This window comes from Macrotis lagotis, chromosome 7 (assembly GCF_037893015.1).
Source record: "Macrotis lagotis isolate mMagLag1 chromosome 7, bilby.v1.9.chrom.fasta, whole genome shotgun sequence".
NCBI classification, from domain to species: Eukaryota; Metazoa; Chordata; class Mammalia; order Peramelemorphia; family Peramelidae; genus Macrotis; species Macrotis lagotis.
In genome coordinates, this window is record NC_133664.1 from 213756324 (window position 1) to 213817271 (window position 60948).

General features: G+C 35.4%; 1 protein-coding gene across 2 annotated transcripts; it reads left to right on the forward strand.

Moving 5' to 3' along the window:
• Positions 1 to 31132: 31132 nt before the first annotated feature.
• SINHCAF (SIN3-HDAC complex associated factor) lies at positions 31133 to 60419 on the forward strand. Of its 2 annotated transcripts, none has more exons than XM_074194792.1 (6): positions 31133 to 31435; positions 56497 to 56644; positions 57809 to 57908; positions 58383 to 58509; positions 59662 to 59812; positions 60132 to 60419. In XM_074194792.1, exons 2-6 carry the CDS (start codon positions 56517 to 56519, stop codon positions 60292 to 60294), a joined length of 669 nt encoding a protein of 222 aa, XP_074050893.1. In that variant the 5' UTR covers positions 31133 to 31435; positions 56497 to 56516; the 3' UTR covers positions 60295 to 60419. The 2 variants fall into 2 exon arrangements, with proteins under 2 accessions (XP_074050893.1, XP_074050894.1); XM_074194793.1 differs by lacking the exon at positions 31133 to 31435 and adding an exon at positions 31450 to 33874.
• Positions 60420 to 60948: the final 529 nt, after the last annotated feature.

Here is a 60948-nt window from a genome sequence, read left to right on the forward strand (position 1 = left end):
TCTAATTAGTCTAACCTTGGTGAATGAAGTAGGGTCTTGGATATAGCTAGTCTAGCCTAAGAGTCAGAGTCTTAGTGAATATTGTTCCTATTTTTATTTTCATACCTATCTGGTACAATTGAGAAAAGACAAAATGGCAAATGTTGATAGAGTTGTTGGGAAGATAGGCAAACTAATACACTATTAGAGCTATGAATTCTTCCTACTGTTCTAGAAAATAATCTGAAATATTTAAAGTATACTTCAATAATCACCAAACTTTAAATCTCTTTTAAACCAGTAACACCACTTTTAGCAAGGTGCTCAAAACAAGGGGAAGTTTTATGTGTGTTTTTGTGTGAATGACTATGGATGGATGGATGGATGGGGACTTAATTATTTTGTTGTTGTTCAGGTATGTATGACTCTGTGATGTCATTTGATATTTTCTTGGCTAAGATACTGGAGTGATTTGACATTTACTTCTCCAATTCATTTTATAGCTGAAGAAACTGAGGCCAACAGGGTACAGTGACTTGCCCAGAGTCACACAGCTACTGTGTCTAAGGTCAGATTTGAATTCAAGAAGATAAGTCTTCCTGACCTCCAAATCCGGCACTATTCACCTAGTTGGCTATGTATGTATGTATGTATTATATGTCATGTATTATGCATGTATTTCTTTATACACACATAACTGTTTTGTGTGCATATATAGTCACATGCATGATATAAAATATATAATATACAAATACATATCCATGTAACTATAGGATGTGTATGTATGTGTGTATGTGTGTGTGTGTGTGTGTATGTGTGTGTGTGTGCACATACTGGAAATAAAGTGGGTAATCATTAATTGGGGCATATTGTTCAATCATTTTTCAGTTATGTCTAACTCTTCATGACCACATTTGTGGTTTTCTTGAATAAGATACTGAAGTAGTTTGCCATCAGTGTATTTTATGAATAAAGAAACTGAGACACACAGGTTTAAGTGACTTACCCAGGATTACATAGTAAGTGTCTGAATCTGGATTTGAACTCAGGTCTTCCTGACTCCAGGCCAAATTGTGATGAATGGATATAATGGAATATCATTGTGCTTCAAGAAATGACAGTGTGTTCTTATGTTTAATATAGTCACGTAGAAGATTGCAAATGGATTTCATGCAAACTTACAAAAGGATCTCAAATTACCTCTTCAATAAAACATCATAATAGGGGGCAGGTAGCTGGCACTGTGGATAGAGCACCAGCCCTGAAGTCAGGAAGATCTGAGTTCAGATCTAGCCTCAGACACTTAATAATTACCTAGCTGTGTGATCTTGGGCAAGTAACTTAACCCTATTGCCTTGCAAAAAAAACAAAAAAAAAATAACAAAAAAAAACTCAGAAAAAGCTTCCAGATCAAAGAAAAACATTCTATGAGCAGTCTGAGAGAGTTCAAGTGTGAAGAACGACAGAATCATGCAAAAGCTGGATATTACTTAAGAGAAAATCCAGGAGATTTGGAGTTAAAAGAATAAATAACTTAGAATGTGATGGACTTTACCAAAGTTAATATTTTCATTGAAAATATAACAAATATGTCAGAAATCAAGTATACATTTATATAATGTGTGTATGTATATCTATATCTCTATATATCTATTTTTTTATTTTTTTTTAGGTTTGGTTTTTTTTTGCAAGGCAATTGGGGTTAAGTGGCTTGCCCAAGGACACACAGCTAGGTAATTATTAAGTGGCTGAGACCGGATTTGAACCCAGGTACTCCTTACTCCAGGGAACTGTGCTTTATCCACTGTGCCACCTAACCGCCCCTCTATATGTCTATATCTATATCTATATCTATATCTATATCTATATCTATATCTATATCTATATCTATATCTATAACTATATCTATATCTATAACTATATATATATATATATATATATATATATATATATACATACATATCTTGGAAATGAGGCCTTTATCAAAGAAACTTGTTGGCATAGTGAAAGGAAAAGTTCAGCTCAGCTCTAGCCTACCACTTCACAATTGGATTACTAAAACTCCTTAAACAAGTAGTAAATATTATCATTATCCACTTAAGGGATTAAAGTGAAAGGATTCAGACCTTATGTGTAAGAAATTCCCAAGAAGGCAAAAGTTAAATACTAAAAATCTCAATAACAGGTTGAACTGAGTTGAAAAATGAAAGAATAAGGTTAAGGGGTGGCTAGGTGGCACAGTGGATAGAGCACTGGCCCTGGAGTCAGCAGTACCTGACTCCAGACAAATCTGCCTCAGACACTTAATAATTACCTAGCTGTGTGACCTTGGGCAAGCCACTTAACCTCACTGCCTTGCAAAAACAAAAAAGGTACAAAACTTTTCCCTAGTAACATACTTACTAAAAATTAGACTGGACCAAATGGAAATTAATGACATAAGGAGACAATAAGAACTCTTCAAACAAAATCCAAAGATTGAGAAAATGGAGGAAAATATAAAATATATATCAAATAAGAGATAACCTAAATTCATGAACAACAACAAAAAAAAACCCAGGGGTAGACGGAAGGTTTGAGCAGGTTTGACTTTGTATACCACAGATGGATTTTGGGAACTTTGTAAAGTGGCTTACAAATCTTTCTAAGAGGAGAAGGAAGTAGTGTGAAGGGCCCCCACATGGAAATCAGCCCCTCCCTCACCCAGTGGTACTGGGGTTCTGTGCTAGGGGTGCAGAGTTAAAGAAAGGGGAGTGGGATTCTTAAAAAAAAAAAAAGCAAGTTGTGCTGTGGGGAAAGAGTGAGAAGTTAGAAGAGGGAAGGTTTCCTATCCTTATGCTTTCTCCCCGGGTTGGGGGAAGGGTTGGTGGGTTGGACACATGGTGGTCTCAATCCCATCCACCATACTGTTAAGACTTGAACCCTAGACCAAGTCCACCTTCGAGCCCCATCCACCCATGGAGGGAGGGGAGAGAGGATAGACCGGTGAGAAACCTTAAAGGGAAAGAGATCGCTCCACAGGTGAGATAAACAAACCTTAAACTTAGAATGAGAATAGTGAAGAAAAGGAAGGGGGAAAAAATGCTACTTGAAATAAACAGGAGTATAGAAAAGAAAAAACATAAGAGAATAGAATTACAGGAAATAAACAATAATCTATCATAATTGTGAATATGAATGGAATAAACTCATTCAGAAAAATGGAAAATCTTAGCCAAATGGATGTGAAAACAAAATTCAACAATTTATTGCTTACAAAAAACCATTTAAAATAGGAAGCCTTACACAAGATTAAATAATGAGTTCGAGCAAAATCTATTAAGCTTGAGTTGAACATAACACAGATAACAATTATGATTTCAGACAATGTAACAGCAGAAATAAATTTCATTAAAAATGTTTTAAAAAAAAACTATCTTGCTAAAAGGTAACACAATGAATTCAATTCAATACTTACAATATACCATCACCCAATAACATAACTTCTAAATATTTAAAGGGAAAATAAAATGAATTTTTAAAATAATCAATAAAATTATAAGAGATCTTGATTTATCCTGTCCACCCCCAGATAAAGCTAATCAAACAGAAAACATTAAATAAATTAAATACCCCAATAGAATTTTAGCAATATTAAATGTGATAAACCAGCAATTACTTAATGGAAGTAAAATGGAATATACATATCTCAACTCTGCAAGGCACCCTTACAAAAGTTGATCATATTTTGGGGCACAAGAACCTCACACATAAATTATATAAAAGCAGAAATATTATTAACATCTTTATTGTTTAATGCAATTAAAACTCTATTAAAGGGCCACTGGAAAACAGTATTAAAAATCAACTAGAGATTACATAACTTAATCCAAAAGAACTATTAGATCAAAAAAAGTCTTAGAAATTACAGGTGATTTCATTAAGATAATGGCCAACAATGAGACAATATTTTGAAATTTGGGGGATGCAATCAAACCAAATCTCAAGGAAAAAATATTTCTCAACATTGTTATTTTTAAAAAATAACAGAAGATAGAAAGGAAGGAAGGAAGAAAGAAAGAAAGAAAAAGAAAGAATGGAAGGAAGGGGAAAAAAGAAAAAAGGAAAGAAAGAGAAAATATAAATGAATTAGAATGCAACTAAAAATATTAGAAAACAACAAATGTTGAAACTTCATTTAAAGTAGAATAAGCAAAATTTGTAATAAAGCATTGAATTAATAAATGAAACAGGAACTGGTTTGAAAAAATGACAATTAAGCAGATAAACTGTTAGTTAATTCAATTAAAAGGAAAAAAAAACAGTTTACCAATATAAAAAGAATCTAAATTTAAATCTAAATTTAAAAAAAAATAGAGACTCTAAACAATCCAATTGTGGAGGAAAAAATTGAACAAGTCATAAATTTCCAAAGATAAAAGCTTTAGGACCAAATGGAATTACAAATGAATTCTATTAAACATTCAAAAAGCATAACATAAATTGTTTGCAAAAATAATAAGACATTCTATCAAAATCCCTTTATGTTACAGGTATAGTCTTGATATATAAACAGAAAAATATGTAATATTTCTAATGAACAAGCATGCAAAAATTATGGATACAATATTATGAAGATGCTAAAAATATCATAAAGATTATAAACAACAATCAGGTTGAACTTATATCAGGAATTTAGAATTACTATTACATTTAGACAAACTGACTTTAATGATAAAATCAATAAAAATCATGATTAGATCAATAAAAGCAGAAGAAAAATTTTAATAAACATTTCTGTTAAAACACACATATATAAACTAGAAAACTAAGAATCAATGGACTTTTCCTTAAAATTATAAATAGTAAATACTTATATGCATATATTGGTATGTGTTTATATAAACCTAGATATACATACATATATACACATATGCACACATGTATATACATATATACATGTATGGGAAGATTTCTCATTATTTGTAATAGAAAAAAACCAGAATCTTTTCCAGCAAATTCAGGATGAAATAAAATGTCACTTCTATTTGATCTAATTCTAGAAATGCTGTAACATTAAGACAAGAAGCATAAATGGAAGCAAAAACTACACACATAAAGAAACAAAATTATCACTTTTGCTAATGATACGACAATATGGGGCAGCTAGGTAGCACAGAAGATAGAGCATTAACCCTGGAGTCAGGAAGACCTGAGTTCAAATCCATCCTTAAACATTTATGACTTAATTGTGTGACCTTGGGCAAGTCACTTAACTCCATTTCCTTGCCCAAAAAACAGTTATGATGATGTATTTAAAGAGTTCTAAAGAGTCACAAATAAAAATTAATTGACACAATAACTTCAGCAAACTTCCAGGATGTAAAAGAAATTTATACAGTTATTAGCTGTCCTAACATAATATTTCATTGACAAAAAGAATCCAACCACTGAGATAAGGGTTCACGTTTTGGTAAAATATATGAAAGAAATTAGAAATTTACACAAATATAAGTTGCAAATAGAGCAGCTAAATGGTGCAGTGGATAGAGCTCTGGCCTTGGAATCAGGAGGACAAGAGTTACAATCCATCCAGCCTCTGACACTTACTAGCTGTGACCTTGGGCAAATTACTTAAACCTGATTGCCCATCATCCAAGGTCATCTCCAGTCTTCTTGATTCATATCTGGTCATTGAACCCAGGTGACTCTGGAGGAAAAAGTGAAGCTGGTGGCCTAGCACAGCACCCCCTCACTCAAACTTAATTCATGTGTTTGTCTTGGCATCATCTCCCTGATGTCATGGTATTCTTTGAGAATGACAAACTTTTATCAAGCTCCAAATGATATGTAACCTGGATTTATACTTTTTATAAGATAACATCAGAAATTAAGGAAACATGGAAAAAATTCTATGCCAAATCTAATTTGATTATACAAAATTTAAGTTATTACCCAAGCAAACCAAATAAAATAAGGTTAAAAGAGAATTAAATAACTGAGAAAAATCTTTTACAGCAACTTTCTCTAATAAAGGTCTCATTCTTAAAATATATAAGGAACTGATTCAAATTTGTAAGAGGAAGATCTGCTCCTAAACAGTTTTCAAGGAGTCAAAAACTCAGGCTATCTATAGCCATATGAAAAAAAAATCCTCCAAATTACTGCTAATAGGAGATTATATAATAAAGCAATTCTGAGATTCTAACTCAAAAATGAAAACTATAAATGTTGGATGGGTTGTAGGAAAAACCATGAACTCATGAATTGATACAACCATTCTGGAAAATAATTTGGAATTATACACAAAAATATAATCAAACAGTGTGTGCCATTTGACTCAGATGGTCCTGTACTCTAGAGATCAAAGACAAAGAAAAAGATGAGTACAACTGGGTGGCATAGTAGATAAAGCACCGACCCTGGAGTCAGAAGGACCCGAGTTTAAATCGGCCTCAAACACTTAATAATTCCCAAGCTGTGTGATTTTGGACAAGTCACTTAATCCCATTGCCTTGAATTAAAAAAAAAAATTAAAAGAAAAAAAGAAAAAGGTTCTTCACATACAAAAATGTTTATGGAAAATCTTCAGATGGTTAAAAAAATGGAAACAAAGAAACTATCCATCAACTGAAGAATGACTCAATTAAGTGTCCCTCCATTTTTCCATAGAACTGCTGATAAAACATGCTAACCAGAATACACTAGATTCTTCTGGACTGTGCATTTTTAGGCAACTTCATTGTTCAAACCCACTTCTGGGTTGTGGTTGCAGGTCTGAGAGGAATTCTTAAGGTCCCAAGGAAGCAGGGGCTCTGAGGAGCAATAGCACTTGCAATTGCAGGAGTCCTTTTTGGGTAAGGACCAAATTGCAGACCAGGAGAGCAATGACCACATGGCATACATAGTATTCAAATTCTTAAAGGAGGAAATAGATAGTAAAACTATATTACTGTTGGATCTGAACTTTCCCATCTCAGAGGTAAATAAATCTAGCAATAAAATATTTTGTTGAAAAAGTCAAGCAGATAAATAAAATTTTGGAAAAGTTTGATATGATAGATTTCTGGAGAAAATTAAACGGGAATAGAAAGGAATATATATTTTTTCTCAGCTATCCATGGCAACTTCACAAAACCTGACTGTTTCAGAACATTAAAAACTTCACAAAAATACAGAAAAGCAGAAATATTAAATGCACCTTTTCCAGACCATAATGAAATAAAATTAATAAAGGACCATGGAAGCAAAGACTGAAAATTAATTAGAAATAATATAATTCAAAAGATGGAGTTTGTCAAAGAACAAATTATAAAAGCAACCCAAATTTCATTAAAGATAACAACAATGAAGCAACATGCCAAAATTTGTGGGATGCAGCCAAAGCAGTCCCCAAGGGAAGATTTATATATCCAAATGTTTCCCTGAATAAAAGAAAGAAAAAGTATATCAATGAATTGGGTATACAACTAAAAACACTGAAAAAGAAAAATTAATTTCCAATTCAAAACCAAAATGAAAATCCTGAAAATCAAAGGAAAAATTGAAAAAACTGAAAGTTAAAAAAAACCATTTAACTAATAAAACTAGGAACTGGTTTTATAAAACAAACAAAAAAATGCATTAACCACTGATCAAATTCTTTTTCTTTTTTTAGGTTTTTTTTTTTTTTTGCAAGGCAAATGGGGTTAAGTGGTTTGCCCAAGGCGACACAGCTAGGTAATTATTAAATGTCTAAGGCCGAAGTTGAACTCCTGTACTCCTGACTCCAGGGCCGGTGCTCTATCCACCACACCACCTAGCCACCCCATCAAATTCTTTTTTTAAAAAAAGAACACTAAATTGCCTGTATCGAAAATTTTGATAAAATGTAAATGCACTTCCAGAGAAGATGAACTAAAAAAAGGAAGAAAAAAATTCCCAAGACCAGATGAATTTACAAATGAATTCTATTGAATTTATACAAAAATAAGTCTAATAATCCATAAACAATTGAAAAAAAGGACTTCTACCAAATTCCTTTTATGGCACAAATATAGTTTTGATGCCTAAACCAGAGAAAGAAAAAATAGAAAAGGAAAATTTCCTTAATGAATATTGCTGCAAAAATTCTAAATAAAATACTAGCAAAGAGATTACAGCAATATATCACAAAGATCATACATACATTGTGATCAACTGGGATTTATACCAGATATGCTGGTTCAGTATTATGAAAGTTATAAATATAATTGACCATATCAATAACAAAACCAACAAAAGTAATATGATTATAACAATTGATGCTGAAAAAAAATTTGACAAAATGCAACATTCATTCATATTAAGAATATAAGAGGGGCGGAGCCAAGATGGCAACATGAAGGGATCCAGTCTTAGGAACTCTCTGATAAAAACTCATAAACTAAGAACTCTAACTAAACTTTCGAGAGACAGAACCCACAGAGGGACCCAGTGAGGCAGTTCTCCTACTCAAGGTAATCTGGAAAAGAGCAGAAAGGCTCTACTCCCCGGGGCTGGAGGGGCAGCCCGCCAGAGGGGTGGCCCACCAGAGCCAAAGAACTTCAGCCTCCCGGAGGCAACCCCAGGGCACTGGGAGCTGCGGCTCACAGCAGCGGGGTCGTCTCCTGAGCTGCACCCTGGGGAGCACCGGCACAAAGTGGGGGAACAGCAGGGGACCTCTGCCAGAGCGAGCCCAGCCCTCAGGGCAAACAGCAAGCAGCTTGGTCTTTCCACAGCCCAAATCCAGGAAACTGAAGCAGACTAGCCGGTAAGCAGGAGCCCCCAGGGCATGAGCCCATTGAGCTGAGGGAGGGGAGTGAAGAGAGAGAGAGAGACTGCCCAGCTCTGTCCTCTGTCTCTGGAACAGGACTCTGGGGCTCTGACCACATTCAGATCCTAATCGTAGTCTAGGCCCCCCCATAGAACAACAGGGCCCCCCCAACCTCGGCCCCGTGGCAGAGGGGGTCACTTACGTTCATTCACAGACCAGGAGGGAGGACAGAACCTCACACACTGAGACCCTTGTGGGAATGTCCCAAAAGCTCAGGAAGCACCCCCAAAAAAACAGGCTTAGGCTGGGAAAATGAACAAAGAAACAAGAGGAAGACCACTGAGAAATATTTTGCAAATGAGCCCAAGAAGGATCAAAATACTCAGTCTGAAGATGAGGAAGCACAAGCTCCTGCATCTAAAGACTCCAAGAAAAACAGAAATTGGGCTCAGGCTATGACAGAGCTCAAAAAAGACTTTGAAAATCAAATGAGGGAGTTGGAAGAAAAACTGGGAAAAGAAAGGAGAGAGATGCAGGAAAAACATGAAAATGAAGTCAGCAGCTTAGTCAAGGAAATCCAAAACAATGCTGAAGAAAATAGCATGCTAAAAAAACAGCTTAGGTCAAATGGATAAAACAGTTCAAAAAGTTATTGAGGAGAAGAATGCTTTAAAAAAGCAAAATTGGCCAGATGGAAAAAGAGATAAGAAAACTCTCTGAGGAGAATAAATCCTTCAGACAAAGAATAGAATTCAGGGAGATTGATGAATTTACCAGAAATCAGGAATCAATACTTCAAAACCAAAAAAATGAAAAATTAGAAGAAAATGTGAAATATCTCATTGAAAAAACAACCGATGTGGAAAACAGACTTAGGAAAGATAATTTGAAAATTATTGGAATACCTGAAAGTCATGATCAGGAAAAGAGCCTTGACATCATTTTCAAAGAATTACTACAGGAAAATTGCCCTGATATTCTAGAAGCAGAAGGCAAAATAGAAATGGAGAGAATCCACTGATCCCCCCCAGAAAGAGATCCCAAAAAACCAACCTCTAGGAATATTATAGCCAAGTTCCAGAACTCCCAAGTCAAAGAGAAAATATTACAAGCAGCCAGAAGGACACAGTTCAAATATCGTGGAACTGCAGTCAGGATCACCCAGGACTTAGCAGCATCTACATTGGAAGCTTGTAGGGCTTGGAATACAATATACCAGAAGGCAAAAGAGCTTAGAATGCAGCCAAGAATGAACTACCCAGCAAGGCTGAATGTCCTCTTCCAGGGAAAAAGATGGACTTTAATGAACCAGGGGAATTTCAAAGGCTCCTTTTGGAATGGCCAGAGCTGAACAGAAGGTTTGATCTTCAGATACAGGACTCAGATGAAGCATGGGAGATTGGAGGAGAGGGGGGAAATATGAGGGACTTAATGAGGATGAACTGCATGTATAGAAAAATGATACTGATAATATTCATATGAACCATCTCAGTTAATAGAGCAGGTAGAGGGAGCTTTTATAGTTGAAGGACAGGAGAAAGCTGAATTCGAAGATAAAATATGGTGTAAAAATGGAGTCAATAGGAAAAAAAGGAAATGGAAAGGGAGAAAGAAAAAGGAGAGGGGGAATAGTCCAAGATATTTCACATAATAAGATTTTTTTTATTACAATGAGCTATTGCAATGATATGGAAGGGGGGAGGCAAGGGGGAATGAGGGAACCTTTGCTCTCATCGGAGATGGCTAGGAGAGGAAACAGCAAATATACTCAATGGGGTATAGACATATGGAGTAAGAAGGAGGGGGGAGCAGGGGGAAGGGGTGGGGATGTGAATAAAGGAGGAGAGGATGGACCATGGGGGGACAGTGTTCAGATATAACACATTTCCTTTTTTACTTCTTGCAAGGGGCTGGGATTGGATGGCCTGCCCAGGACCATAGGGCCAAGTGGATTCTGGGCCTAAGGGGTGGTATGGGGGCTCAGGGCTTCTTGGCCCCAGGACCAGGGATCTGTCTGCTGCTCCACTCAGCTACCCTACAGCCAAGTCAGAGTGAAAGGAGAGAGAAAATATAGTACACGGTAGTGGAGAAATAAGAAAGGAGGGAGTTGCGATCAGCAATGGCAACGTTGGAAAAATATGGAAGTAACTTTTGTGATGGACTTATCATAAAGAATGTGATCCACTCATGACAGAGTTGATGGTGTTGGAACAAAGACTGAAGCACATTTTTTGTTATTATTATTATTTGGGGGAGGGTGCAGGGCAAGTGGGGCTGGGTGGCCTGCCTGGAGCCTCATAGCAGAATGATCTTTGGGTGTCTGAGGCCGGATTCGGACCCAGGTGCTCCTGGCTCAAGGGCCAATGCTCTGTCTGCCACCCAGCCACCCCTACTATTATTACTATTTTATTTTGAGTCTTTTTTTTTTCTTTCTTCTTTTTGGTTTTTGCAGGGCAGTGGGGATCGGGTGGCTTGCATGTCACACGGCTGGGTGATTATTGGGTTTACAAGACTGGATATGGACTTGGATGCTCATGGCTCCAGGGCTGGTGCTTCATCCATTGCGCCACCTGGCCATACCTACAATTATTACTATTATTTGTTTTTAATTTTAATTTTTTTTCTCTCCCCTTTACTTTTTCGCCCAAGCAAGTCTATCTATCTTCATGGGGGGAGGGGTATTTTGTTTACTTGTAAACAAGTATATTTTATTAATGTAAAAAAAATTTGTACGAAATGAGAATAAAAAAATTAGAAAATAAAAAAAAGAAAGTAGCAACAATAAAAAAAGAATATTAGAAAAAATAAAAAAAATTTTAAAAAGAAAATGAGGGGTGGCTAGGTGGCACAGTGAATAGAGCACTGGCCCTGGAGTCAGGAGTACCTGAGTTCAAATCCAGCCTCAGACACTTTAATAATCACCTAGCTGTGTGGCCTTGGGCAAGCCACTTAACCCCATTTGTCTTGCAAAAACCTGAAAAAAAATGAAAAGTAATATCTACCTAAAATCAAGAGCAAGCAGTATCTATAATTGGGTAAACAACAAGTCTTCCCAAGAATGTCAAGGATGAAGTAAGGATGCCCATTATCACCATTATTATTCCATATAGTACCAGAAATGCCAGTTATAATAATAAGACAAGAAAAAGCAAAGAGGAAATAAAAATTATGACTTTTTGGAGATGAAATGGTAGTATATTTAGATTATTAACCTTAGAGAATAACTAAAAAAACTACTTAAAGTAATAAACAACTTTAGTAAAGCTGCAGGATATAAAATAAGTTAACCCACACAAGTCATGAACATTTCTATACATTAAGAAACAAAAGAAAAAGGAAAATACAAGAAAGAGAAATTCCATTTAAAATAACTGTAGCTGTTAGTGGAATTGTGAACTAATCGAAATATTCTGAAGAGCAGTTTGACCTGGCAATATCACCACTAGGCTTGTATCCCAAAGAGATGAAAAGGACATATATGCATCAAAATATTAATAATGGCTCTTTTTGTGGTGGCAAAGAATTGAAAATTGAAGGGATGTCCATTAACTGGTAAATGGCTGAGCACACATGATTGTGATTATTGTGATGGAATACTATTATAGTATAAGAAATGATGAGCAAAATGCTTTCAGAAAAAACCTAGGAAGAGTTACATGAATTTATGCAAAGTGAAATGAGCAGAACCAGGAGAACAATATATACAGTTACAGAAATATTGTATGATAATCAAATAAGAATGAGTTAGCTGTTCTCAGCTATTCAGTTATCTAAGACAATTCTAAAGGACTCACATGAAAATACTATCCACTCCAAAAAAATAACTGTAGTAGTTTGAATGCAGATAAAAGTAGTTTTTTCTAATTTCTTTGTTTTTCTAGGAAGGTAGGTATTGACCTATGTTTTCTTTCACAACATCAAAGTTTTATATAAATGCACATGTATAATATATATCCAGTGCTTGCCTTCTCAATAATAGCGGAGAAGAGGCGTTCCAGCCAAGATGGCAGAGAGAAGGCAGACACTGTGATAAGGTCTCCTGATCTTCCCTTATATATAATATAAAACAAACCAATTAACAGAAATCTGATCGACAAAACCCAGAAAAAGAAAGTAGGACAAAAACATCTATCTCAAGGTTTGTCTTCTGAGATCATGGGTGAGCTGAGGGCAGGGAGAAAAGAGAGCCAGGATGGGTGAGAGCCAGATTAGCCTGGGATTAGCTATGGAGGTGTTGACTGTGGGGGCCAAGGTCTGAGAGCCAACTGGCACGTAGACATTGGCCATGAGACTGATGGTCTGGGGCTTACAAAACTATATACTCCTAAAAGGTACCATAGATGATAAAGTAATTTCAATACTAAATGTGTATGTAGCCAAATTCTTAGAGGAGAAGTTGAAGAAGTTACAGGAAGACATAGACAGCAAAACTTTACTAGTGAGAGACCTCAACTTCCCACTCTCAGATTTAGATAAATCTAGCCATAAACTAAACAAGAAGGAAGTTAAGGAGGTAAATAGATTATGAGAAAACCTTGACATGAAAGACTCATGGAGGAAACTGAATGGGGATAGAAAGAAATATACTTTCTTTTCTGCAGTATATGACACTTAAACAAAACTTGACCATGTACTAGGGCGTAAAAACCTAATGATCAATGGCAGAAAGGCAGAAATAGTAATTACATCTTTCTCAGATCATAATGAATCAAAAATCACATGCAATATTGGATCAGGGCGATATAGACCCAAAATAAATTGGAAACTAAATAACCTCATTTTAAAGAATGAGTGGATCAAACAACAAATTATCGAAAGAATTATTTCCTACTAAATAATGATGATAATGAAACAGCATACCAAAACCTTTGGGATTCATTCAAGGTGGCTGTCAGGGGATATATTATATCTTTAAATGCTTACATGAATGAGGGGGTCCAGCCTCCGTGGGGTCCTTGGAACCTGACAGGAGGGATAGAGTCTGTGAAATGAGTTGAGTCAACACAGGGGTAAAGGCAGGAGCAGGTTGACTGACTGTCAGCTGCTTGGATTTATTTTTATAGTCTCAGAATCATGTATGCTTCAAGCAAGCAAGCTAAGATCATTTCCTTGGTTACAAAAGTGTACAATTTTCATCATCAATCATATAATTCATGTAGTTACAAGTTTTAATCATGTGATTACAAGTTTAATTAATAATCATATAGTTAATTGATTTCTTAACCCTACTCAGACCATGATGACCTCAACCTGTTACCTTATTTATTACTACATTGTATAATGGTAAATTCATTTAAAGTTATTAATTAAGCAATTCTTTTAATGGAAAGTTTTTTATATTTTTTTGTGTAAGTAATGTTTTTTGATAAACTTGCTTAACGATCTATAGTGAGGGTCTTTATGTTTGTCCACCCATCCGTTAACTCTTACAATAACCAATTTTTCTTTCAGGCCTTATTGGTAGAAACAACAGTTTCTGTGACTTTTTTATTCTTTCCCATGAAACTAAGGCTTCTGGAGTTCACATATCAGTCACCTGTACTAACTATTTTCTCACCATCTTTTTCATATATTCCTGTGTATGGTAAGGAGGGCAAAACTATTAATTTCCCTGGAATTCTATCTGACCCATCTTGTATCTGTTTTCCCTGTATATATTCTGACATCTCCTTGGAATTCCCAGTTTTGGGTTTTCCAGAGATTTCATAATGTTGAAGCCTTTTGTATGCCTCAGGGAGAGGCAGTCCTGTTAAATTTGGACAGAGTTTACAATCTGTTTTATTCAAGGAATTTTTCTGAAATCCTTTCTTTATAGTCCTTCCACTATTAGGGTGAGTAAATATTGCAATCAATAATAAACCTATAAATATTGGTATGCATGAAATCCCTATATATATTGAAGAAGGAAATGTTGTTCCATCAGGTAGTGTGACTGCCTTGAGTCTTCTTGCTGCTACTGTCCAACAGATTAGAGACCCTGGCTCCCAACACATGAATAAATTAGAGACAGAGGAAATCAGTGAAATAAATATGCAACTAAAAAATTAAAAAAAGAACAAATTAAAAAACCCTAATTAAATACCAAATCAGAAATTCTAAAAATTAAAGGAGAAATTAATAAAATAAAAAGTAAGAAAACTATTGAACTAATAAATAAAACCAAGATTTGGCTTTATGAAAAAAAACCAATAAAATTGATTTAAAAAAGAAAGAAGAAAACCAAATTGCTACTATCATAAATGAAAAAGGTGAACTCACCACCAATGAGGAGGAAATTAAAATAATAATTTGGAATTATTTTGCTCAACTCTATGCCAACAAATTTGACAATTTAAATGAAATGGACGAATATTTACAAAAATGTGTTTCCCATGTTAAATGAAGAGAAAATTAAATACCTGAACAATCCTACCTCAGAAAAAAGAAATTCAGCAAGGCATGATTGAACTCCCTAAGGAAAAAACTCTAGGACCAGATGGATTCATAAATGAATTTTATCAAACATTTAAGGAACAATTGTTTCCAATTCTATATAAACTCTTTGGAAAAATAGGTGAAGATGGAACTCTGCCTAACTCTGAGATCAATATGGTGCTGATTCCTAAATCAGGAAGAGTTAAAACAGAGAAAGAAAATTATAGACCTATCTCCCTGATGAATACTGATGCAAAAATCTTAAATAAAATCTTAGCAAAATGACTACAATAAGTTATCACTAGAATAATACATTAGGACCTAGTAGCATTTATCTCAGGAATGCAGGGTTGGTTCAATATTAGGTAAAGTGTTAGTATAATTAATTATATCAACAACAACCCTATCAGAAATCATATCAATAGATGCTGCAAAGCTTTTTGTTTTAATTTTTAAATTTTTATTAAATATATTACTTGAGTTTTACAATTTTTACAATTTTACAATTTTCCCCCCAATCTTACTTCCCTCCCCCCACCCCCCCACAGAAAGCAATCTGTCAGTCTTTACTTTGTTTCCATGTTGTACCTTGATCCAAATTGGGTGTGATAAGAGAGAAATCATATCCTTAGAGGAGAGACAAGAATTCTAAGAGGTAACAAGATCAGACAATAAGATATCTGTTTTTTTCTAAATTAAAGGGAATAGTCCTTGAACTTTGTTCAAACTCCACAGCTCCTTAACTGGATACAGATGTCACTGTCCTTTGCAGACAGCCCAAAATTGCCCCCGATGGTTGCACTGATGGAATGAGTGAGTCCTTCAAGGTTGATCATCACTCCCATGTTGCTGTTAGGATGAACAGTGTTTTTCTGGCTCTGCTCATCTCACTCAGCATCAGTTCATGCAAATCCCTCCAAGCTTCCCTGAAATCCCATCCCTCCTGGTTTCTAATAGAACAATAGTATTCCATGACATACATATACCACAGTTTGCTAAGCCATTCCCCAGTTGAAGGACATTTACTTGATTTCCAATTCTTTGCCACCACAGACAGGTCTGCTATAAATATTTTTTGTACAAGTAATGTTTTTACCCTTTTTCTTCATCTCTTCAGGATATAGACCCAGTAGTGGTATTGCTGGTTCAAAGGGTATGCACATTTTTGTTGCCCTTTGGGCATAGTTCCAAATAGCTCTCCAGAAAGGTTGGATGAGTTCACAGCTCCACCAACAGTGTAATAGTGTCCCAGATTTCCCACATCCCTTCCAACAATGATCATTATACTTTCTGGTCATATTGGCCAATCTGAGAGGTGTGAGGTGGTACCTCAGAGGAGCTTTAATTTGCATTTCTCTAATAATTAATGATTTAGAGTATTTTTTCATATGGCTATGAATTGCTTTGATCTCCTCATCTGTAAATTGTCTTTGCATATCCTTTGACCATTTGTCAATTGGGGAATGGCTTTTTGTTTTAAAAATATGACTCAGTTCTCTGAATATTTTAGAAATGAGTCCTCTGTCAAAATCATTACTTGTAAAGATTGTTTCCTAATTTACTACATTTCTTTTGATCTTGGTTACAGTGGTTTTATCTGTGCAAAAGCTTTTTAATTTAATGTAATCGAAATCATCTAATTGGTTTTTGGTGATGTTCTCCAACTCTTCCTTAGTCATAAACTGCTCCCCTTTCCATAGATCTGACAGGTAAACTAGTCCTTGATCTTGCTCATAGTATTGTTTTTTTATGTCTAAGTCCTGTAACCACTTGGATCTTATCTTGGTAAAGGGTGTGAGGTGTTGGTCTAATCTAAGTTTCTTCCATACTAACTTCCAATTATCCCAGCAGTTTTTATCAAAGAGGGAGTTTTTATCCCAATGGCTGGACTCTTTGGGTTTATCAAACAGCAGATTACTATAATCATCTCCTGCTTGCTGCAAAAGCTTTTGACAAAATACAGCACCCTACTAAGAACACTAGAGAGAATAGGAATAAATGGACTGTTCCTTAGAATAATAAACAATATCTATCTGAAACCATCAACATGCATTATATACAACAGGGATAGGCTAGAGGCATTCCCAATAAAATCAGGGGTGAAACAAGGATGCCCATTATCACCACTACTATTCAATATCATATTAGAAATGTTAGCTTCAGCAATAAGAGAAGAAAAAGAAATTGAAAGAATTAGAATTGGGAAGGAAGAGACAAAAATCTCGCTCTTTGCAGATGATGGTATACCTAGAGAATCCAAAAAAATCATCTTAAAAACTACTAGAAAGGGGCGGCTAGGTGGTGCAGTGAATAGAGCACCGGCCTTGGAGTCAGGAGTACCTGGGTTCAAATCCGACCTCAGACACTTAATAATTACCTAGCCATGTGGCCTTGGGCAAGTCACTTAACCCCATTGCCTTGAAAAATCTAAAAAAAACCTACTAGAAATAATTAGCAACTTTATCAAAGTCTCAGGATATAATAAATCCTCAACATTTCTATATAAGACCAGCAAGATATAGCAGAAAGAGCTAGAAAGAGAAATACCATTCAAAGTAACTTCAAACAATATAAAATACTTGGGAGTCTACCTGCCAAGGCAGACTCAGAAACTTTTTGAAAACAATTACAAAACACCTCTTACAGAAATAAAATCAGATTTAAATAACTGGGCAAATATCAAATGTTCATGGATAGGTCAAGCTAATGTAATAAAAATGACAATTCTACCAAAATTAAACTACTTGTTTAGTGCCCTACGATCAAAATTCCAAAAAAATTACTTTAACGAATTAGAAAAAAATGTAAGTAAATTCATATGGAGAAATAAAAAGTCAAGAATCTCCAGTGATTTAATGAAAAAAAAGGGCAAAAGAAGGTGGTTTAGCTTTATCAGATCTAAAATTATATTATAAAGTATCAGCCATCAAAATTGTCTGGTATTGGCTAAGAAATAGAGTGGTGGATCAGTGGAATAGACTAGATGTAGTAGCAGGAAATTATAATTAATCTGCTGTTTGATAAACCCAAAGAGTTCAGCTATTGGGATAAAAATTGTTGGGAAAATTGGAAGTTAGTATGGAAGAAACTTGGATCAGACCAATGCCTCACACCCTATACCAAGATAAGATCAAAATGGATACAGGATTTAGACATAAAAAAAAAAAACAATATTATAAGCAAACTAGAAGATCAAGGAATAGTTTACCAGTCAGATCTATGGAAAGGGAAGAAGTTTATGACCAAGAAAGAGATGGAGAACATCATTAAAAACAAACTAGACAATTTTGATTACATTAAATTAAAAGGCTTTTGCACAGACAATACCACTGTAACCAAGATCAAAAGAAATGTAATGTAGTAAATTGGAAAACAATTTTTACAACTAGTATTTCTGACAAAGGACTCATTTCTAAAATATACAGAGAACTGAGTCAAATTTTTAAAAAGACAAGCCATTCCCCAGTTGACAAAAGGCCAAAGGATATGCAAAGGAAATGTACAGTTGAGGAAATCAAAGTGATACATAGTCATATGAAAAATTACTCTAAATCACTACTTATAAGAGAAATGCAAATTAAAGCATCTCTGAGATACCACCTCATACCTCTCAGACTGACCAATGTGACCAGAAAGGACAATGATTAAGGTTGGAAGGGTTTTGGGAAATCTGGGACACTAATACATTGTTGGTGGAGCTGTGAACTCATCCAACCTTTCTGGAGAGCAATTTGGAATTATGCCCAACAAAAATGTGCATACCCTTTGAACCAGCAATACCACTACTGGATCTGTATCCTGAAGAGATTATGAAAAAGGGTAAAAATATCACTTGTACAAAAATATTCATAGCAGCCCTGTTTGTGGTGACAAAGAATTGCAAATTAAGTGAATTTCTTTTAATTGGGAAATGGCTTAACAAACTGTGGTATTTTATGTCATGGAACACTATTGTTCCATTAGAAACCAGGAGGGATGGGAATCCAGGGAAGTCTGGAAGGATTTACATGAACTGATGCTGAGAGAAATTTGCAGAACCAGAAGAACATTGTACTCCCTAACAGCAACATGGGGTGGATGATCAACTTTGATGGGCTTGCTCATTCCAACAGTGCAACAATCAGGCACAATTTTGGGGTATCTGTGATAGAAGATACCATCTGTATCCAGACAAAGAATTGTGGAGTTTGAACAAAAATCAAAGACTATTACCTTTAATTTAAAGGAAAAAAGTTATCTTATTATGAAATTTTGCTATCTCATACTTTATTTTTCTTTCTTAAGGATATGCTTTCTCTCTCATCGCATTCAACTTAGATCAATGGGATATCATGGAAACAATGTAAATACTAACAGACTGACTTCTGTGGGAGAGGGGGAGGGAAGCAAGATTAGGGGGGAAATTATAAAACTCAAAATAAATAAAATCTTTCTTTAATAACAAAAAAATAGCAGAGAAGAGAAAGGGAGAAAGAGAATTTGGAACTAATACTTTAAAAAAACTATTTAATATACCTGTATGTATTTAGAAAAATGAAATAGTTAAAAATTCAAAACAAATAAATAAATGAAGTAACTGTCAACATTATAAAATACTTGAGAGCCTATTTGCCAAGACAAACTCAACAACTGTAGGAACACAATTAGTAAACATTTTTCACAGAAATAAAAAGATAACAATTAGAGAAATAGCGATCATTCTTTGGAAGGCAGAGCCACTGTAATAAAAAATGATAATTCTATGTAGCTTACTTTACATATTCAGTGCCATACTAATAAAACTACCAAAGAAGTATTTTATAGAGCTAGAAAAAAAATTCATATAGGAAAAAAAAGAATATCAAGGGAATCAATTAGAAATGTGAAGAAAACAGTGAAGCAAAGTGGTAATTATCGAAACAATCTAGTACTGGATAAGAAGTAGAATTGAGGATCCATGGAATAAATTAGGTACCTTAACAAACATAATGACAAACATAAGTGACAATATGATAAATCCAAAGATCTTAGCTTTTAGGGGAATAAACACTATTTGACAAAAATTTCTGGGAAAGCTGGAGAGTAGTTTGGCAGAAACTAAGCATAGACCAACATCTCATATTCTAAAGGGATATATAATTTAGATAGAAAGGATTATATTAGAGGAGCATGGAAAATTGTACCTTCAACTCTATGGATAAAGGGAGAATTTCTAATCAAACAAGAGATAGAAATAATCATGGGAAGTAAAATGGATAATTTTGATTACAATAAAAAGGTTTTGCACAAATAAAAACCAACGTAGTCAAAACTAGCAAGAAAGCAAGAAATTGGAAAAAACTTATAGAAAGTTTCTCTAATGAATTTATTTCTCAAATATATATGGAATTAAGTCAAATTTATAAAAAATAAAAACCATTTCCTAGTTGATAATTGGCTGAAGGATAGGAACAGACAATTTTCAGAAGAAGAAATCAAAGCTATCAATCATGTGAAAAAAGTGCTCTAAATCACTACTGATTTCAGAAATGCAAATTAAAACAAGTCTGAGATACTATATCACACCTACCATCTTGTCAATAACCCTTTTCTCTTTGATATTCTCTTCTCTCTACATTTTCAGGATATAGTTTTCTCCTGATTCTCTTTGCACCTCTCAGACATCCCTTCTCAGATTCTTTTGCTGGATCTTTAGCCAAGTTGATGGCTCTCAGGATTTGGTCTTTGACTTTCTTCTCTCCTCATATTATTTTGCTTGATAATCTCATAAGTTCCCATGTACTCAATTTCCACCTTTATGCTGATGATTTTCAGGTATATTTCCAGCCCTGATCTCCCTCCTAACTTTCAGACTCATATCTCCAACTAATTATTTGACATCTTGACTTGACTGCTCCATAAACACCTTAAACTCAACATGTCTAAAACTTAACTCATCTTTTTCTTCCCAATTTTCCTAATGTTTCCTAATACTATGAATACCATCTTCCCTGTAACCCAGTTCACATCCTAGTCATCATCTCAAACTCTTCACTCTAACTCCCTCATACCCAGTCTGTTGCCAATCCTATTGATTTTCTTTCATAATATCTCTCATAAAGTCCTTTTTCTTTTGAATGCCCTATCAATAACTTGATTAAGGCTATCTTCATTTAACAGCTAAACTCTTGCATTAGATTGAAAAGTAGGTAAAGAAGGAAATCTACCAAATGACATAGATTTTTTTTATCTCTCTTTTTTAAAAATTTCATTTGTTTTTCCAACTACATGAAATGGTAGTTTTTACCAATCATTTTTTTTTTAGCAAGGTTTTGAGTTTTACAATTTTTTTTCTCCCTTTCTTTCCTCCCACCTCCCCCTGACAAAAAGCAATCTGATATAAGTTCTATATTTATAACCATGATATTGATTATATTGATATAGAACATGTTGTGAGAGAATCAGATCCAAATAGAAGAAAGAAAACATTGAAGAGAAAAAACTGACATAATACATATGACAACTTTTAAAAATTGAAGCTTTGGTCTTCACTTAAACTCCACAGTTCCTTCTCTGGATATGGATGGTATTTTACTTCACGAGTTTTTTAAAATTCTCTTTGATTATTGTGCTGCCGAAATGAACAAGTCTATCATGGTTGATGTATAAATCATATGAAGACAAGTAAGATATGATCATTTTACCCCAAGTTTCTTATATTTTCACTTTCAATTTAGGGAGAATAATCTCTAAGACATTATTTATTGCAGTTCATCATGGTTCATTATGGTTGAACATCACCCTATTTTTTTTGTTGTTTTTTGTTTGTTTGTTTTAGTTTTTGCAAGGCAATGGGGTTAAGTGGTTTGCCCAAGGCCACACTGCTAGGTAATTATTAAGTGTCTGAGACTGGATTTGAACCCAGGTACTCCTGACTCCAGGGCCGGTGCTGTATCCACTTCACCACCTAGTCACCCCACCCCGTGTTGTTAATGTGTGTAATGTTCTTCTCATATTTCTTATATTTTCATTTTCAATTTCAGGGGGAATAACCTCTTAAGAGATTATTCATTATGGTTCGTTATGGTTGATCATCACCCCAAGTTGTTGTCAATGTGTCTAATGTTCTTCTGGTTCTGCTCATTTCATTCAGCATCAATTCATGCAAGTCTTTCCAGGCTTTCCTGAAATCCCATCCATCATGATTTCTTATAGAATAATAGCCTTCCATCACATACATATGCCACAATTTGTTCAGCTATTCCCCAAATGATGGGCATCCCATCAAATTCCAATTCTCTGCCACTACACAAAGAGCTGATATGAATATTTTTGTGCATGTGGGATTTTTTCAGGATACAGACCCAGTAGTGGAATTGCTGAATCAAAGGGCATGTAGTTTTATTGCCTTTTAGGCATAATTTCATCAGTTTACAACTCCACCAACAATGCATTAGAGACCCAGTTTTCCCACATTCCCTCCAATATTGATCATTTTCCTTTCTAGTGAAATTGGTGAATCTGAGAGATGTGAAATGATACCTCAGAGATGTTTTAATTTTCATTTCTCTAATCAATAATAATTAGTGGAGCAGCTAGGTGGCATAGTGAATAGAGCACAGGCCCTGGAGTCAGGAGTTCAAATTCTGCCTCAGTCACATAACAATTGTCTAGCTCTGTGACCTTGGGCAAGTCACTTAACTCCACTGCTTAAAAAATTTTTTTAAAGCTAATTAGAGGGTGGCTAGGTGGATAGAGTGGATAGAGCACTGGCCCTGGAATCAGGAGTTCAAATCCAGCCTCAGAAACTTAATAATTACCTACCTGTGTGGCCTTGGGCAAGCCACTTTAACCCCATTGCCTTGCAAAAAAAAAAAAAAACCTAAAAAAAAAAGTTAGGGCAATTTTTCATATGGCTATAGATAGTTTTGATTTCTTTGTCTGAGAATTTCCTTTTCATATTCTTTGACCATTTATCAATTGGGGAATGAGGTTTTTTGTTTTTTTTTATAAATTTGACTCAGTTCTCTATATATATTTTGGAATTGAGTCCTTTGTCAGAAACACTAATTATAAAAATTGTTTCCCACCTTATTACATTCATTTTAATTTTAATTGTAGTGACTTTGTGTAAAAGTTTTTTAATTTATTGTAATCAAAATTATCTAGTTTGTTTTTTATAATGATCTCTATCTCTTCTTTGGTCATAAAGCTCCCCTTTCCACAGATCTGACACGTAAACTATTTTGTGTTCTTCTAATTGCCTCATAATATTATCTTTATATCTAAATCCTGCACACATTTCAACCTTATCTAGGTATAGGGTATGAGTTGTTGATCATGCCTAGTTTTTGCCGTCCTAACAGATGTGATTTTGATACCTAGACTAGGGAGAGCAAAAACAGAGTAAAAGAACAATAGACCAATTCCCTAATGAATACAGATGCCAAAAATTGCATAGAAAGGAGGAAGGGAAAGAATTTGGAGCTCAAAATTTTAAACAATTAATGTTAAAAATAAATCAAATGTTATTAGAAAATATTTAGTGGAATAAATAAAAATATAATTTTAAAAAATAAAAACAAAAACTATTCCCTAATTGATAAATGGTTGATGAATATGAGTAAGCAGTTTTCAGGAGGAGATATCAAAGCTATCAATAAAAAAGTTCTCTAGGGGTGGCTAGGTGGCACAATGGATAGAGCACCAGCCCTGGAGTCAGGAGACCTGAGTTCAAATCCAGCCTCAGACACTTAATAATTACCTAGCTGTGTGGCCTTGGGCAAGCCACTTAACCCCATTTGCCTTGCAAAATCCTAAAAAAAAAAAAAAGTACTCTAAAATTACTCGAATAGAGAAATGAAAATTAAAATAATTTTGAGGTATCACATCACACTTATTAAATTGACTAACATGACAGAAAAGGAAAATTAATAAATGCCAGAGAGGGTTGGAAAAATATGTACACCTAATGCATTGTTGGTAGAATTGTGAACAGATCCAACCATTCCAGAGAGCAATTTGGAACTATGTACAACGGGCTATAAAACTTTGACACAGCAATACCACTAACTAGATCTGTATTCCAAAAAGATCAAAGAAAAAGGAAAAGTACATATGTGTATAAAAATATTCATAGAAGTTCTTTTTTGTGAGTGTTGGTAAAGAATTGGAAATTGAAGGAATGCCCATCAAGTGGGGAATAGCTGATCAAATTGTGATGGAATATCATTGTACTATCAGAAATTTTATGGGGGATGATTTCAGTAAAACCTTGGAAGACTTCAATGAATTTAAGTGAATTGAGCAGAATCAGAAATAACAATATTGTAAGAATGATCAACTGAGAAAGATTTAACTCTCCTAATCAATATAATGATCCAGGACAATAAAAATCCTATCCATCTGTATAGAGAAGGCTGATGAACTCCAAATACAGATTAGAGCATATTGTCTTTATTTTATTTTTCTTGCTTTTTTCGGGGAGGGGGGGGAGGACATGGCTAATATAGAAATCTATTTAGCTTGACTTCATATGTTAAATGAGTATCATGTTGCTAGTCTTCTCAGTGCATATGAGAGGGGCTAGAGAGAGGGAATGAATTTGGAATTCAAAACAAGAACAACAAAAAGAATGATATAAATAAATGATGACAATGGGGATAAAAGATCTAAAGGATTTAAGACTTTCCATCTTTCCAATCAGTATCCAAGACATGTTCCTGGAATAATTGATATTGTTTTACTTAGAAAGCAAGAACATACCGAATACATATTCATGGCTCTATAAAGAGGCTGGGAGGGGAGGGAAATAACTACAATACAATACAAGGACTTTGGCAAAAAACACTTCTAAGACCTGTGAGCTATCTCTTTGCCATATACTCTCTAAGTTTTAGCGCATATTTCCCTGGACTCTGTATTTAATTTGTGAGAGAGTGTGTCACAGAGTTTTGGGGTTGGAAGGAGGAGGTATTTTGTATCAACTACTCATACTGTAATAATCCTGTAAATAGCTTTCTCTAAAAGCATGAAGGAAGAAATGCTATTACATCTTAAGAAATGATATTAGGAATAGAGTCAGAGAAACCTGGAAAGGATTTATATGAGCTGATGTGGAATGAATTGAATAGAATTAGAAGAAAAATGTATTATAAAGATTATAACATTGCTCTAAAACTTCGACAATTTTGAAAGATCTAAGAATTCTGATTCTAAACTAGTCACAATTCCAGAGGACTGAAAATAAAACATGCTTCTTATCTCTTGACATAAAGGTTAACTGACTTGATTTGCAAAATTAGATGTAGCTTTTCAGCACCGTCTATGTGTAGATTTTTTTTCTTTGATTGTTTATTGATTACAATGAAGGTTGTTTTAGGGTTGGTTTTTTTTTTTACTTTCAGAAAGGAAGAATTTGGGAGAAGAGGTAGGTAATGACAGTCTTGAAGAAAGAAGAATAAACTTAATGAAGAATTTAAAAATTCATAGAAGAGAACTTAAGGCGTTAGAAGGAAACAGACAACTGAGAAAACTTTAGAATGAACAGGGTAAATATATACTTTAAAGAAAACATAGAGCAAGTTGCACATGATAGATATTTGTTGTTTCATGTGCAATATACTTTATCTGTTATTTGTATTTGCTGATATTTGTCAAGTTCAGAATGTTGAAAATTAATTAAAAAGAAAAAAAATAGACTGTGTTGCCAACTGGAAAAGTTTCCCAGGAACTAGAGGGTTTTGACTCATCAACTAACTTTAATCAACTTCAATGGCTCTTCATCACTTCCAGGATCAAATAAAAATCCTCTGTTTGACTTTTAAAGCTATTCATAACTTGGTGTCCTCCTAACTTTCTAGTATTCTTACACCTTACTCCCTATTGCCCTATGCACTCTTATGATGCAGTGACATTGGCTTCCTTGGTTTTCCTCCAACAAGAAACTCCATCAGCCATCTATGTGCATTTTCACTAGCTCTTTGCCTTCTCTATAATTCTCTCCCTAGTTCTTTTTATCTCTTTCCTTCCTTGGCGTCTTTCAAGTCTCAGATAAAATCTCAGCATCTACAATAAGTCAGGATTAATCCTCTTTGACAGTAGTGCCTTCTCTTGGTTGATTATTTCTTTTTTTTTAATTAAAGATTTTATTTAGAGTTTTACCATTTTTCCCCCAATCTTACTTCCCCCCCCCACAGAAATCAATTTGTCAGTCTTTACATTCCATGTTTTACATTGATCCAAATTGAGTGTGACGAGAGAGAAAAATCATATCCTTAAGGAAGAAACATAAAGTATAAGAGATAAGAAGATCAGACAATAAGATATCTGGTTTTTTTCCTAAATTAAAGGGAATAGTCCTTGAAGTTTGTTCTAACTCCATGGTTCTTTCTCTGGATACAGATGGTGTTTAAGTTCCAAATAAGAAATTAAATTTAAAAAGAGAAACTACCACTTAAACATTCTAAAGTTCAAATGATTGATTGCTAGAATAGTTTTCTTTCCAATTTTTCATGCTTGTTAGTCAATAGCTGATGTTTAAGAGATGCATTTTATAAATCTAATCAATAAAAACTGCTCCTAAAATTAAAAACAAGAGTCAGAAGATGGAATCGGTAGGAAAAGACTTAAAAAGAAATAAAGTTTATTAAGGAGCACGCATTCCAGAGGAAATTATGGGTAAGCTGTTAGACATGGAGATAGGGAGAGTGGTTTTGTTTTGAGAGAATGAGAATAAGGCAGTGGATAGTAGAAATAGAGATCAGAGTCTGAATAATGATAGCCTAGATTTCAGAAACTCTTGGGAAGGGAGGGGAAAAGTTCAGGTAAGTTATTAATCTCCCTTTTGGCTTTAGGTAGAGTCCTCACTGGACATTAGGCAGCTCAGACTAGGGGACTGATGGTAGGAAATAAGTGGAATGGCATTTTTTTTCCTTCTTCCCCTGCAGGCAGATGAGGTCATGAGATCGGCTAACTGAGCACAATCAAATGGCATTTGTTTTCTCTGATCCTTGGAGTCAGAAAGAGACCAGGTGAAGAGACCAGCATGATAGAAAAATCATTCTGTCCTGTATAGTAAGAAGAGCTCCCTGAAGACAGAAAGAATCCCAGAGAGAGGATTAGTGACAGAATGTTTTTACACATATGTAAATATACATATGTACACATAGATGTGTGTATGCATATGGATACACATGTGCCATTCAAAGCTAATTTTATATTTGCATGTTATATGTGTATAGAGACAGAAAGAGAGAGACAGAGTTACCAAGACTTTGGGATACCCAGTATATATGTATGTGTGCAGATATTTTGGGGGTGGAACCCAGACTTAGAGATTTTGTATGCTGTGATATTTAACTTGACTTTGAAGGGAAAGATTTTTGAAACAGCAAGGTGTCTCAGTGTATAAAGTGGAGGCTTGGAATCAGGAAGACCTGAATTAAAGTCTAGCCTCAGACATGCACTAGCTGTGTGACCCTGGAAGAATTACTTACTTCTGCTTGCCTAATCCACTGGAGAAGGAAATGGAAAATCACATCAGTATATTTGCCCATGTGGGGGTCATGAAGAGTCATACATCACTAATTGACTGAACAACAAAAACAGAATGGATTTTAAGAGTCAGAAGAGTACATTCAAGTCATGGGAGGACAAACTGCAAAGATACAGAGAAGGAGATAAAATATTGTGAAGGAACCACAAGGAGAGTAGTGTGATTGTGATGTAGAGGACAAGCTCCAGGAGGAGACAGTTCTGGGGATGGCAAAGAGAAGAGCCACTTTAAGATCAACCTCATTCTTAGAAGAGAAAAATGAAGACTCTTAAAAAAAAAAAGTTAAAATGGACCACAATCAGATGTTTCTAGGGAACACCTTATTTGAGACCATAAACCACAGAGTATGATTATTGAGACTCTTCCAAGATATAAATCCAAGATATTTTAGAAAGAGTTGCTTTGAGTCCTGCACAAGTTGCAAGAGAACTCACTCCTTTCCAAAAAACTTGACAAATTAGCATAATTTGAAGGTATGGTATAGCTGCCTTGTTGCTGTAGTTACTTTCAGTTGCAGAGGCTACTCAAAGTCAAACAATAATTAGCAAATTTCTAAAATAAAAAAAAAATTTGATGCACTGATACTAGCCACCAGTAAAACATAAATTATTGGTTTGAAGACAGAAATACTGACAAAAACCTATTAATTTATTTATTCTTTTGCCAAAAAAGAATTTGTTCTCTCAATTTCTCATATTCAAGTCCCTCAAAATAAAAAATATGAGTTAAATTTTATGAGAAGTCAGTAAGTTCAAGTGAATGTGTTTATGTTAGATATACATTTTGAAAGGCTACAATAAAGTGAGGTTCCAATATATTCAGATATATTTACAGTATAAATTATATGAAGACGAGTAAGATATGATTCTTTTACCCATGTTTCTTATATTTTCCTTTCAATTTTAGGACAAATAATCTCTAAGATTCCTTCCAGTTTTAAATTTTATAATATGGCAAAGGATAAGTTAATTTTCATGTTGATCAATGTACATATTTAACTCAATTTACACTTTAAATTCAATCTTCACAAAAAATTGGCAATTGATTTGTCAGAAGGTAATAGAATGAAACTTTTTAAAGTGCCTCACTAAAAGAACAAAAAGATGGGAGAATAACACTATTGTCCTCATTTTACAAAATTTCCAAAAAATTTGGGGCATACTTTCCCAGAAATATCCATGTCAACAGTAGAAAGAGTGAACACATTGAGGGATACAAATGTAGAGAGCATATGTGGTCAGAGTACACACAGAGGTTACCTAGGTAAGAAACACAGAATCACAAAACTTTAGAGCTGGAAAGGATCTCAGGGGCCATCCAAATCAACTTACACCTCAAAAGGAATTTTAACAATATGATTCAAATTCCTTTTCAAGTTCTTTGTTGGTTTCATCAACATATGAAAAACTAGGAATGTTACTGAGTTGGTGGAAAAATTCTGAAATTGTCCTCTGAGATTAGTATTATCTGTACCTTTGCAGTGGATGGGAAAATGGAAGAGATTTGTCCTTTAAATTCAAGACACTAGAAGTATTTGTGGAGAAATGTCCTTCAGGATTCTTGGAAATGTTTATTTGCTACTTTCTTTACTATATTATTTGATGATTTTGCTTAGAATTTTGTCCTTAGATAACTAGAAAATAAATTGTTGTTTGGCTTGTGAGTTATAATTTTGAGTATAACACTATTATCCTCATTTTACAAAGTAGAAAATAAGAGGTTTTAGCAAAGTTAAGTAATCCCCCCCCCCCCCAAGGTCACATAGCTAGTAAGTTATGGAGTCAGGAGGAGTGTTGCCAAAGTTATTTTGATTCAGGGTTTCTTTTTCTGCATCTCAAACATCATATTAAATTATATTTTCAAACTAAGAGGATTTTCTATTATTTTTAAATGACGGGCAGACTGAGATTTGGGAGTCAGATTTAAGGTTCAAAGGCATAGTTTGTAATGCTTCCTTTACTACTTAGTACCTCATTGACCTTGGGTTCCATATTTAACCTCTATAGATCTCTGATTTTTCATTAGTAAAATGAGAGGATTTAGCTAAATCAAAAGTTTTTAACTTTTTTTTAATGTGCCATGAGCCTGTCTGGCAGTTTGATAAAACCTATGGATTCATTATTAGAATATTTTAAAAGGCATAAAACATACAAGATTAAAAATGAAACAAATTATATTGAAATAACTATTCAAAAGATCAAAGATATAGTCACAGGTTAACAATCCCTCTGCTAGATAAAATATTTAAAATCCTCCTATGGAACAATAATTATATTCATTGTTTTCCCTTTATTTTTTAAATCAAATACAAGCAAATAGCACCTCTTTTTTTTTAAGTTTTATACTTTGCAGGAATATTATGCTCCATCTATTTTTCCATGATGGTCATGATGAATATAGTAACACCTTAGTTGGGGACTTCCAGTTTAGCTGCATATTCTTTGTTTTAGATTTTCTATATATTTAAGGCAATGGGGTTAAGTGACGAGTTCGAACTCGGGCCCTCCTGACTCCAGGGTCACTGGGCCACCCTTTAGTCGCATATTCTCACTGAATGGTGAATAATAAAATCTGTCAATAAGCGATTCCATTATATTGCTTATTGATTCATTTAGGAACCATCCACAAATCTTTCTGTTTCCTTCCTGAGTCATCAAAACTGAGCTGGGGCTGCTGGCTTTGTCTCCGGGGTGCACTGGTATTTTCTTCCTTTATGTAGAGGTCAAACTGAAATGAAATGAAGTGCTTCGATTTCTGCTAACAGACGATTCATTTTTCTTTTCCTCACTGAAACCTGCCAGTAGCCTCTTCCCGCCTCGTCCCGTCTCCCCCCATTCTCGAGGCTGGCACTATTTCTAAATGAAGAGAACTCTCATCAACAAGTCAGTCCAAGGATCTATTTGCAGGTTTCCAGGCTTGCAACCTGCTCTCATGGAGTTCTTGGGGGGAGGCTGCCCTGTGGCCGCAGAAATTGGGAATCCGCTCAACTGAACTGACAAACTGATAAGAAAATGAAGCGATCGATAGAAACAACAAGGCATGGGGAGGAGGAGAGAAACGTGTTATTATACAGTTTTTAGAAATGTCCCGCTTAAAAAAAAAAACACAACAAGAAGAGCAAAAATCGATGCCCCAGAGGGGAAAAAAAAAGGTGAAAAAAAGAGCAGACCCGCCTCCGCAATCACCTTGGGCCTCAAGTTTGCAGCAGGTGTGGGAGCCCCGCAAGATGCAGCTTTTGAAAAAAAGGTAACACGTTAAAAAAAAAAGTCTTTTTAAATTTTTCCTCAATAAACTTCACGAGGAAGAAGTTCGGAACGTACCGAGGCTCCAAATAGAGAACAGGCTATTCCTTCCCCCGGCTCCGCCTCTTCCCCCTTGGGGGCGTTTGTTTACGTGACGTCTCTGCCGTAGTAAGCAGCCCCCGCCCTCTTCTCGGTTTAGTCCGGCCCGCCATGTTTCCCGCGCGGCGCGTCTCCCCTTAAAAGGACAATAGAGGCTACGGGGGCGCGCGGGCCCGCCTGGGCTTCCACCCTCGGTCGCTCTCGTGTGCGCAGGAGCTCACATGCAAATGAGTTCGATTCAAGAGAATTTTGTCCCGGGAACAGCGCGTGCGCAAAAGGAAATCGAAATCTACACCTTCCCGGCCCTAGGTAACAACTGCTGAATTGCAGTAGACAATTTTTCCGGAGCCGAAGGAGCAGCCTGAAGGAGGACGAGGGCCCGGCTGACTTGTAGGACACCCCGCCTCGCGCTCCCCCTTGAATTCCTCCAGGAAGGTGAGCCACTCTTATCCTTATCCTTTTGCAAAAACTGTTTCTTGAGGCGTTTCATAATTTTCTTTCCCACCGAACCCGCCTGCTCTGTAGACGCTATCCCTTATTGCAGGAAGTTTTTTTTCTTGGAGTTGGCTCTGCCGGGAGCGTTACTTTAATTTAATACTAAATCTTCCAATGTTTTGACGTGCATGTGTTTTATTTGTCCCTTCTACTTTGCAACAAAAGGCAAAGTAAAAAGGTTCGAGGGGAAAAGTAGAGCGAGCAAATGAGTGAGAGATAATGGGAGTTCACAGACTCACTTTGAAGGTGACAATGACTTTTTTCCAGCCGCAGTGGTTGCTTAAATAAAACAAAAAGGCCTATTTTCCTCCACTGGGCGAACAATCTGGGAGAGGTCCCATACCCGAAAGTCCCGGGCTTGCTGCTGGAGTTGTTAGAAAGCTCTAAGGTAGTTAAGTCCTACAGATTTAGCCCCCCCCCCCATTTCGAGCACGTGTCTTAGTTTTTAAACGTGAAAATTAAATGCATTTCGGATGGGAAATGTTGTTTGCTTTTGAGAGACCGCGACTGGTAGTTTTAAAATTTGCCCCCCCCCTTCCAATTTGCTTAGATTAGCTGTTAGCACGCGGCGTGGCGTTTTTTTTGCTAAAAACTCTTGGAGAGCCGCGGATGCGACAATGAGACAGAACATGCGGCCGTTTAAAAATAGCTCCAAACCCAAACCCGATTTCTCCTTGAATTTCTCCCAACGTTTCCCATACCAGAATTCAATTGCAGCATTTGTTTGGTTACGAATCATTCACTTGTAACTTTAATCTGGCAAACGTCAGGGCTCCCTTACCTGGATTTTTTGTTCTAGGAAGTTCTTTCCGGCAGTTTTAAAAATGGCAAGTTAAACCCAAGTTGACTTCGAGATGAAGGGAGTTCAGTTGTCCCAAGGATTCAAGTGAACCCCAAAAGGGACTCATTTTCCATCTAAAACCTGACATGACACGTGCTCCAAGCTGCACTTGTGTGTTTTTTTTTAATTTAGCAGTAGCCAAAGTCTTTTAGTAATTCATTGTTTGGTAGATGATTCCCACTTCGGAGGGCAGCGTGATTTCTTTTAAATTTTTACTTTCTTTTGCTGATGGCGTCTTGCCAGTTTAAAAAAAGCAGCGTGGAAAGTCTTAACTATCAGCTTCTTTGCCTGAGATTGTTCTGGGATTTCTATCAAGGACGTTTCAAAACTTTGATTCAATTTCTTCTCTCCGGAGGGAAGATGAGAGAGGACCAGGGATGGGGTGCATGTGTCTTTCCATTAGTGTCCCCATTCTCTTCCCCTCCCCCCTCCCCCCCCAGCGAAAACAATCCGACATCTCAGATGCTGCACGTAGGCAGAGCCTGGCTGGACAGAAAACAAAGAGGGCTGCATGTGCTCGTGCTCCTGGGTGCAAGATCCAGCCAGGGCGGGCGAAGGAACCTGGTTCTGGTTCGGGCTGCCCTTCTGGAGTGGAAGGCTGGTTTCTAGAAGGGCTTTTGTTCCCCCTCCCTCTCTTGGGGAAACTTTGGCTGCACACGCTACTTACTCCTCTAAGGTGCCATACTGGGTGCATGGAGGAGTAGGCGTGTGGCTTTACTTTCAGGCAGGGAGGAAGGAAGCTTCCCAGTCCTCTGTTTAAATATAACTGCAGGGGCCTGCGGACTCGCGGCGGCCCAGGTGATGTTAGGATTTCCGTTCATGCCTTTTTTAAAAGGTTCTTTTAGATCGCTACCATGGCTTGGTCGAATCTGTGCGTGCGTGTATGTGTGTGTGTGTGTGTATATGGGAGGTCTGTTGATTTGCCTTTGAAGTCGAACTGTTGCCATGTTTGAATTACGTCAGGGTAAAGCCATGAGGAGGAACAAGTCTTAGCAGAGCAGCGCAGCCCAGCCAGCAGTGTGGAGGATGAAGGAACGGCCTGTTGGACTCCATGAGCACAGATGTCGGAGTGGGCTTTGGCGTGGCCCGGGCGCTGCCTTAGGCTCCCGGGAGAAGATGCACGTAAACTTTAGCTCCAATTCGGAGCCAGGCACCGAGGAGAGGCGTCCTAGAGCCGAATTTTACTTTGTCCTCTCTAGGCTCTCCAAGAACGAGCTCAAGAGGAACTTGAAAGTTCCTAGCTTTTTTTTTTAATTCAAATACAGGGACATTGCATATTATGACTTTTATATAATTGTGCTCTTTTTTTTAACTAAACTGTCTTCTTCACCATCTGCGATCTATTATCTAATTAATGAGAATTCTATAGAAAGGAGAATTCAGAGTGTAATGAAGGAGGATGAAACATATTTTGCTTTTATAGACTTTACAGCTCTTGGTGTCTTTAGACACACATAGACTTCTGTTTGCCTCTACTCCGCCTCATCGATAACCCTGAGGAAGTTTAGTGGTTCCCCACTGTTGCTGCTCTAGGGGAAGTGAGTACTGGAACTGAATTCTACTGTGTGTGTGTGTGTGTGTGTGTGTGACATTTTATTTAGGTTGGATTTGAGGACGAAAAGTTTCTTTTCTTGTTATTTTCTTCCTTCGCTTCCTAACCCTCCTACATTTTCTCCAGCACACAAGAGATTAGAAGATTGTGAAATATAGAATTTATTTGCCCTTAACAACGACAACACTATCTTAGTAATGCCCCCCCAAAAAAATATTATTTGCCTTGGATAACATTAGTTATTTCTTTCTCTTGCCACCCCCTCATTTATTGACTTTCTCTTCTAAGAGGAAATGAAAAATAGATTTTTTTGGTGAGTATGAGAAATTTCAGAAATTGGTTGTAATTAAATTGGCTTTATTTTGTAAGGTTGGACTTAACTTACAATTGGCTACTCCTTCATTAACTTGAAATCTAGTTATATTAGACTGTTTTTGAAGAATCTCAGCATAATGATGCATGGAAAAGCTGACTTTAAGTCCCATCTTTTACACATAGTTACCTACGTAGTTTTCACTGTGGTCTGGGTAACTCTTCAAGTCTATAACCTGCATAAATTGTGTAAACCTAAATTGGTAGAGGCCCCTACAGGTATGCCTCATCTCTATGGGATCAAAATTGGGGGAGAGGCAAGCTTGGGTCAATTTGGTTTTAATGTGGGGTGATTTTTGGAATCTTTGAAAGAGGATGCTGATGGATGCAATTTATTGGCTCTTTTTCCAACTTTTGTGAACTACTGTTAACCCTTTTCCTTCTTAAATTTTCCTTTTAATTTACTTTTTATAAGTGACCCTGAGCACACATTTTAAAAAATATAACTTTGATTATACCAGAGTTTTTTGGTTTTTGTGGGTAGACTACAAGTTCAGGTGTCTCAGGGCAGCACCAATTCATCCTACTTTTTTTTAGATGTTCCTGATTTTTTGGTTTTTCAATTGTTTGGCCAGATGTTTTGAGAATTGGTTCTGAACGTTATATGCGTAATGTACCTGTGAATAGTTCCCAGTACATTGTGTGCTTTTAATTATTAGATTATTTTCACGTAATTTTATGGTTTGCTTGGTCCAAAGCAGAGAGGACAAACAACTAGCCAATGACATTCCTCAGTGCAATCCAAACCAAATTAAAATGTATTTGGGAAATATTTAATAAAATAAAAATATGGTACTATATAGTTTTATACAAAATGTCCACCGGAATCCACAAGTCCCTATATTTATTTGAGTTGACACCACTGGAATCCAAGTTGACTTGTTTAATAGCAGATTTTTGCAGTAATTGAGGCAGAGGAAACCCAAGTTCTATCTCTACCCTAACATATTTGACTTACATTTCTGGGCCTCCTTATACATAAAATGTGAGGGCGGTACTACACTTACAACTGTAGAAGTCGGAAAATGACTTGGAAAAAATAATTTAAGTAAATTTCATGATTACACTTTTTATCTTTTACAGGATCACTTCTAGCTTAGCACTTGGGTTATTTGGAAAAAATAAGTAGAATTATATTGAACTAGTTTCTTATATTGTCCAGGTTAAGTGGAGGGTTTGACGTGCTCTTCAAAACTTGTTTTTACAGTCTGTAACTATAGTTTTACATATATGTGTGTGTGTGTATGTGTATATATATATGTATGTAAAATATAGTTATGGTTATATAGTTATATAGTTCTAGTTATGGTGATTAGAATGATTGACCTTAGCAGAAAATTTTACCAGATTTGTACCAAAAACCCAATTTAATAATTCATAATGGCCAATATTGACTTATGGTTAGAGAAACCTACTTGAGAAATAGTTTAGGATTGGAGGGCTGTTTAATGATATGTGTGTGTGTGTGTGTGTGTGTGTGTGTAATATATATATATATATGCACACACATACATACACACACAATCAAAGCTAGAAAAAAGTATATATAATATGCCAGTCAGTTGCCACTCTTACTACTTTAAATTTATGTGAGAAAGTGCAATGCTCTGAGCAAAGCAGAATTAAAGAAGCTTGATATGGGCACTTTTAGATAGGACACACCAAATGTTTACATAGCTTTTTTGTGCCTGTGGTAAAGCATTCCAAGCTAGTATTGATCTGATCAGCCAAAGTTGACATAACTTAACACTCTTAACAGTTGATGTTGATTGGTCCTCTTGGAGAAAAAAGGCCAACAGTGACCTAATGGACTATGAACTGTGAATTGCAGGTTCTACGAATATTAAAAATATATATGTGTGTGTGTGTGTGTGTGTGTGTAGTCCTTGTCCCCAAAGAATTTATGACATGTATCTTTATAAACTGACCCCTTTTCAATCTTCTTATGCATTCTCTTTGATAAACTGCTAAAGGCTAGCCACATTGACCTGTTTTAACTGTTTCTCATACTTTCCAGTGCCTTTCCAGTTTCTTCCTTCATGAAATGGTTTCTCCTCCTTCTAAGATACCTGTTTCTTCAAGACTCAGTTGCAGAAACTAGACCTCTTTCTCTAGGTCTTTCCTTCATCACCTTATCTGCCTAGTACCTTTCTTTCTCAGGTTATATTTCATCCAATCTGTTTATGTACCTTGTATATACATCTTTTTAACTCCACTTAAATGTAGGGCAGAGATTTTTTTTTATCTTTAATACCTAGCACATTGTAAATTAAGCACTTAATTGTTGATGCATTATAAAATATAGATATATAGATACATATATATACACACACACACACACACACACACACACACACACACACACACACCTTTTTTGAAGCTTGTGCTGGAAAGACTGTCAACAACTTTGCTTTCAGTTTGCTTTTCTCTTCTTTCAATTTTTGTTTGCATTTTTTTAAAAGTTCCAGAGTAAACTTCTTGTAGCTACTGGTCTTAATTTTTTGACTTTGTTTCTGATATCTTTGAATATTAGGGTCTTGTCTTATTCTTTCTTTTTATTTTCCTTTTTATCTGCCACCTGTTGGTGATGAAAGCAAACTGGAATTATATCTCATCAAAAAGAAAATAGTCAGATTTCAAAGATAGCTTCTATAAAAAGTTTTTATTTGACTTACAGTTCTTGGTGAGCTTTATTTACTTATAAAAATCACACAATCATATAAATAAATAATTAATGATTGTTAATCCGCATTTAATTAATATTCTCTTTTTTTTCACTAGTTGATTCCTTTATGAGAGTAATAGCCAGCTTAGTTTAAACCAGGGAGCACTCACTTTCCCTGGAGAAGTAGGAACATATTCAAATGAAGAAAAAAAGCACATATCAAAATAAGAGGATAAAAACTTCCCCCACATCCTTCTTGGGAATGCTAATTTTTTTTTCCTCCATTCAAATTTCTTCAAGTAATTAACATTCCACAGTGAGGATGACAGCATACAAATATTCACCCACGACTTAACAATGTTTACATTATATTGGAGTGAATTTGTGTATGCTACAAACCTTTGATTTCTGGTTATTTTTTCTTTATTTTTACCTCCTTTTACAAGTATACTTGCCTTGTTTTTATTTCCCATCCTATCCCACCTTTGCATTGAAGTCACCAAGGATCAGACAGTATGTTGACTTAATTTGAAAGTTTTGTTGACTTCATAGAATTTTTTGACTAATTCATTCTTGTTATTAGCTACATTTAATTACATGGTTGTGTGCTTGAAAATATTTCTCATCAGTACCACAATATAAAGTGACTCCTTTAAATCTGTTTCTTGCCCAGCCTTTGAGTGTATTAAAAAAAATTTTGCAAAGTCTTTTTCAATAGCTTACCATGAAAATTCTTTCTAAAACAAGCTTTTTATGGGGCTTCCATATTGCATTGTTGATTTTATTAAGTTTGTAGTACTGAAACCTCCCAATATTTTTTCAGACAAATTACTAAGTGGTCATTTCTCTCCTCATCTTGTTCTTGTGAAGTTGGGCTTAGTTATGGTTGTGTCTGTATTTATTCCAATTCAGTTTTGCCTTAAAAGCTTCATCACAATATTCTGCCATATAGTTTTAGCTTTTCTTCTTAACTTTGTGTTATCTGTAAATATGATTACTGTGCCAGCTTTTGATTTTTTTTTTCCCCAAGTCACCCTTGGCAGGGCCTAGATGCCCTGGAACACTACAATAATGTTAGTCCAAAATGTCATCAAACCATTAATTGCCACTCTTTGGATCCATCAGTGGACCAGTTCTGATTCTTCTTGACCTTTACTCTTGTCTCATTTACATCTCTCCATTTTATCCACAAAAATTACATAAGAGATTTCAACACATGTTTTGCTAAAATCTAGGTAGACCTTTTGCTAATTTGCTAGGTTTGACCTTAGGAAAAGGAGGTTATTCTGATATAAAGCCATGCAAACTTACTGTAGTCTCCTATCATTTCTTACTTTAAAAAAGATTCTAGCATTTTATAAGGAATTCATTTGACCTGTAGTTTTACAGAATCCCTTCTTTATCCTTTTGAAAGTGGAACATTTCATTGTTCTTCAATTCTGTTCTCCCATTTTCAGTGGATTTTTTTTAAACTTTATTTTCTTACAGATTTTTGTTTTTGGAGTAAATTTTTATTTTTTTTTTTTAATTTTAGAAAGGTTTTATTTATTTATTTTGAGTTTTGCAATTTTCCCCCCAATCTTGCTCTATAGATTGCTTTTTTTTTTTAGGTTTTTGCAAGGCAAATGGGGTTGAGTGGCTTGCCCAAGGCCACACAACTAGGTAATCATTAAGTGTCTGAGATAGGATTTGAACCCAGGTACTCCTGACTCCAGGGCCAGTGCTTTTATCCACTGCCACACCTACCCACCCCCGCTCAATACATTTTTATTGTCATCCTTTGTTACTGTTTTATTCCCTTATATATTTTTTTCTCTCCTTCAAGAAAGAGAAGAAAAAATTTCAGCAAAACTTGTCAACACCCCCAAAACCCTGACTCTTTATATGCAGTATTTCACATAGTTGGGATTCCTCTCACATTTATTTCTGTAAAGGGTTGGGGAGTGTCTTATTTCTTTTGAGTCCTTTCCCTTTATGTCTTCATACAACATTCGTTTTGATAGTTTTTTTGTTTGCTGGTTTTAACATCGACATTGTTGCAGTCATTGTATATTTTTCCTTTTTATCTGTTCATGCTTTCCTGTATTCATCATGTTTGTTGTTTGACAGCATAGTAATATTCCATTGTAATCATATACTACAATATTTTTTGACCATCTCTCAACTGATGGACATCGACATTGTTGCCAATTCTTTATTTATGTATACCTAAGTATGGTTGTTATGGTGGAACCTTTTGTACCTCTTTGAGATACATTCCTGGAGGTAGACTCTCTGGGTCAAAGAATGTGGATATTATGTTGGCTTTATTTGCATAATTTCAAATTGCTTCCCAGAGTGGTTCACAGTACTATAGTTCATAGCCCCACCAATCACAATGCATTAGTGGCCCTTTATCAAACTCCCACCAGTTTTGATTATTACCATTTGTCATGTTTGCCAATTGGCTTTGTGCAGTGTAAAACCTCTGGATAGTTTAGATTTCCAGGTCTCTTCTTAGTGATTAAGAACATTTTTATTTGGTTTTTAATAGCTTATGATTCTTGGGAGAATTGTTTCTAGTTTTTTAAAGATCAGTAACTGTCTTACCCAGTTCAGTAACTGGCTTACGTAGTTATCTATTACTGCTTTGTGAGCTATATATTATTATTAGTTAGGTGCTTGCTTATGATCTTGGGTTTTAGCTTTCTATTAGTTTCTTTTTTTTTTTTTTTTCAGGTTTTTGCAAGGCAGATAGAGTTAAGTGGCTTGCCCAAGGCCATATTGCTAGATAATTAAGTGTCTGAGTTCTGATTTGAACTCAGGTACTCCAGGCTCCTGGGCTGGTGCTCCACCTAGCTGCCCCCTTATTTAGTCCCTCCAATCCAAAGATGATTCTTCTTGAAAGGGGTAAAAAAAAGCAAAATAAGATTATCTGCCCTGCCTTTTTTTTTTTTTTTTTTTTTTTTTTGCTATTATCCTTTCTACTCCCATGCCTTAGGCACGCTCCTTTGCCTTTCTTTAACCTCCTTTCCCCACTAGGACTAAAACAAAACTACTTAGTTGTCTTTTCTATTCATTGTGAGGCTTAGCATTCCTAATACTTTTCCTACTTTTGTATTTAATCTCTATTACCAAATTTTTTTTCTATTTCCTGTGTTTTTTAAAAACTGGAATCTGTCATTTCAGCATTATCAATACCTGCCCTCCCAAAGAGGTAACTTAGAAGTTATCATTTGTCAGAGGCAGGACTTCTCAGGTAAAGTTGCACTTGTTAATTCCCAACATTACTTGCCAGGCACTTCACTCAGTGATGGGGAAGCCCCTGCCCCCAAGGAGATAACATTCTAATCAGAGACATATGTATATCCAGAATAAATTGGGTATGATCTCAGAGGGATCAAGAAAGACTTTTGCAGAAGGTGGCACTTTAGTGAGGCTTTCAAGAAGCCAAACAATTCAAAAGGCAGAGGATGAAGAGGAAGAGAATTTCAGGCCTGGGGAACAGACTGTGGAAATGCCTGGAATTTATAGGGAGAGTGTCTTGGGTGTAGAACTGTTGGAAGGCCAGTGTCACTGAATCATAAAATGTGGAAGAGGGAGTGTAATAAGACCAGAAAAGTAGGAAGGAACCAGTTTATAAAGGACTTTAAAGGCCAAGCAGAGGACTAGAGATTTAATCTTTTGAAGAAAGCCACTGGAGTTGATTAAATAGATTGATATAATCAGACTTAGATTTTAGAAAGGTCAGTTTTGATGGCTGAATGAAGTGGGAAAGACAGTTGGAGAAGCCAACTAGCAGGCTTTTCACAGATAAAAGTGGTGGTTATATTCATGAGACTTGGATGATGGATTTTTTTCTCCCTTATAACCGAAATTGAAATTAAAATTAAGATATAGCCTTCCCCTTCTTTATCATAAATTCAGAGATGGAAGCATCATTTTATTCTAGCAGCTAGATCCCTCCACATAGATAAAAATTAAATGCATAATAAAGATTCTTCATTTATTATTATTATTATTGTTATTATTATTATTATTATTAATGCATTCTGCCACGCAGTTCCTCTTTCTATACAGGGAGTCTGAAACATTCTGGCTGTACTTACTAAAACCTGTTCTTTATTTTGATTTAATTATTTCTTTAGTGACACCACCCACTCTTTCATCTTAGTTACTCTGGGATAATCTTTGATTCTTCCTCTTTCATATCCAGATACATAACTAGTCCTTTTTTTTTTTTATCAATTCCCTTCCTCTCTATTTCATTCTATGAACATCAATTTATTCTTCTTGTTTATATTGCATTTCATCTTCCTTTCCCACTCCTCACTTCAAAAAAACTTTCTTATATAGAGACCTGCTTATGTTACTCGTTAAAAATCTCAAGTTATTTTTTGTATGAAAACTAAAGTTTACAAATTTTTTTTTGTCTTTAGTTTTTAGAGTTTCAGATTTCCCTTGCTGGCAGAACAGAGGGTGTTCAAATTTTCCCTGGTCTCCTCCTACAGAAATATATCATTTAAATCAGTTAATATAACAAGGAAAAATCCAAATATGTGTGTGTGTGTGTGTGTGTGTGTATGCGCACCATTCTACACATTTAGACTCTCTACCACAGACACCTGTAAAGAAGTGTGGGGAGTGTCTTCTCATCTCTTTTTGGAAACAATGCTTGTTCTTTGTAATTTTGCAACTAAGCTTACTTATATCATCAATTCATATATCTTTCCATACTTCTTTGTATTCACCACATTCATTATTTCTTACAACACAGTAAAATCTCATTGCATTCTGTGCACTACAATTTGTGTTTAGCCATTCCTCTATCTGTGAGGAATCTTACTGTTTTCAGTTCTTTCTATCATAAGAAACAGATTTCTTTTTTTTACCTCAAGGATCTCTACAGTCTGGTGCCACCTTCTTTCAGTCTCATTGCAGTCCCTCTCTATTATACTCACTCTAAAATGGTCTTCTAGTATCAGAGATATCTATGCTCACTATGCTTGGTAGTCAGCATGTCTGGAACAATATGATTTCTTGCCCCTGTTCCCTGTGTCTAGAATCCTATCCCTCTTTTGCTTGTTGATCTGTCCCTTAAAACTTAACTCCTCAACTCAGTTCCACAAACAAGCATTTATCTAGCACTTAGAGAAATTGCATAATTGGTTACAAATGGGACCAATTATACTGAAATAGGGTTATCAGAATGTTTTCAAGTTATATCCTAAGTTAAAAACCTTTGCTCTATCCACTGACCAGTGAAACAGTTGTTAGATTTTTCAGCATGAAAATTGTTATCTTTTTTCCCTTAGGAAATTGAAGGTTTTTCTCATTAGAATTATATGAAAATTATTTTTTCTTCCTTCAACCCTACCTTTGCTGGATTAGAAAAAATATAAAATCCTTTTAACAAATATATATATATAGACCAGTAAGAGAAATTTCTTGCTCATGTCTAAAAACATATTTCATTTGGTACCTTGAATCCATCACCTCTCTGATTTGATCTTCTGTAATTTTGGTTGGTCAGTTGTCTTTCCTGTTTGTAAAGTTAATTGTCTTTCCAATATATAATTGTTTTCCTGCTTACTGCACTCTGCATCTTCATTTCATTACAAGTCTTTCCAGGCTTCTCTTGACCACCCCGTAACATTATTTCTGATGGCATTTGTTCAGCTGTTCCCAAATATAGGGTCATCTCTTCAGTTTTCAGTTCTTTGCCACTAGGAAAAGACTTAGTAAAATATTTTAATGAATAGGGGTCATTTCTTCTTAAATCTCTTGGGGTATAGTCCTATAACTGCTTCAGAGGGTATGAATAGTTCTGTAACTCTTGGTATAGTTCCAAATTGAATGAGTGGCTAGACCAATTTACAGGTCCAACAAGAAGTTTAATTGATTAAAGGTTAGTATTTGTATAACTTTTTAGGGTCTATAAAACCCTGTACATACACATTATCCCATTTGATAATGTGTTTTCCCTGCAGCACTTCCAGTATTTTGCACTGGTATTATCTCCTCTAAAGTGGTTTGGTGAGGGAGGTAATGATTTTAGTGTTCAACCAGGAAACAGAAGAATAGAGCTTTTGAAGTCCCTTCCTCCCTTGTATATATTTTTTGTTTTCAAATTTCCTATTTTGGAAAAAACAACATTTATTCAAACAGGTGAACAAATAAGTGGAATCCAGCCTAGTGGGAAAGATCATAATAGCCTTTTTCTCAAACCATTAACTTTTCACAAAGAAACTTCCCAAGACTATAGGGAGAATAGAGTAGGAAACCTGATTTATTTTGTGTGGAAGTCTCTAAGCAAACATGTTTTATACTGTTTAATGAACAATATCACCCCACCCCCAATTTCTACAATGTAGTCCAATAAGTTGTTATTAATGATAGACATATTTAACATCAGACTTATTCGTTTTGCTGCCTTTCAGTCTCCATTTACCAAGTAGTACATAGTGGGGCTGTTCAATTTCCAATTTAAGGTTAAGATTATGAGCATTGACTTTGATCAGAGGCCAAGGATAGGAGCTATAGGTAGATTGTTTTAAGATCTGGGCTTTTAAGACCTAGGAAGGAGCAATAATGTTAGTTCCTCCATGCATCAGCCCCCTTTTCTTTTTTCTTTTTTTGTTTTTTGTTTTGGTTTTTTACAAGGCTTAGTGGCTTGCCCCAGGCCACACGGCTAGGTAATTATTAAGTGTTTGAGACTGGATTTGAGCCCAGGTACTCCTGACTCCAAGGCCAGTGCTTTATCCACTGTGCCACCTAGCCACCCCCAATCAGCCCCCTTTTCTTGCCAACTTGCAGCCTATCTTGAAAGGAGTCAGCAAAGGAATTGCTTTAGATTTCTCTCCCTGGGGCTGATGTTGAGCATAGCTGGACACTATGGTTATACAAGAATTTTTTTTTTTCTTGGAGCTCCTGCCTAATGTAAAGAGGTACTTGAAGTGTTGCATTGCGGTATCTATAACACTCACAAAGGATATGTAGACACATACCTTTAACTTACTCTTTGGCCTGGCTTTCTCACTCCATTTGCTCTTCTCAAGACTGAAGGATTTAGGTTCATACAGCAGGATCACAACCATGTTATTGGACTTAAACCCTCTCAGACCTTGAGGTAGCCCTATTGTTGGCTTATCTCTTTAGCTCTAGAACCCCTACTGATATTCTTTCATTTATACAAAATCACAGTTATGACACTTTTAAGACTTTAAATACAACCATTTACTTCAACAATAGCCAGAAATATTACAAAAGAAATAATACCGCTTATCTATTACAAATGCAGCCATAATAAAAAAAAGTACTTAGTGTGGAAGGTACAGTAACTTAATTAAGCACTTTGTCCTTCCTAAGATTTTTTGCTCCACCTCTGCTTTGGCTACAGACTTTCATTTGGCTGTTCCCCTCCCATCACAAATCAACCAAGGAGCATCTATTAAGTGTTTACTATGTGCTAACGGACTTTCCACTCTCCTTTACCACCTTCTGTTTACTTGTCACCTTTTCTCTAACTGTGGATATCATACTTTGTATACTTGGATAGAGCATTTCTTTTTACCAGTGTAGACCAAAATCTTGGCCAAAGGATCTGTGCAAAATACATTGAAGGCTTTCTGCTAGTTCATTTGATATCTCTAGGGTACCACTATGTTGCGCTGTCCATCTGTTGTCTCATTTTCACCACCTTCTACTCATAAATGTCTTCATATTTTATCCTACTTCTTTTACTCAAATCGTTTGCTGGTAAATAGATACTATATATCCTGGGTTTTCCAGACGAGATCAATGTCAAGTGTTATGTTCCATTGGCAGTTTCAGAGAAAATCTTTTGCTAGACCTATTGAATAGAAAATATGGTCACCTTAGAGAGTCAATTCAGTAGAGTGAATCTTACGTTCATTTTTAGTTTCAGATGTCAGATTCTCCATGTCCCGAATCGTAGAAGGAATGGAATTTCATTGTATTAAAGTTTGAATACGTTTTAGAAATCATTTTCTCACCATTTTGTAGATAAGGAAATTGAACAACAGAAAAAGAAACAAAACAAAATTCCACAGGTAGTTGCAGTTTAAGACCTGTCCTTTTACAAACAATCCCTCTCCTGGTTCTCTTCCTATTTGTCTGATTTCCTACTTCTCAGTTTCCCTTGCTACATCCTCTTCCAAATCACACTTCCCAAACTGGGTATCCCACAGTCCCTGGTACATGAGTATGGGCAGCAGAAATGATTCTTTCCTTTGCCTCCTTTCATTCTAACTTGAATTATTAGTTATTTGACACCTAATAAAGCTTATGTCCCTCCCCAGTTTGTATATTGCATAAGAACTGGGACTTGTTACTTCTCCTCCCCCAAATCTTTGTCCCTTTTAGGCACTTCAATTTGCTGTTGAATTTGATGCCATTTGGTTTATTAGCATTATAAGAATCCTTTGAAATGGGTATTACAGGTATTGTTATCCTTGTTTATAGATGAGTTTTGAGAGGTTTGAGTGAAATGCTTTACAAATAAATGCACTTCACTAGTGTGAAGAGTATGGGTTTGGAGTCAGTTAAATTTGAGTTCAGGGCAGCTAGGTGGTGTAGTAAATAGAGCACCAGCCTTGGAGTCAGGAGTACCTAGGTTCAAACCCGACCTCAGACACTTACTAATTACCTAGCTGTGTGGCCTTGGGCAAGCCACTTAACCCCATTTGCCTTGAAAAATCTAAAAAAAAAATGAGTTCAGACCCTGCCTCAGATATAACCTCTGTTACAATTTTCTCCTCTATAAAATGGTCATAATAAAAGTACCTACTGTGTGAGAATCAAATAAAATAACATGCAAGGGACTTTGCAAAGCCTTCAAATGCCATATAAATGCTAGTTATTATTGTATAGTAGGTATATAATAAATACTTGTTGTTTGATTAATCATGTTACTGGCATGCACTGTTATATTACTCAGTAAAGAAGCAGTATTCAAATCTAATCTTCCTGGCTCTGAATCTATTAGTTCAATTATCTATGCCATTCTACCTCTTATGGAGAGAAAAATCACTCAGATGCTTCAAAATGTGTTCTGGGACTGAAAGAAATACTGTCCGCCAAGCTATTCATAATCATACTGTCTTTTTAGTGCTTTAAATGTAAACCACAGTGAAAATACTAAATACTCATGTTGGGGGTTGGAGTGGGTATACCTGTAACACTGGCTACTTTGATGGGAGACCAGGACACAATTCATTCATTTCTGAAGTTCTCTTAAAAAGGCCTTATTAGTTTGTGACATTTTAATATTGTATAATTAATAGTAATATAGCACTAAGACCATCAAAGGTTAATAATCAATTTGAAGGAAATAGAAGATTTTTCAATTTAAAATAAAAAAGCTTTTGCCTAAATAACATGGGAATTAGAATTAAAACAGTAAAGGTAAAAAATTTGTTTCCTAGCTCTCACAAAAACTGGGTATAGAATTGGTATATATGCAGGGATTCCATGTTCTAAAGGGAAGTTTGAACTCTTCAGTAACAGGAAAACAAAAACAAAACATTTTTTAGTCCTGTAGAATAGATTAGTAACTTGATTGTCCTTCGTTCTTGAAGAGGACCAAAATGACATCACTATATTAGTGTCAAGGTACAGTGTATCTGACTGCCTGATCAGAGCAGTATGAACCCAGAAGGCTCTACCTACCCCAGATTAAGCCCAAATAGTTCATATGAATGTTTAAATGGAAATGACCTCTGACTTTTATTCTGCTTTGCTCATAGTGCACAGTGCCTTCTTTGATGGCATGTTGGATGAGTTCCTTTTATCAGTGTCTCTCCCATGTCACACTCTTGATTCCAAAGTTCTACAGAGAGGCCTCAAGAGTATTGCTGCTTTTGACTATTATATGAACAAACATCTGCCTTTGTGAGTTCTCTGTAAAATAAGTATTTGAGGCAAATGTACATTTGAACATGATCAATCAGTTTGCTCTCTGTAGTTGAGTTTGAATGTTTGGCAGTTTAACTCAAGAAATGACTTCAGTATCCAGTACTTTATTTCTCTTGCCAGTTAATCTTCAGAATCTTCCCAAGACAAGTCAAAAGGGAAATAATTCAGTATCCCCGCATAGAACAGTATGTTGTCCAAGTTTTACAAACATAGAACAGTGCAGCATAACATTAGATTGAAAGGCAATCTAAAAACTTCTTTACCATGGGAGGTTGAAGTGATGGATGAGTCTCTCCCAGTTCAGAACATTTTGTGTGTATATTAGCATTGTATTGCATATAGCTTTTTTGGAGACAATTCTGTCTGGAGTAGGTACTTCCAAAAAGATTTGAAAACAAAAAGCACTTATTTAACAGTAACCCTCCATCCTGACCATTTTAGGTCTCAGCTTGAGAACAATTAATCCTTTATTAACTATTTGCTTTGTCCCTCTGGCAGTATCCAGTAGGCCCCCCTTTGAAGGAGGTGCCATTTCAATTGGTCTTTGAAGCAAACTGGAAATTGTTAAGAGGTAGATGTATACATTTGTCATATGGTTATCTCCAACCTCTATATCCAGAAATTATAAGTAGACGTAATAGATTCTGACCTCTTTTTCATTCTTTACCTCTTTCTCCCTCCCCACTATCTGTCTCTTTTGAAATTTGTCACCAACTTCAGAAATATATGCTTTTTAGTGGTAACTCTGCAGTGTCTTAAATATCTTGTGTAACTGAAGGAATAGATTTCTCTTAACAGTGAAATTCAGGCCTTCGGAAAGTGGAAATGAGTAGGGGTGGGAGATGTTAGCTATAATTTGAGAGATGAATTGGGTTTCTCTCCTTTTCCCTCCCCCCTTGTCACAAGCTATAGAGGCTCAGTTTATTGGGGGGGGGGGAGAAGGGGAAAAGAAGAAATATTTATTATGTACCAAGCACTGACCTAAATGCTTTACAGATAGTATATCATTTAACCATCACAACAATCCCAGGAGTGGGTGCTAGCCCTTTTTTACAGTTGAGAAAACAGGCAGATGGCGGTTAGGTGACTTGGCTTAGGGTCACATAGCTGGTATATGTCCGCAGCCAGTGCTCTCTCCACTGTACCATCTATATGCTACATTTCGTTATTGACAATATTGTTTTGTTAACTTAGGGAGACTATTTTTAAAGAAATTCCCATGTAGAAGATTTAGTACACTTATTCTTTAATGCCCTAAGCCAAAAATTTATTAAGAAAAACCTATTTTAAATCAGTAGTCTTAAACAGAATAGTCCAAAGGGTTCTCTTTGGTTTAATCTTCCTAAATTCAAAGCTTTTGTGTGTCATTGATATGTACTACATTCTTTTATCTTTATCTCATTGACTTTGTCATTCTTTACATTTAATAAATTTTAGAATTTACATTTAAAATAATGCTTAAGCTAACCCTCTAAGTTTATGGAGACATAGTAAAAAGTGAGGATACTAGGCCTGAGTTCAAGTTCCTCTGTTGGGTGGTCCTGGGTAAGTGACTTAAACTCTTCATGCAACTAAATTGCCTAAGGCAAACTCTTTTATGACTGAACTAGTTTCTTTACTTGAAAATTTCTCTATACTAATTAAATCACAGATCTTCCCCCTGTCATTTATTACCTTAAAATGAAAAACAATCAGTGATAGGGCAGCTTGGTGGCGCAGTGGATAGAGCACTTGTCCCTGGAGTCAGGAGTATCTGAGTTCAAATCCAGCCTCAGACACTTAATAATTACCTAGCTGTGTGGCCTTGGGCAAGCCACTTAACCCCATTGTCTTGCAGAATGATAGCCATTTATTTCTAAGCATTGTTTTTTAAAATTAATTTTTCCTTTGTTTTATCTCTTGTTATCTTTTCAGTTTATACTTCAATAGTATAATAGTTTATACTTAATAGCTTTAAGAATGAATATTAGAAATTACTTTTGAATGGTTATTGAATGCAGATCTTGTTTATTGTACATAATATACAAAATGTTTTTGGCACCAAAGAAATAAAATAGAATCTATCATTTAGGTAACAATTGTCAAAGAAATTCTTTCTAATATTTTTTCTTTACCTAGGAAAAAACTCCAGTTGCTCCCTGGATCCAAATATAAGATATAGAATCCAATGTAAAAATCTTCTGTTTGACTTTATAACCTTACCAGTCTTGAACCTTAGTTTCTGTTTTCTCTGATCCAGTGCCTGGCTGTTTTCTAGGTTGTGGTTCTTTATCTTCTGGTATTTCTGGCGCCCCCCCCCCAAAAAAAAAACACAACAACAAATTTTCTCAATCCTCCTCAATCTTAGTACTTTCTCTCTGAGATTACTTACCCCCAATTTATTCTATCTGTTTACTTAATTGTCTCTTTTCTTATATTGTGATCTAGAAAACAGGAACTGATTTTTACCTTCTTTGTTATCTCCAGTCCTTAGTATATAACACATAGAAGATGCTACTTGCTACTTGACCTGACTTGAAAAGAAAGTAGAAATTTCCTGTTGTTTCTCTTTCACACACTGAAGGGATTGTATCAGAGCATCATCTGTTACCATTCATCAGTTAGGAAGCAGATGGCACTAGCTTCTTTCTTTCAAAATACAGCTAGACTGGATGGTAATGCCCAGGAGAATTGAGTCAAAAACTACAAGAAAATATCTTTAAAATGAGTCTCTAGATTCATACCAGACAGACAAATGCAAAGACCTGATTTCAGAAATCAGACCTTTATTTAGAAATATCCTAGGGTTCAATATATGCAAGTAGATAATCTTCAGGGTTTGTATATACATATATAAAACACAATGGTTTAAAATTGGCTTGTTATAAACAAACCCAAAAATGAAAGCCATGTGCATTATCTACTGATTTCCCAGCTCCTTTTATGCTCAGAAGAAATGTAATAGGTTGGGTTTTGTTTATTATCTGTATATAAACATTTGATATGTTCCCCTCTATACCTTGGATACTGTTTGAAATTGTCTCTTCACTACCCACAACACTTATATTCATTTCAAATAGACAAGAATTTTTGTGATAGGAAAGAGATTAACATAGTCACTATTAAAAATATCCTTTTTGCACAAGAACCTTTATTTGCCCTCCTTTAGGAAAGTTTAAGACCAACTCTAGGTTGGAGGATGTCCTAAAGGAGGGGCATTCTGTGCCAAATTCCTTAAAAATCACAAAACTCCTCTCTACTTGGGGATGGAGACAAGTCTTACCTCAATGAGATGTTGTGACAAAGGAAGCATCTAATTTCTCCTCTTTCTCTTAAGAATTTTTTTTAATTACTTTAATTATATGACTCATTGCAAAACATTTTGCTTTTTTAGTATTTTGAGGAGGGTGGTAGTAATGTGAACTCTTTGACATTCAGGGAGTATTCATTTTTGTCTATCCCAGTGCCTGGAACATTGATGCTCATTGTAATGAATTGTTGTAACCACATTTGATCATATTCTATATAAATGAGACACACTGACCTGCTTGTAATTTGTTTAAGTTTTGTCTAGCTATTTCCTTTTGTCTTCTCTCTTCCCCTCTTGGTTCCCATCCTTTATTTAAAAAAATCTTTTTTTTTTTTTTTTTAAGAAAAAATTTAGCAAAACTTATCAGTGCACTTAAAAAAAAACCCCAAACCTCCTGGTATTATTTTCAGTATTCCCTACCATGGAACTCCTACTTCTGTAAGTAAGTCTCTTGATTGTTTTGTGGTAGTTATTTCTTTTTATTTACTGTCATTTATTCTGCTTTCCTACAATCTTTTTCTTACAAGGTTATTTCATTCATTTATCACAAATTGTTTAGTGATTCCTAAATTAGTAGGCAACTAGTTTGTTTCCAATTCTTTGCTACTACAAAAAATAATGCTATAAATATTAAGTTGTATTTCTCCTTGTCAGTGACCTTCTTTGGGGGGGGGGGGAAGATTCCTAATAGTGGTCTCTTGGGTGAGAAGGCATAGACATTTTAATCACTTAATTTTTTTTAGATTGCTTCCCAGAAAGATTGTACTAATTCACAGCTCCACCAACATATTCCTTTCTTTTGTTATCTTTACGTATAAAACCTCAGGGTTTCAATTTGCATTTCTCTATTAATTTGGAGCATTCTTTCATTGTGGTCAACTCCCTCCTGGGCCTTATCTAGATATGCTCCTTCTAACTACTCTAATAATAAGGAGATTCATAAGAGTTGTCAGCATCTTCTTCCCAGGCAGGAATACAAACGAAGTCCCCTGTTTCATTGAAAGTCCATCTTTTCCCCTGAAAGAGGGTGTTTAGTTTTGCTGGGTAGTTGATTCTCAGTTGTAAACCAAGATCTTTTATCTTCCAGAATATCATATTTCAATCCCTAGGAGCCCTTAATGTAGATGCTGCTAAATCCAGTGTAGTCTTGATTGTAACACAATGGTAGCTGAATTGCTTCTTTCTGGCAGGTTGTAGTATTTTCTCTTTGACTTAGGAGTTTTGGAATTTGGCTATAATATTCCTGGGAGGTTTTCTTCTGTGATCTTTTTCCAGAGGTGATCAGTGGATTCCCTCAATTTCTGTTTTACCCTTTGCTTCTGGGATCTCCAAGCAATTTTGCTGTATTATTTCTTGAAAAATAAAGCCTTGGGGAGGGCGGCTAGGTGGTGTAGTGGCCTAAAAAAAAAAAAAAAAAGAAATAAAGCCTTTCCCTGGTCATAACTTTCAGGTATACCAATAATTTTTAAATTATCTCTTCAGGATCTGGTTTGGGTTTGTTTATTTTTGGGGTTTTTTTGCAAGGCAAATGGGGTTAAGTGGCTTGCCCAAGGCCACGCAGCTAGGTATTTATTAAGTGTCTGAGACTGGATTTGAACCCAGGTCCTCCTGACTCCAAGGCCGTTGCTTTATCCACTAGGCCACCTAGCCGCCCTGCAGGATCTGTTTTCAAAACTTGTTTTTTCCAATGAAATATCTTATTTTCCTCCAGGTTTTCATTTTTTGGGGGTTTATTGTGTTTTGATTTCTTGCAAAATCATTAGCTTCCTTTAGCTCCATTCTGCATTTGAAGGAGTTGTTTTCTTCTTCAGAGATCTCCTTTTCCAGCTGGCCAATTCTGCTTTTTAAGGCATTCTTTTCCTCATTTGCTTTTTGAACTGCTTTTTCCATTTTACATGTTATTTTCTTAAGTATTTTTTTGTATTTTCTTTCACCCAAGCTGCCTACTTGGTTTTTATGATTGACATGCATTGCCCTCAGTTCTCTTCCCAATTTTTCCTCTACCTTCCTTACTTGCTTTTCAAGGTCTTCTTTGAGCTCTTTCATAAGCCTGAGCCCATTTCCTAATTCTCTTGGAAGTTTTGATATAAAAGCTTAGACTTTGTCATCTTCTGAGTGTGTGTTTTGATCCTCCATCGGACCAAAGTAATTTTCTATGGTCAGATTCTTTTTCTGTTGTTTGCTCATTTCTTCAGCCTATGACTGATTTACTACACTTACAAGGCTTTTTGGGGTTTTCATGGACATCCCCTCCAGGGACCTTAATTCCTCCAAGGTCTTTTGAGGCTCTGACTGCTCTGGTTTGTGGATGACCATGGGCCCTCCCCTCTGCCCTTGAACTGTGAGTGAGGAGGGTCCCTGCTCGATTATGGGGGCCCAGAATGTGACCTGGAAATGAATATGGGCAAACACTGAGTCCTGCCCCAGGTAGAGCAGAAGTGCTGAGTGGCTCTGCAGGTTCTCACTGCAGAGCAGCTCCAAGGTGGGGGCTCTACACTCACTCTGATGTGGCAGAGTTCTCTCGCCACCCCTTCAAGCCATCCCTGCCATACCTGGGCCAAGAGGCCTGGAACCCGCCACCTCTGCCAGAGACCCAGGCTCCCCACAGTATGCAGGCAGGCTGAGTCGGAAGGTTGAGTTGGTGGCCTGGTTGCACTGAGGCTCTTTCCAACCTCAGTCCCAGTGGAATAGACCTTTCCAGCAGGTCTTTCAAGTTGTCTTGGGCTGGCAAATTTTGTCACTGGGTCTTTCTGTGGGTTCTGACCTTCTACGTTTTGGACGGTGGCATAATTTTATGGCTTTTTGAGCTTTTGGGGAAGGAGTTTCTGGGAATTCTTGCCCTCATGCCTGCCAAATTGGCTCCACCTCCCAATCTTTTTTTTTATAAAAAACATTTTCTCCATTTCCTTTTCCTCTTTTTCCCATTTCTCCATTTAGAAAAAGCAAAAAAAAAAAAAACAAAAATCTTGTGATGACTATGTAAGGTTAAGTGAAAACAAATTTCTGCATTGTATTCTCAGTAGCATGCTTCATCATGTCTGGTCAATGCATCAGAGTTCTTAAACCTTTCAAAGTTGATTATATTTACTAAAATGCTATTATAAATTGTTATAAATTTTTCTTCTGTTCAGTTTCTCTTTCAGTTTATTAGTTTTCTCCAGTTTCTTTGAAACCTTTAATCATTTCTTTTATACCTTAATTTATTTACTTATTTTGATGAGTAGTTTCCTTAGTTTCCAGACTCTGCCATAACAACAAAAACTATCACATTTTTGTATTATGTGAGGCTCCTCTTTATTTCAGTTTCTTTAGGATATGAGCCTAGTAATTGTCTGATGGCTCAAATAGTATTCATAGTATTCACAGTTCACTAACTTTAGGGGCATATATAGTTCCAAATTGCTTTCCAGAATGCCTAAATGAATTCACAGTTCCTTGTGATATTTGTCATTTAGCAGTTTTTATCTTTCTTTGCTAACTAATCTGATTAATAAGATGTAGACTTGCAAAATTTATTTTGAATTTCTCTTATTATTTGAAACATTTGTTAAAACTAGGGATATTGATAGCTTGGATTTCTTTATTTAAAAATATGACTCTTAAATATTTCTTATGAATATGTGTTGTCATTTGTTTCCTTTGACCATTACTTGGAATAACATACATTTGAGTTCTTCATATCAGACCTTTATCAGCGAAGCTTGTTGCAAAGATTTTTTTTTCCATATTTAACTATTTTTCTTCTAATCTTAGCTGCATTGAATTTGTACATAGCTTGTTAATTTTATTTAATTAAAATTTTCTGTTTTCTTGTTTGGTCATACTGTCATGTTATTCCTGGATCCAGAAAGGTAAATTCTTACTTCCTGTAATTTGTTGTTGTTTATAATATAATATTATGATGTTTATAGTAGTCCATTTGGAGTTTATTTTGGTACATGGCATGGATTGTTGGTCTAAATCACATTTCTGTCATGTCGCCGAACAGTTTTCCAAACAGTCTTTGTCAAATAGTGAGTCTTGACCCTCCCCCTTGGGGTTTATCACTAGGTTGCTAGCCTTGCTTACTTTTGTATGATATGAACCCAATATGTTCCACTGATTGACCTCTGTTTTTTTAACCAGTACTAATTGTTTTTGATGATTACTGCTTCATAGTATAGTTTGAAATCTATTAGTCCCCTTCACTTTTGTTTTCCCATTATTTTACTTATACTTCTCATCCTTTTTGAAGTGTGGTTGGTATGGCATTGAAGAAAGAAATTAATTTAGGTGATATTTTCATTTTATTCACTCAGTCTACCCATCAACAGCTGATATTTCTCCAATTATAAAAGTCAAGTTTTATAATTTTATTCATATAATTCCTTTTCTCTTCCTCATAAGGTTTAGTTTGTAATACACAGAAATTCTAATGATTTGTGTGAGTTTTTCATGTCCTCAACTTTGCTGGCTATTCAATTAAATTTTAAATACAGCCCTGCATTCCTGGTATAAATCCAACTTGGTCTTAATGTATAATCCTTGTAATATGATTTCTATTTTAGAACTCCATGATTTATGTATAAATGGCCATTTTCTCATGATTTTTTTCTGTAATTGAGGTAGACTTATTTTTCTGGATTAAGCTTTTGCTTGTTGTTTCTCTAGACAGGTGGTAATTCTTCATTTTGTTGTTACCTTATGTAGACTCATGTCTATAGCTTCAGTTTCTAGTTTGAAACTTTTGTGCTGTGGCTACATAAAAGTTTTCATATCCTTTAGATGTCCACGCTCAGCTCTGGTTTGTTTCCAGCTCCCCTCCATCATCTCTAATGAGGCTTTTCCCAGTGTCTTCTCCCAGTTCCTACAGGATTGAATTTTTTTTTGCAAAGCAAAGTGACTTGTCCAAGGTCACACAGCTAAGTAAATATTAAGTGTCTGAAGCCAGATTTGAACTCAGGTACTCCTGACTCTAGGGCCAGTGCTCTGTCCACTGCGCCACCCAGCTGCCCCCTCAGAATGATTTTTGTTTAATTCCAGGCTGGTTGAAAGCACTCAGTACTGTTAATTTTTGGATTTCATGGATTTATTATTCAATCTGATGTTCCTTTCAGATCTTTTCTTGGGAGAATTGGACTCCAATTTCATCTTGTCATCTTCATCAGAAGTATGTTGTTCTTATTCAAATCCCCCCCACCCAAATTTTCCTATTCTGAGATGTATCCCAGTACAAGAGAAAGATGCAGAGTCAAGGCATAATTTCTGATCTCTTCATTGCTTTTTTACCACTTAATGTGACCCTTGGGCAAGTTGTTCTTCTATAAAGTTAGGATTTTGGATAAGCCTAGAAGTCCCTTCTGAGCCTATGAACCAGCACTTTCTTCTTATGAATCCTTTATTCTTATATTTGCCAGAAAAATTATATTAATGCACAGTTCTGTATCTCAGTTCAGAAAACTTTCACTGGTGCCCATTGGCTATAGGCAAAAGCACAAGCTTTCTTAGTCTGGAATTTATTTGGTTTAAGAAAAATTCGAACCTGTTTTTCTTAATCTTTACAATTTTTTCAGTCCTTTCAATTCAGTGAAAAACTTGCCAGCTTAGAATTTCCCATTCATCATTTTAAAAATCACTTTTGTTTTCCTAACATGCACGTGGGAGTATTGATTTAGATACCAACTTGCTGTAGAGAAAAATCTCCAATCCCTAATCATGGTTATAACAGCCAGTATCTGAAAACTTTTAAGAATGAGTCTATTGTATATAAGGTATCTTATAACTCTAAACCTATGATTTCATATCAACATTTTGTTAAAAATTATTTTGTCCTCATATCAACTGTCATTTTTCACCTGTTCTGCCTTAGTCTTTGCTAGTTGGAAAAATGAAATAATGAAGACATCTTAAATATCCTCAAGTAACATGTTACTTGTCATTGACTGGCAAGGGAAAGTGAAAATGCATAAATGTGTTCCTGAAAGATTTATCTGTGTTTAGGAACAGTTATATGGAATGGAATACTGTCTATCCTTAACCAGACCTCTTGACACTTGTGGTTTCTTGGTAGATTCAACTCCAATGCTTATCTCCTGCAAGGAAACTGTCCCTCTAGCTGTTTGAACCTTCCCTCTTAGGTGTCTTTCCTTCTACACAGAATGCATTGTATACACATTTGCTAGTATGTATGCTCCTTAATGGCATTCTTAAGGACTGTTTTTGTAGTTTTTGCCTTTTTATCCAAAGACCTTAGCACATAGTAAGCATTTTAAATGCTTTTTTTAAGAATGTCAGTCCAATGACAAGTTAGTTTGTTCTTCCTTTTGAACAACTTGATGCATCTTACATACTTTGACAGAGCTGTGTCAATTCCTGTTTGCTTTTACAGGCTACTGTCAAGAAGACAAAATGTTTGGTTTCCACAAACCAAAGATGTACAGAAGTATAGAGGGTTGCTGTATTTGCAGAGCCAAGTCCTCCAGTTCTCGTTTCACTGACAGTAAACGCTATGAGAAGGATTTCCAGAGTTGCTTTGGGTAAGATTAGTGGGTAAGAAAGTAAATGATAGTTTGTTTGTACATTTCTTTTATTAAATGAAAATTCCCACATTATGAAATAAATACAGTAAAGTCTCAGTAGTGAGCCTTTGATTGATGTGATGCTATTTTATTTTTTTCATAGTTATTAGAATTCATATGCTAATATTGTAGGCCCCTCTCTACCCTCACACACCTATATTAAATTTGAAGTACTGTAGTACTTCAGTATAATACTTTTTCTGTATTTAAAAAAAAACCTAGGGGCAGTTAAGAGGTACCCGCCCTGAAGTCAGGAGAACCTGAGTTCAAATCCAACTTCAGACACTTAATAATTACTTAACTCTGTGACCTTAGATAAGTTGCTTAAATCCCACTGCCTTAAAAAAAAAAAGCAAATAAAAAATTAAAATTTAAAAACCAGCAAACCTGGATTTTTCTCTCTTTGCCCAATTATTCCTCTCCCATACCTAATTGCTCACTTCATCCCAGAGGGAGTCTATACTTTCTAGAAATGGGAACCCCTAAAGTGTTCAATAGCAAAATAAATTTAGGAAATACTGAGCTAGTGGATTTTTGTTATCTTGTCCAGAGTCAAGCTTAGTGGCTTCTTTCACTTCTTTGTTTCATTGTATAAACTTTTCCATCCCTCTCCATTCTTCTATCTAGCAATATACCTTGAAATAGAGATAGAAATAATCTCTTATAAAATTAAGAAATAAAATTCATTGGTAGCAGACTGTTTTGAGTAATATCAATCATTTTCTACCTGAATCTCAGAATGATTATTTTTATTATTTCATTTTATAATTCCTAAATTCCAGAATATTTTATAGTCTGGTAGTATCAAATTGAAAAAGAAATGTATCCCTTCAGATAACATTAAATTAGAAAGTCCACAAAAAATGTTTATTGTTTTTATTTATTATGTTAAACTTTTCTCAATCACATTTGAATCTGGTTTGTGTACACTCGGTAGTTGGCCATAAATTAACATCTGTTGTAAGTTTTCCAAAATGTTTATTAATTGTGAACTCTAGAAATATAAGACAAAAAAAGTGGAAATTGTAATTACAATTTAAGGGAATATATGTAGATTGATTGTTAACAGATGTTTTTACATTTTTTAAAGAAGTAAAATCAGTGTGTATTTTTTTTAATTAGGTTGCATGAAACTCGTTCAGGAGACATATGTAATGCCTGTGTGCTTCTGGTGAAAAGATGGAAGAAGCTACCAGCAGGATCAAAAAAAAACTGGAATCATGTTAGTTCCTTTCCTTCTTGTTACTCCTCTTTCACTGTCCTTCAAAGTGTTGCTATTGAGACTTGTTTTATTTTCTTCTTATAGGTCTTATAAATTGTAGATATAAGAAATTAATATTTTGGCTCACAGCAGTAGAAAAATCAGTTCTCATATTTGTGTCAAACATTTCTACAAGAGCAACATAGTAGTTGGCCTTAAACATACATTCCTAAAGATATCCAAATTCATATTGTACTTCTTTAGATTTTAGATCTTCAGAAACCTTTATTAACCAACTGTGTAAAGAAGTCCTTTGTAAAAATATGTAACTGCTAACATTCTATAATTGGAGTTATTTTATGCTCAGATGTATACTCAGATTTGGAAACATGCTTTAAATTCTTAAAGTCACTTTCCTGAGAACACAGGACAGAACACCAGAAAAACAAAGAGCCCCTTTTAAAATGTTATTATAAATACACCATTTTCTTTCAGGTGGTAGATGCAAGGGCTGGACCTAGTCTAAAGACTACATTAAAACCAAAGAAAGTGAAAACTCTTTCTGGAAGTAGAATAAAGAGCAACCAGATCAACAAATTGCAAAAGGAATTCAAACGCCACAGTAAGTTTGAACTTGATGTATAATATAAGCATTTAAACTTACTGCTATCCAAATATGATGGCAAAAATATTTACTCACATGAAATTTGAAGCCTGATGCATATATTTTTGTTTTGTAAACAATTTTAAGTCTTATTGCCTATTCATTCTTTTTTATTCTCAAACATCAGTCCCCACTGTATGCTAAATATGGGAGGAGATATAAAGCATTTACATTAATAACTATAATACAGGGGAGAATATGCTAAGTACTCTTAAGAGTTAAAAAAAGAGAAAGATGGCTTTTCCTCAGAAATATGGGTATTTTTGCATGTGACTAATCACCTTCTTAGCAGAAGTAATAGCTAGCAGGAAAATGTAGAATGCTTGTAACTACAATATATGATATACATGAAGCGGTAAATGGAGAGTTGAAAAAGGTAGGATCATAGGATTTAATTAGAAAGGTATTTGGAGATTTTACTCCCAACTTTTATACATATAAACTCTCCTCAGCACTAATTTAATATTCATCATTTAGTTTTATTTTTTAATTAATATACTGATAATATCTCATTTGTACTAACACACATTATCTCAGATCAGCTTCATAATAACCCAGGTGTAGCAAAGCCAGATAATAATTTTACAGTATAGTTAAGAGAACTGATTCAATGTAGGTGTGTGGCACTAAGGCTAATGTGTATCCTTACCTAATCTTGGTCATTTTCTTCTGAAGATGTAATTCTGTGGAGAATTACAAATGTGAAAAATCATAGGATTCTATGACCCAAGCCATCCCTAGTCTAGGTAGAGGACTGAGTTGCACAAACAAAAAGTACCCTGAGGAGGAAAGAAGGCAGCATTCTGGATTGCTGAGACAAAAATGTAATAGTAAAGCTTGGATTTTTTGAGAGTTAAATGTTTATTACAGTTAAATGTTTTCTTTATTGTGTTAGCAAATGAATGAGAATGAATGGTGCATTGGTTAGGATAATTTCTCAGTTATGAGTACCTTATAAAATATTTTTTTTTCTGTTTGTTTGCTTTCTTAAGTAAAGTGTTACCTTGCCACCTTTTTCATAGTGTTCATACTGAGAAATATATACCATTGTTCTTTAGGAACCATGGCACTGTTTTCTAATTGTTTGTCACTTTTCCCTCTCCTTTATAGATTCTGATGCTCATAGCACCACTTCAAGTGCCTCCCCAGCTCAATCCCCTTGTTACAGTAACCAGTCTGATGATGGTTCAGATATGGAGATCAGCTCTGGGTCTAGCAGAACACCAGTCTTTTCCTTTTTAGATCTGACATACTGGAAAAGGTAAGTAGCCATGGGAAATATATATCTCATCTTGTACTCCATCTAAATTATAAGCTAGCTGTTTTCTACTTTAACAACAAAGTGACTTTTAACTAACTGACATTTTTGACATTTTGTATGGTTCTCTATTTGGAAAAAGTAAAACAAAAACTTAGAACTGTTATAACCCCCTTCTTAGTTGATTGAAGGACTCTCCTGAATTGTAATGAGACTGGGGAGTGTGGCTTATGTTGATGATTATTGGCAAGTTGTCCCTCTGTGTGTACATGTTCCCAGATTAATTACGATTTTGAGCTGGCTTTTTCTTTTTTTTCCTCAGACAGAAAGTATGCTGTGGGATTATCTACAAAGGGCGTTTTGGGGAAGTCCTAATAGACACACATCTATTCAAGCCCTGTTGTGGAAATAAGAAAGCCGCTGCAGAAAAACCAGAGGAGCAGAGATCAGAATCTCTGCCTGTCTCCAGTCAGGAGGAATGGTGACTCTAATGTTTCTCAAGAAGGGGGACCGAAAATAAGAACAGGAAAGGCAACATGATGACCCTCTTTTTTTTTTTTACTTGGACACTTGCTATTCTGCCAAAAGACAATTTCTAGAATGGTTTTAAGTGGGTTTTGTTTATTTTTCTTTCCACTTCAGCAAACTCTGAAGCCAGTGTCTATCTTACTAAAAAAGATTGTACATAATATTTAAGATGCTACGTATTTGATAGGAAAGCTGAATGCTGCTGTAAAATGCTCTTTGAGTTGTTTGTTGGTTTTGGTTTTTTGATCCTTTCTTAATGCATGAACATTGAGAGGGGTGTAGAGGGCAGAAATAAGATTTTTGTACATTAAACAATATGTAGTTTAGTCTTTCTCTATTGAAAAAACAGTGATTAGACATTTTTAAGTGAGTGATAACATTTGGTTTCTTTTGTGAAAGCAAATCTAACAGATCAGTAAAAAGAACTTAAGTACCAGAGAGGCATTTGAAAACAATTCTGAACCATGAAAATCTTGCAAAGTTTGATTCATACCTGTACTACTGAGTGATTAAGCAGGACAGATTGTACCTTCTAGTGCAGATAACTTAGAGGAGTTAGCATACCTTAAATTTAAGATGAAGAGAGACTTTTTTCATGTGTGTTGCTTGCT

Bases quoted from the DNA above. Each gene is read 5' to 3' on its own strand.
- SINHCAF (XM_074194792.1), top strand. From the start codon at position 56,517: ATGTTTGGTTTCCACAAACCAAAGATGTACAGAAGTATAGAGGGTTGC. The intron at 58,510-59,661 runs GTAAGTTTGAAC...TCTCCTTTATAG, and splicing joins AAAGGAATTCAAACGCCACA to ATTCTGATGCTCATAGCACC. The intron at 59,813-60,131 runs GTAAGTAGCCAT...TTTTTTCCTCAG, and splicing joins GATCTGACATACTGGAAAAG to ACAGAAAGTATGCTGTGGGA.